At 43.8% G+C, this 72,089-nt stretch overlaps 2 protein-coding genes across 3 annotated transcripts; both read left to right on the plus strand.

Moving 5' to 3' along the window:
• The first annotated feature begins 8,924 nt into the window (after positions 1 to 8,924).
• Positions 8,925 to 41,070, plus strand: eif3c (eukaryotic translation initiation factor 3, subunit C). 2 transcript variants are annotated; one of them, XM_084141783.1, is made up of 27 exons: positions 8,925 to 9,092; positions 14,108 to 14,228; positions 14,317 to 14,382; positions 14,690 to 14,879; positions 15,453 to 15,578; positions 20,528 to 20,579; positions 21,474 to 21,592; positions 21,835 to 21,962; positions 22,389 to 22,551; positions 22,982 to 23,073; positions 23,265 to 23,406; positions 23,876 to 24,004; positions 24,361 to 24,454; positions 24,796 to 24,983; positions 25,418 to 25,642; positions 27,209 to 27,400; positions 28,052 to 28,223; positions 31,267 to 31,426; positions 31,751 to 31,816; positions 33,153 to 33,240; positions 33,442 to 33,607; positions 36,497 to 36,541; positions 38,685 to 38,729; positions 38,950 to 38,997; positions 39,684 to 39,722; positions 40,094 to 40,132; positions 40,491 to 41,070. In XM_084141783.1, the coding sequence occupies exons 2-27, from the start codon at positions 14,128 to 14,130 to the stop codon at positions 40,712 to 40,714; spliced, it is 3,099 nt and encodes a 1,032-aa protein (XP_083997909.1). In that variant the 5' UTR covers positions 8,925 to 9,092; positions 14,108 to 14,127; the 3' UTR covers positions 40,715 to 41,070. The 2 variants fall into 2 exon arrangements, with proteins under 2 accessions (XP_083997909.1, XP_083997910.1); XM_084141784.1 differs by lacking the exon at positions 38,685 to 38,729.
• Positions 41,071 to 49,815: 8,745 nt separating this feature from the next.
• prodh2 (proline dehydrogenase 2) lies at positions 49,816 to 65,497 on the plus strand. Its single transcript, XM_084141920.1, is given in 12 exon segments — positions 49,816 to 49,880; positions 53,049 to 53,515; positions 54,353 to 54,543; positions 55,519 to 55,645; positions 56,143 to 56,164; positions 56,167 to 56,207; positions 56,300 to 56,380; positions 57,396 to 57,539; positions 60,418 to 60,584; positions 64,330 to 64,440; positions 64,655 to 64,743; positions 65,156 to 65,497. Coding segments are annotated over 11 exon segments (1,416 nt in total). The 5' UTR covers positions 49,816 to 49,880; positions 53,049 to 53,254; the 3' UTR covers positions 65,338 to 65,497.
• The last annotated feature ends 6,592 nt before the right edge of the window (positions 65,498 to 72,089 follow it).

The raw sequence follows: 72,089 nt of genomic DNA on the forward strand, positions 1-72,089 counted from the left end.
CCTTCCTTCGTTCCCGTAGTCGCCCATCGATCCGAATGGTCAAGGCGATGAGTGAGTCAAGATCCATCGGTAGTTCCCAGGCAGCAAGCTCATCCTTAACTTTCTCCGATACTCTGTGCAGGAACGTGTCGAACAGCGCTTCCGGGTTCCAGGCACACTCAGCTGCTAACGTGCCGAAATCCACTGCATAGTCTTCCACACTGCGGGATTCTTGCCGAAGCTGGAGTAACTTCTGGGCAGCCTCTCTCCCGGAAAATGGAGCATCGAAAACCTTCTTTACCTCCTGCATGAACTCCTCCAGACTGAAGCATACGGCCGACTGTTGTTCCCACACTGCCGTAGTCCAGGCGAGAGCCCTCCCGGACATCAGCGTGATGAGGTACGCTCTCTTAGAGCAGTCGGAGGGGAAGGAGGAGGGCTGCAGCTCGATGATGAGCAAACACTGAGCGAGAAATGCCCGACAGGTTCCTGACTCTCCAGCGAAGCGTTCCGGGGGAGGTATGCGGGGTTCTCTGGAAACCGGGGTGGCCGGGGAGGCCGTGCTGCTAACAGCCGGGTTACTGAGGGGCTGTCCTGCAGCAAGCGTTTAATGCCATAGTGGTGGTCCGTCACATGAGGCGTCTCCAGTTGGGGACCAGTCAGGAGCCTCCCAGCCAGACCACTCTGCCCAGCCCCTGTAGAAGACACCTGCTGCTGGTCGAGGAGGAACACACAGGTCAGTGGCTCACAGCACCATCCATTAGGATGACATGTAGTAGAATAGCAAAACAAGTGTCTCACTTAGTAAAACTATGATAGTTCTCACTCACTAAAATTAGTAAAGTTTCAGTAAAGAGCTTTGATTTCCAAGATCACAATGTGTCTGCTCCTGAACTCTCCGTCTCTCTGTTTCAGTCTCCAGTTGAGGGGGGCTGCTCCCAGAGTGCGGTCCGTCGGGGCAGAACGAGACCCCTGGCCAACTGTTCCTACTGCTGCCATCCAATCAGCTGCGTTTGATCGCCCGGGCCAACTGGAGTGTGGCAACCACTGACTTTCCCACTATTTACATATAGAGTCCAGAGAAACTCCCCAGTCTGGCCCGGAACACAGAGTTGTTGTTCCAGCGTCCCGCCACCAGATGGTGCAGGCATGTTAAGAACCCAGGGTGGGGAGGAGGGAAGAGGGACTCCATGATGCCATTGCCAAAGGAGAAGGTCACTTCACCTAGATTGGGGTGAGTGGAGGATGAGCTGAGAGAGGAGAAGAGAGGAAAGGAAAGAAGGAGAGGAAAGCTTAAGGAAAGGTGTCGTACATTTTTGTTTGATTTCCTGGGTGATATTATTTTGGGAGTGAGACAGAGCTTGGACAGTGTTTTTACTCATGCTTTTAAAAATATTAAGTCTGCTTTTTTTTTATCTTTGTATTTCTTAACATGTGTTTTTTTTTATCGTCATTATCCTTCCCCCTTGACAACATATAGAGGATTTATCCACTGACATTACCTGCATGATCAGAGGACAGACAGACAGGTCCTCATGCATGTTGACTGGCAACAGGTGTTTTTATAGCATGAGAAGTCCACTGCAGAACTATGTGTATGTGGCACCACCCATTGTGGAATAGTTTCTGTACAACAGATAGTGTAGCTAATAACTCACAAGAAATGGACTTACATGCAGGGCCGTTCCTCCAAGAACTAAGAATAGGTCTCAGTTAACCCACAGAGGTCTCAGTTAGCCCACAGTTTTAGTTGCTTAATAGATGTGTGTGAATACAAAGCCAGAGGTGGATATGTTTTTCACAGTGTAGATAGAAACCAATGGACCTTTGCTTCATTTATATTGGGGTTGTTTTTTCAAGCTATTGTATGAGAACAGAGAGAACTTAAATTAAAGAATGTATCTAATAATCCAATCGTCACACTTCATCATTACATCTGTCACTCTCACTCTCACCATAAGGTCACGTTAAATTGTTGATACTTTTGGTAAGCTATTGCACACAGAAAAGTGGGATTTTATGTTATTCACTGAAGACTACACATTTTTTTACATGTTTTTGCACCACCCTATTTTTCCCATGACTGTTTAAATGTCTATTTTAATGGATGTACAAGGACCAGCTTGACCTGGCAACCTTTGGGGTCTAAGATGTTGAGAAAAGTGGCATTGAAGAGTCTGACATGGAATATCACGCCTAATCCAAACCTGTGATCTGTGTAAGAGGCGATATCTAGTGAGAAATTGTCAGTTGTAACCCATTCAGCTGAGGTTTTCAGCCCTCTATCAAAATATCACAAATCATATTAGCTTAAAAATAGCTAATTAACAACATTCTAAGATGTTGAGAAAAGTGGCATTGAAGTGTCTGACATGAAATATCACACCTAATCCTAATCTGTGTAAAATGTATGTACTACCACAATATCCTACCCCCAATTCAGTAGTGGTCTTCAGAGAGGTGTACAGCTGCATGTTTCTGTCCTCTATGACTGGGAAAGGCATATAAGATCCTACAATCATCTCATTAGATCAGAACAGGATGGATCAACAGTGATTCATATTTATGGTTTAAATCCCCAAATATATTGTGTGTTCATTGTTTTCACAGCCCTTTATGTAATGAGAATATGGACATGTGTCACATGATGGGTTAAACATGTTTGGAGAATCAAGCATAGTGGTTCCCAACTTGATTTATTTGACACATGCTAAACATCATGAGAAAAATGCAGTTTAAAACCATTCAGCTTTGGATAAAAATGTCCTATATCAGTCTACAAGGTTTTCATTGTAATCAATCAGGGAGTCACGTGATGACTGTGACCCTATGAATAAACCTGCTATTCAACATGTTTGGCTTGCGGTATGCTTGGCTTGGAGTCTTGCATCGGCAGTTATCATCTGGCTGCTGTGGTGATGGCAGTAATACTGGAGGAGGTCCTTGGTAAACCCCAGGATGTAGACCATAGGATATAGAGTTAGTATTTTGTCAGGTCTTATCTATTCATATTCGCCAATGTCCCCCTTTCTGAGAATATGGAGACACCAACAAAAGGTTGGGTGAACCTCACAAAGCAATCAGTCTATTAAGGAACAAGAATTTGTTCTCATGCTATTTTCACTATCAGGGATTCAACAGTCTTAGTCAAGGGTTTCATAAAATTGGTTTTATTTAATCTGGTACTTTTTCATATATGAACTGTTCTCACACACACCCACCCACACATACTGTAATTGTTTATATGGTTTATGAGTTCAATCAGTGTATAACATGGTTTATGGGGACCCACCTTTCCCATGGTCCTATCAATGAAATTCAATGTTTTATGTAGAAGACACATCTGACTTCAGATGTGTTCATAGGATCATATTGAAATAACATACCTGTAAATACATACACACATTTGATTTGATATCATTCTTCTTACTCCTACTATTGAGGAGGGCTGGATGGACAGCTAGCAACTTCAACCTGAAAAACAAACACATACACGCTCAGGTTGTACAACACATTGCACACAAGTTGTTTGGCACAAATATTTACACAACCATTGTGGCAAATGCTTTGTATATCAGTTGTACAATTTGAGTGCATACAGGGGCCATTAAGGGAAAAAAGACACTGAGTATTCAAGCTGTAATTTCAATAAGATTTGTAAAGTCATATAGTGGTTGGTGGTGAGTGACATACATATAACTTACTTTTCTTTTAGCTCCTAGTGGAGTAGAGGACCTCCACAGCATTTAGGGATCAGCCCACAGGGTCATGGCGACACGTGACGCAAGCAGCCCCACCACCACAGCGTACAGTAAGGTACAAAATTATTGGCATCCTTGATAAAGATGCGCTCAGCGGCATTATAAACTTTCCCAGCACCAGAACATTTTAGCCAAAAACCTGGTTGCCTCTGCCAGGAGGCTGACACTTGGCCGCAAGTGGATCTTCCAGCAAGAAAATTAACCCAAGCACATGTCAAAATCCACAAAGAAATTGGTAATTGACCACCAAATCAACATTTAGCAATGGCCATCTCATCTTCTCCGGACTAGAACCCCATTGAAAACCTGTGGTTTGAAGTGAAGAGGGCAGTCCATAAGCACAGACGAAGGTTATCAAGGATCTGGAAAGATTCTCTATGGATGAATGGTCTAAGATCCCACCCAATGTGTTCTCCAATCTCATAAAACATTTTAGGAAAAGGCTCAGTGCTGTTATCCTCGCAAGGTGAGGTATTGAAAGGTACTGAAAACGGGTGCCTTGATTAACAAAATATTTTTCTCTAAGCAATTGTATTCATCTAAAATAATATAATTTCCCCATATTTTTTAGCATACAATATAGCTCAGTATTTGTATTATACTGTCGTTTTTTTCTCATCTTTATTAAGGGTGCCAATCATTTTGGACCTGACTGTAACTCCATTAGGGTTACTTTTTTTGTGTTCCCGGGGTGTGATAAACCTTATACATTTACATTACATTTTAGTCATTTAGCAGACGCTCTTATCCAGAGCGACTTACAGTTAGTGAGTGCATACATTATTATTATTTGTAATTTTTTTCATACTGGCCCCCCGTGGGAATTGAACCCACAACCCTGGCGTTGCAAACACCATGCTCCACCAACTGAGCTACATCCCTGCCGGCCATTCCCTCCCATACCCTGGACGACGCTGGGCCAATTGTGCGCCGCCCCATGGGTCTCCCGGTCGCGGCCGGCTACGACAGAGCCTGGATTCGAACCAGGATCTCTAGTGGCACAGTGGCCGAGTGGCGCAGTGCCTTAGACCACTGCGCCACTCGGGCAGTGTTGAGCTTGGATGAGGAAATCATAGCCGATAACCACTGTATTTTCTGGTTGCGGAACATCATTATCAGTTCGCTCTTCCTCTCGCAAGTCCAGAAAGATTGCAAAATCAAAGCAAAATCATAACATTTTGCAGAACAGGTTGTGGAACGAGGATGCAGTTATCTAAGTAACATACATGACACCGCTTAGTGAACCACAAGATATCCTGTCATTTTATCGATGTGATCTAAATACACTTATAAAGTCACAAATATAGGCTATATTCTATAGGCTATATTCTATTTGAAAATGTTCTTAGTTAGATAAGGTAAAAATTATATTTTAGCCTGCATTTATAATTTTTCTTTAAAGACATATATTGTGACTATATCTGTCAAAAAAAATTTGTACTTCACAGGCTACTGTGGAATTGTATTCGTCATAATGACATTAATTTTTTTCAGTAGACTGCCAGCGTGAGTAATGGAACCTCTGCTGTTTCTGGCTTTCATTTCTCATCTGGAACTTGGGTTTCTTGGAAACAGAAGTAAATATAATTAAGAAACATAATTAAGAATCATCATGAACACAGTCTGAATGGTTCTACAGGCATTACAGCTGTAGAACTCTGAAACGATTCTGGAATACTGGAGCTAAGGTGGCTGACAGTTTTGCCACCGATTGGATGCTGCAAAACATCGGCCACAAGCTTGACCCAAGACAGCTTGGATGCAAAAAGGGCAGGTTGACGACAGATGTCTTCGTCAGCCTCCTAGACATGATGTAAAATCCACTGATGCAAGTAAGACCATTATATATGCATTATAATAACAGCAGATTTTGCTAAAGCCTTCAACAAAGTTGACCTTACAGTGGTAACAAAGGGCCTGATTCAGCTAGGAGTCAGAGAGTCCCTTATCCCCTGGGTCTGTAGCTTCATTTCCAAATGGAAGCAGAGGGCGATTTCCTATGGCACCCTTTCAACGAGGCAACATCTGACCTGTGGAGTGACTTAAGGTACACTTATTGGTCCCCTTATCTTCCTGGCCCTCATCGACAGCGCACTTCAGAAGTTTGATCACAGGTGGAAAGACATTGATGACATGAACATTGCAGAGTGCATTAGGGTGGGGCAGCTCTCCAGCCTTCAACACGGTCTAGAAAAGATGTGCTCCTAGCTGGATGAGCATTCCATGCATCTCAACCCAAACAATTGCATAGTCCTGCATGTTTGCTTTACAAACAACCCACCCCCTTTGGAACCCCTGTACCTAAATGGACACACTCTGCAAACAACATCTAATATTAAACTGCTGGGATCCCGGATGACCTGACGTGGACCAGCAGGTGGAAAAGGGTATCCAGAAACTCTTTGTGGTTCTCTGTGGCTCAGTTGGTAGAACATGCCCATGGCATTCCATTCCCAAATGGATTCCATTCCCAAACCTGGCCTCATCACCATCTACACAAGCAACTTTGGGCCTGCACTAGAATACAGCTTCCCCGAATGACACTATCCCACCTCAACCGTGACTGGACAATTGGAGTAAATACAGAAGTGAGCATGCTGGAATATCCTTGGACCATGATACAGCAGCTACACATCAGCACACTCAAACCTCAACCTCTGCCCACTGATTGAGAGAAGAACCAAACACTCTGCCTCCAGTTTGCCCATCATCTCCTCCAGTCTGACAACAGGAACTTCCTACCACCACCCATCATCACAACCTCTGGAAGAAAAACACACCACTCACAAGAACTCAGACCTGTCAGAGCAAGAACTGAACAAGCTCAAAGATCATCCATCCCCTACAACTCATAACAACATCCACAACAATAGTTCCTTAAATGTATGTTGAATGTATGTTCGTTTTGAATTATTCTTTTATTTTATCATGCAATTCAGAGTTCAATTGTATTCTGCCATGTGAATTATGTAAATTAATTTGAACTGGGGCTGGGCGTTATACCGTATTTTACGATATACCGGTATTGATGCACAGACCGGTTTGGGTTTTTACTTTACTTTCTATAACAGTATTTGAAGGTTTGGTTGGTTAAATGTGATACACCGTGTGTAACGTCAATTTTTATAGTTTACTTAACTACTTGAGTCATCTCTCTCTGCTCTCTCTCTCTCTCCCCGTGCCGCTTTCCACACATACCTAGCCCCGCCCCCTGTCACTCAAAGACCGCATTTGTTGTTCCTCTACCACGAGAAAGTTGCGTTCAGTCTCTGCATGGTTAATGCATCACATGAAAGTGACAACGATGCTGTTTTCACTTTGCTTCTTAATATAAATCCACTAGAATTCTATAATTACACTATTCGTTTGTGTTTCTTACTTCTGCAAACTGCTAGTTTGTATTTTCTTAGTAAGTTGGGCGTAAGTCTTGTTAGCCGCTAATGCTAATCGCTAGCCACCAAATAAATGTAGTCAGAGCAAACGTAATTACCTATAAAGCCTGATAATACCAGTGATGGTGTAGACCAACATCTGCATGTTTTTTGTGCAACAGTATCTTCTAAATCAAAGAGGAATAGGCGAAGCAAGAATATGTTAGCTACATTAAGTAGATGAGAGAAAACATTTAAATGTAGCCAAAAGCAAGAATATGTTAGCTACATAAAATAGCTAAGAGAAATCGTTCAATGTAGCCAAATATCATAGGGTCCCCTAGGAAACACTTGTCAACACTTTGGTTCCTATCCTGTCACAATAACCCCTCCCTGGCATCTTCATTTGTTATATCAAACACTGTATTCAAAGTGCCCACTATTATATTATAACTATAGCAGTTCACCCAAATATTTTGCTCTTAACTCACAAGTCAAATTGCAATTGCAACATTTGGTTAAAAATAAGGCCTAGATTGTTTGCCCATGTCGTGCAGCCCTACGTGGCAGTGTGAAAATGATCTCATATGAGTGCAGGAAATGCAGAAATTGATGAAAATGCTGGGAAAAAATGTTGGTTGAAGTTTCATTGAACAGTATAAAACAATCAGAATAGAGAAAGACCCATTGAAATCACTTAGAATGTATGTGTTGCCACACTAGGATCACGCACTACTCAAAGCACATTTTCAACTTGTATTATTTAAAAACATAAAATACCGTCAAATACCGTCATACCGTGTAGCTCAGTTGGTAGAGCATGGCGCTTGCAACGCCAGGGTTGTGGGTTTGATTCCCACAGGGGGCCAGTATGAAAAATTTACACAGATGGTTCAAAAGATCCAAGAACAGGACATACTGGGTCAGCATTTGTAGTGCAGGAATGTGGGGTGGCAGTCAGGAAACGTATGACAGATCTTCTGGCTGTATATACGGCTGAGCTGATGGCCATACTGTTGGCCTTGCAGTGGGAGGAGGAAGTCAAACAAGACCGAGTAGTTATTTGCTCTGATTCATGTGCAGTGTTAATGAGTCTCCAGTCCTTTAGCTCACGTAGCAGACAAGACCTGCTTTATGAGGTGCTACAAACCCATGGCAGGATTAAACAGATGGGTATTCAGATAAGATTAACTTGGGTCCCAGCCCATGTGGGGGTGGAGGGGAATGAGGCAGTTGATGAACAGGCTAAACAAGCACTTAGTAGTGGGGATGTTGAAGTTTCAATGAGGCAGAGGCAAAAAGACTGATATATACAGTGATGGTGCAGAGATGGCAGGAGCAGTGGAATAGAGATAAGGGAAGGCATTTATTTCAAGTACAGAGGAAAGTCGGGGAGGGGAGGACGGCAGGAAGGGACAGAAGAGAGGAGGCTATTTTTTACCAGATTAAGGGTGGGACACAGCCAGTTGAATAAGACCTTAAATGTGATAGGAAAGCATCCAACAGGAAAGTGTGATTATTGACAGGAAACAGAGACCGTGGAGCATGTATTGCTACAGTGTGGGCAGTATCAGAGGGAAAGAGAGAGGATGAGATCTAGTATGAGGGAGAAGGGGATACAGGAAATTAGTTTAAAGAGTATATTGAGTAGAACGTCATTAGATATAGTCTCAGATATATATATATTTTTTTAAGAGCAACGGGGCTGGCAGGTAGGATTTAGTTTCTCCCTGTCTCAGGCCCACACTCCAGTACAGTAGGTGGCGGTAATGCACCATAATGTTGGATGCCAACCGCTGATAAACCCCACTGAAGAAGAAGAAGAAGTACTGTCCCTGGAACCACGTTATACCTCTTTCCTGACGCCAATGCATGAAAGAGGCTTTGCGCTCTGTCAGTTGTACCCGTAAAATTGCAAAGGTGGATTACAATTAATTCCCAAGTGATCAGACACACCACAGAACGATTTTCCTGGACATAGGTGAGTCCCTTGTAATGATTAGTTGGAGCTGTGTTCGATTTAATTTACATTTGCTGGCATGTCTGGGCCTAGTTTTGGCTAGGCATGTCTGGGCCTAGTAGTAGTGCGTCAGCAGCACACTAGCTAGCGGGTCGTCGTTTTTGACTTGAAAAGGAAGCGTTCACTGTTTAATTGATCTTGTTCGCTATGTATACCCTTTACCAATTCACAGTGCGAGAAATATGTGAAGCAAATGGTTAGTTTACTTGCTAACTAGTTTGTGAATTAACTAATCGACAACCTTACCCCGCCAATAATGGATGGTCGTTCCCAGAGCCATATATTTATAGCCAGCTACATTTACGTCATTTAGCAGACGCTCTTATCCAGAGCGACTTACATTATTATTTTTTTCATACCCAGTGTTGGAATCGAACCCACAACCCTGGCGTTGCAAACGCCATGCTCTATCAACTGAGCTACATCCCTGCCGGCCATTCCCTCCCCTACCCTGGACGACGCTGGGCCAATTGCGCGCCGCCCCATGGGTCTCCCGGTCACGGCCGGCTACGACAGAGCCTGAATTCTTACACCAGATAATGTGATTTAACCAATGATTTTTGGTATCCATTACTGGGAGTTACAGGTTTGCCGATACAAAACTTCGCCAGAGATTTGTTCAATTAACCTGGTATTTCTCTACTATCTTAATTCTCGATTCGCCCAAAGATTTTTCTAAAATGTCCAGTTGCAGATGGTGCGTTTGAATTTATAAAATGCTCCGTTAATAAAATAAATTAATGCTCCATGAAGTAATCCAACAATGTGTAAAGCGCCATATTGTCTATTTCAAATCTTCTCCAAAGATTGTCTATTATTGACAAGATAGTCAAGTGACCGCACTAACAATGGAAATGCATATCCTCAAAGATGGAAGGCATACGGGAGGAGGAGAGTTCAGGTGGGACCATTCTAGCCAATGAGAAGGCAGATACGTGTGTGTTCAAGGCCATCTCCATTTAAAAGTATTGAATTTTCTTCATTGGCTGATTTGAGCCCCTCATAGGAATCCCCAACCAGTTGACTACTTTAAAATGGCGGAAGCCCGCAATTGAAGTGTCCATTCTAAAACGGGTTATATCCATGATGAGTCCTTGATCACGTTGAGGGAGGAGGTCAGAGACCTGGCTGTGTGGTGCCAGGATAACAACCTCTCCCACAACGTGATCAAGACAAAGGAGATGATTGTAGACTACAGGAAAAAGAGGACCGCGCATGCCCCCATTCTCATCGATGGAGGTGTAGTGGAGCAGGTTGAGAGCTTCAAGTTCCTTGGTGTCCACAGCACCAACAAACTATCATGGTCCAAACACACAAAGACAGTCGTGAAGAGGGCACAACAAAGCCTATTCCCCCTCAGGAGACTGAAAAGATTTGGCATGGGTCCTCAGATCCTCAAAGTTATACAGCTGCACCATCGAGAGCATCCTGACTGGTTGCATCACTGCCTGGTATGGCAACTGCTCGGCCTCCGACCGCAAGGCACTACAGAGGGTAGTGCGTACGGCCCAGTACATCACTGGTGCCAAGCTTCCTGCCATCCAGGACCTCTATACTAGGCGGTGTCACAGGAAGGCCCTAAAAATGGTCAAAGAATCCAGCCACCGTAGTCATAGACTGTTCTCTCTGCTACCGCACGGCAAGCGATACCGGAGCACCAAGTCTAGGTCCAAAAGGCTTCTTAACAGTTTTTACCCCTAAGCCATACCACTGCTGAACAGCTAATCAAATGGCTACCTGGACTATTTGCATTGTTTCCCCCCCACTCCCTCTTTTACGCTGCTGCTGCTACTCTCTGTTTATCTATGCATAGTCACTTTAACTCTACCTACATGTACATATGACCTCAATTACCTTGACTAACCTGTGCCCCCGCACATTGACTCTGTATACCCGTACCCCCTGTATATAGCCTCGCTGCTGTTATTTTACTGCTGCTCTTTCATTATTTGTTTTATTTTTTAGTTATCTATTTTTTACTTTAACACTTATTTTTTTAAACTGCATTGTTGCTTAAGGGCTTGTAAGTAAGCATTTCACTGTAAGGTCTACACTTGTTGTGTTCAGCGTATGTGACAAATATAATTTCATTTGATGTGTCCTCTGTCTCTGTTAGTGTTGTCACGATACCAGATTTTTGACTTCGATACCAGGTTTAGTATCATGATACTCGATACCAAAACAATACTTGATGAAAAGAGAAAAAAAAACTGTTGGGAGGTTCTCATCTGCACTGTTCAACCAATCCAGTAAATGTGGAGGAGGTGTTAATATGGAGTGTCGCCTTGTTAACGTACAAAAGCAGAAGTCGCATCACAGGCTCTCGTTCCATTTCCCCTGAAAACCGGAACATCTGGTTGTTGGGGACTCGTTAGAGGCTAGCTCCCCATTTAACATTACATGGGGAATATTAAAAAATTACTATAAAACTGAATGTATAGACTGAGCATTATGATGCATTTACATGACACTACAACATTCTGAAGGAGCGATGTAACCTCATTACATTACATGGGGAATATTTAAACAATGCTATATAACTATGTTTAGAATTATATTCTAAAAGTTGGCCTACCTCTAAATATATGGCTCTGTTCTTGCGCTATCATATGCTTTTCTGCTTACTGGTAGCTAACGTTAGTGTTAGCATGCTAGCTTGTCAGCCATTATACAACGTTTGTCATATAGCTAGCTAGCCGCTCTGACCACAATAAGATTGGTATCAGCTATTTTGCCAGGGAGGATATGCTGTCTTTTTGGTTATACGACTTGTACATCAATAAAACATCGCTTGCGAGCTAGCTTACGTTAACTAGCTGTTGTTTTTCACTGGGCAAGTGTTAGCTAAACTGCTAGCTAACTAGCTATTAGTCTTGTGCCATAAAATACTGACTTTAACATCTACTGGCCAGCAATCTAGCTTGCTAGCTGCATCATTTCAATAATGATGTGGGGTATTTCCACATATTTTTCTGGTTCAACTGGTACGTGTATTTAGCTTCTAGCTAGCTAAGCTTGCTATGTACTTTAGACAAACAACACTTTCCATCAATGTTGAGTTAGCTAATAGTATTGCATGCAGTAGACTGTCATTTAGATGTACATGCGAAAAGAGTAGTCTTTCCAGTTGCATGTTGGCCTACATCTGACACATGGAATTTGTACAGATAAATACAGTATGTGGTCAGGGAAGTGGATTGTAGAATAGTAAAAAAAAATATATACAGCTGTGGAAAAAATTAAGAGACCACTGCAAATTGTTCTTAAATCAGCATCTCTACATGTATGACAGCCATTCCATTCCAGTTTCTGATGAATTCTTACACAGGCACACCTCATTCTACTGAATGAGGTACTGATTAGGTGATCACCTGAACCAAATCCTATTTAACGAGGAAAAGTATAAAAACCAGTGCTGTGGTCATCACTATCCTCTTGCAATAGGACCAGTTTGATGGCATAAACAGTGCTAAAGGTACCTCAAAAGTAATATTAATCCAAAAATAACTATTGACCATGCCAAAAGAGTTGAAAAGGAAAGTTTTGAGTGAGGAAAATAAGGGTTCAATTCTGGCTTTACTGGCAGAGGGATACAGTGAGCGTCAGGTTGCTTCCATCCTTAAAATGTCAAAGACTGCGGTTCATAAGAACAAGGTCAAGCAGCAGACATTGGGACAACAAAGCTACAGACCGGCAGAGGACGAAAACGACTCTCTACTGACCGGGATGACCGCCAACTCATTCGAATGTCACTCAGCAACCGTAGGATGACATCAAGTGACCTACAAAAAGAATGGCAAACGGCAGCTGGGGTGAAGTGCACGGCGAGGACGGTTCGAAACAGGCTCCTAGGGGCATGGCTGAAGTTGTGCAAAGCTAGAAAAAAGCCCTTCATCAATGAGAAGCAAAGAAGAGCCAGGCTGAGGTTTGCAAAAGACCATAAGGATTGGACCGTAGAGAACTGGAGTAAATTAATCTGCTCTGATGAGTCCAATTTTCAGCTTTGCCCAACACCTGTTCGTCTAATGGTTAGACGGAGACCTGGAGAGGCCTACAAGCCACAGTGTCTCGCACCCACTGTGAAATTTGGTGGAGGAACGGTGATGATCTGGGGGTGCTTCAGCAAGGCTGGAATCGGGCTGATTTGTCTTTGTGAAGGACGCATGAATCAAGCCACGTACAAGGTTGTCCTGGAAGAAAACTTGCTTCCTTTTGCTCTGACATTGTTCCCCAACTCTGAGGATTGGTTTTTCCAGCAGGACAATGCACCATGCCACACAGCCAGGTCAATCAAGGTGTGGATGGAGGACCACCAGATCAAGACCCTGTCATGGCCAGCCCAATCTCCAGACCTGAAACCCATTGAAAACTTCTGGAATGTGATCAAGAGGAAGATGGATGGTCACAAGCCATCAAACAAAGCCGAGCTGCTTGAATTTTTGCGCCAGGAGTGGCATGAAGTCACCAAACATCAATGTGAAAGACTGGTGGAGAGCATGCCAAGACGCATGAAAGCTGTGATTGAAAATCAGGGTTATTCCACCAAATATTGATTTCTTAACTCTTCCTAAGTTAAAACATTAGTATTGTGTTGTTTAAAAATGAACATGAACTTATTTTCATTGCATTATTCGAGGTCTGACAACACTGCATATTTTTTATTTTGACCAGTTGTCATTTTCTGCAAATAAATGCTCTAAATGACTTTTTTATTTGGAATTTGGGAGAAATGTTGTCAGTAGTTTATAGAATAAAAGAAAAATGTTAATTTTACCCAAATATATATATATATATATATATATATATATATATATATATATATATATATATATATATATATATATATATATATAGTAAAACCAGAGAAACTGATAATTTTGCAGTGGTTTTCCAGAGCTGTATATATGTATGTAATTTCATGTTGCTCCTTCGCACCAGATGTTTGCGCCTCATTAAAAGATATCATGATTCCACAGTTTGACGGCGGCCTTCAGCAATGTCACGTTTCTTTGCCACCGGGTCCGACAGCGAGTCGGAGGAGTCCTCGTCAGCTGACGAGATCACCCCTAAAGCACCCGGAACTACTTTCACCAAACAGTCAGTACTACTTTCTCTCGCCGTAACCTCAGTCACACTAACTTTTGTTTCTGCAGCTCTCTCACTTTTCCACATTTGGTCCTTGTAGGTCATTGCTACTTAGTGACGATGAGGAGGACACCAAGAGAGTGGTGCGCAGTGCCAAGGACAAGAGGTAGGTCATTTACTCTACTCCATGATCCAAAGAACCATCTCCTTAGCCTTGTCCCTGATCTGGTTGGGCTGTATAGCCAACTCCTTTGGTAGTTGTCATGCCGTTTGGCTAACAACGATCATAGGAGTTGGCAATACAGCAAAGGCATAACTGATCTGGGACCAGGCTACCACCTATAGGAGTTGGCTGCACAGCGTAAACATATCTGGGACCAGACTAACATCCCCCGACTGTCTGAGGCAGTCCAGTATGTGTTGTTAGTATGCCTTCCCTGGACTATGCCATCTAACCCATTCTTATGTCCCAGGTTTGAGGAGCTGACTAACCTGATCAAGACGATCCGCAACGCAATGAAGATCCGAGACATGTCCAAGTGTCTGGAGGACTTTGAGCAGCTCTGTCGAGCGTTCCTCAAAAGCAAGACTATAGTGGACAAGGAAGGGGTGCCCCCCTTCTACATCCGTCTTCTGGCCGACCTGGAAGACTATTTGAATCAGGTAAACCTTCACAGTTCACACTGTTTCTGCATGTGAAACTGCTCGACTGTCAGCCCTGTGACATCTTGGGACTATAAGGTTCTATCTGTGCAATGCATAGTTCTGAGATGTTGAGCATCAGTTTTCACATCCCAGATCTCAGAGTTGTTTTGTAGTGGATTTTTCTTTCATAACCCATTAAGGGTCTCGCCTTAAAGGTACATAGGGCTGTGGCGGTCACGAAATTTCGTCAGCCGGTGATTGTCAAGCAAATAACTGTCAGTCTCACGGTAATTGATGTTAATTAACATGAACACATTTAGCATCTCCTGGCTTCCACACACAGCCTACAAGCCACTGATGCAGACCTTTGGAACATCTACATTTATAAAAGTATAATAAATCCATGTAACATAGCTTACACCATTTATTTAATTTAGACAGGTCTAAAAAAGCATGTAGTCTATTTCAGAAGAACAGAATAGCCTACTCTGTCCTTATGTTAGGTCCTGATCTGGCTATGCTAAATGTGATTTATGAAGACGCACTCCTACCTCTATCCTAAACACGATGATGTTTAATGTTTTCCTACAGCTTTGGGAGGACAAAGAAGGCAAGAAGAAGATGAACAAGAACAACGCCAAAGCCCTCAGCACCCTGCGGCAGAAGATCCGCAAGTACAACCGGGATTACGAGACAGAAATCACCAGCTATAAGGAGGTGAGGCTTTTCACTATGACAACAAAGGATGGTAGATTCTTAGGAATCTCTTTCAAAAACGGTGCAAATAACATTTACCAATAAGGAACGCACATATGAAACTACATTTGAAGAATCCACATATTCATTATGGCAAAAGAAATTGAACATTCAGTGCCTTCAGAAAGTATTCACACACCTTGATTTCTTCCATATCTTGTGTTACAGCCTGAATAAAAAATTGATTGCGTATGAAAATGTATGCACTCACTAACTGTAAGTCGCTCTGGATAAGAGCGTCTGCTAAATGACTCAAATGTAAATTTAAGTTACGATTTTTTTTGTTACTGGCCTACACACAATACCCCATAATGTCAAAGTGGAATTATGTTTTTCGAAAATGTTTCAAATGAATGAAAAGCTGAAATGTCTTGAGTCTAAGTATTCAACCCATTTTGTTATGGCAAGCCTACATAAGTTCCGTAGTAATAATGTGCTTAACAAGTCACAGAGTAAGTTGCATGGACTCACTGTGTGCAATAATAGTGTTTAACATGGTTTTTTGAATGACTACCTCAGCCCTGTACCCCACACATACAATTATCTGTAAGGTCCCTCAGTCGAGCAGTGAATTTCAAACACTGATTCAACCACAAATACCAGGGAGGTTTTCCAATGCCTTGCGAAGAAGGGCACCTATTGGTAGATGGGTAAAAAGAAGCAGACATTGAATATCCCTTTGAGCATGGTGAAGTTATTAATTACACTTTGGATGGTGTATCAATACACCCAGTCACTACAAAGATACAGGCGTCCTTCCTAACTCAGTTGCCAGAGAGGAAGGAAACCGCTCAGGGATTTCACAATGAGGCCAATGGTGATTTTAGTATAATGGCTGTGATAGGAGAGTACTGAGGATGGATCAACAACATTGTAGTTTTACTACACAAGACTAACCTAATGCACAGAGTGAAAAGAAGGAAGGCTGTACAGAATAAAAAATATTCCAAAACAGGAAACAAGGCACTAAAGCAATACTGGAAAAAAAGGCAAAGCAAGTAACTTTTTGTCCTGTTGTGTTTGGGGCAAATCCAATACAACACATTACTGTGTACCACTCTCCATATTTTCAAGCATAGTGGTGGCTGCATCATGTTATGGGTATGCTTGTAATCGTTAAGGACTGTGGAGTTTCAGGATAAAAATAAATAAACGGAATGGAGCTAAGCACAGGCAAAATCTGGTTGTCTGCTTTCCAGATGAATTGACCTTTCAGCAGGACAATAACCTAAAATACAAGGCCAAATCTACGCTGGAGTTGCTTACCAAAAAGACGGTGAATGTTCCTGAGTGGCCGAGTTAGATTTTCAAGCAGATTTAAGTAAAAACTATGGCAAGACCTGAAAAATGGTTGTCTAGTAATCATCAACAACCAATTTGACAGAGCTTGAAGAATTCTGAAAAAAATAATTGGCAAATGATGCATAATCCAGGTGTGGAAAGCTCTTAGAGACTTACCCAGAAAGACTCATAGCTGTGATCGCTGCCAAAGGTGATTCTAACATCTATTGACTCAAGGGGTTGAATACTTATCTGATCAAGATGTTTTTTTCTCCTCCTTTTTGTAATTGTTAGAATTTTTCTTTGTAGGTTGTTGTCCAAAAAATGACAATGAAGTCCATTTTAGGCCCTCTTTGTAACAACAAAATGGGGAAATATTCAAGGGGAGTGAACACTTTCTGAAGGCACTATTCCAAAGCCCAAATCACACAGGGAGAGTTTGAGTTTTTTTAGCGTGCTTATGCTGGAAATCGAATGCATGGGAGCGAATGAGAGAACAGATGTGCCGGGAGCGTCAACGGTGTCACAAGCATATAGAGCGTCAAGCTAGGAAGCAAGTCTATTGTTCTTGTCTACGCGGAGCAATGCGGGTCAAATTTGATTATAAATAGTCCGTACAGTTGTGGTAAAAAGTTTTGAGAATGACACAAGTATTGGTCTTCACAAAGTTCGCCGCTTCAGTGTTATGAGATTTTTGTCAGATGTTACTATGGTATACTGAAGTATAATTACAAGCATTCCATAAGTGTCAAAGGCTTTTATTGACAATTACATTAAGTTTATGCAAAGAGTCTTTTTCAAGACCTCTGCAATCCGCCCCGGCATGCTGTCAATGAACTTCTGGGCCACATCCTGACTGATGGCAGCCCATTCTTGCATAATCAATGCTTGGAGTTTGTCAGAATTTTTGGGTTTTTGTTTGTCCACCCGCCTCTTGAGGATTGACCACAAGTTCTCAATGGGATTAAGGTCTGGGGAGTTTCCTGGCCATGGACCCAAAATGTCGATGTTTTGTTCCCCGAGCCACTTAGTTATCACTTTTGCCTTATGGCAAGGTGCTCCATCATGCTGGAAAAGGCATTGGTTGTCACCAATCTGTTCTTGGATGGTTGGGAGAAGTTGCTCTCGGAGGATGTGTTGGTACCATTCTTTATTCATGGCTGTGTTCTTGGGCAAAATTGTGAGTGAGCCCACTCCCTTAGTTAAGAAGCAACCCCACACATGAATGGTCTCAGGATGCTTTACTGTTGGCATGACACAGGACTGATGGTAGCGCTCACCTTGTCTTCTCTGGACAAGGTGTTGTCCGGATGCCCCAAACAATCGGAAAGGGGATTCATCAGAGAAAATGACTTTACCCCAGTCCAATCCCTGTACCTTTTGCAGAATATCAGTCTGTCCCTGATGTTTTTCCTGGAGAGAAGTGGCATCTTTGCTGCCCTTCTTGACACCAGGCCATCCTCCAAAAGTATTCGCCTCACTGTGCGTGCAGATGCACTCACAGCTGCCTGCTGCCATTCCTGAGCAAGCTCTGCACTGGTGGTGCCCCGATCCCGCAGCTGAATCAACTTTAGGAGACGGTCCTGGCGCTTGCTGGACTTTCTTGGGCGCCCTGATGCCTTCTTCACAACAATTGAACCTCTCTCCTTGAAGTTCTTGATGATCCGATAAATGGTTGATTTAGGTGCAATCTTACTAGCAGCAATATCCTTGCCTGTGAAGCCCTTTTTATGTAAAGCAATGATGACCTTACGTGTTTCCTTGCAGGTAACCATGGTTAACAGAGGAAGAACAATGATTTCAAGCACCACCCTCCTTTTAAAGCTTCCAGTCTGTTATTCTAACTCAATCAGCATGACCGAGTGATCTCCAGCCTTGTCCTCGTCAACACTCACCTGTGTTAAGGAGAGAATCACTGACATGATGTCAGCTGGTCCTTTTGTGGCAGGGCTGAAATGCAGTGGAAATGTTTTTTGGGGATAAAGTTCATTTTCATGGCAAAGAGGGACTTTGCAATTCATCTGATCACTCTTCATGACATTCTGGAGTATATGCAAATTGCCATTATCAAAACTGAGGCAGCAGACTTTGTGAAAATTAGTATTTGTGTCATTCTCAAAACTTTTGACCACGACTGTAGTCCACCGCACACCCAAAACCGATAAGTGAAGGTGCTGGAGGCAAAACTAAAAAAACAGGAAAAACTTAGGGTGTCGATTTACTGAGTGACATGCTAATCAATTCAAATTACGAGTGGAATCTTACTCTGTGGCTATGGAAGCTAGTGGAAACCGAGAGGGAGCGAGCCTGCGACAGTGTATTAGATGGGAAAATCTCTAATCAAAGTAAATGTTCTATCACATTAGCAATATTTATTTTTGGGAAGCCGAATTGATTCTGCGTTCGGGCATATCAAGTTTTAAATGTGAAAACTGTTTATAAGATGCATGTGTACTTTCAGATTTTCCGAACTCTTTCCCTTGTTTTAATCAGTTGCGTTGCTGGCGCTTTGAAGTCCAGAATGCAGGGGGATGGTTCTAGATGGTGATTGACTGAGAGATCAGCCAAATTTAAACCGCCGGCCGTTTTCGCTGATCCTGCCATTAACCTATGCGGAGTCGGCAGAAAACACTAACATCTGTTTTTTTGGGATACAGCATTTTCAACCTAACTTCCATTTCCACTGAAAGACTGAAGTGGGAACTCCGCTCAGGTGTCTTTCTACGCCTGCTATGTTAGGTTACCTGCCATAGACTCCCATAGTTCCATTCTGAGGCGCTGTGAAACCAGACTGTTTGACAGAGACAGAAGGTGGATGAGATTAATCTCCACCTGACTGACCGAAAGCTCCGGTACTATTAAAATACATTTAGTATCTGACTGGAAGTGTGCAGAGTTTTTCCAGTTTTACCTCTGGAATTGTGAAATGTATAGTTGGTGTCTATTTAATGTTACATTTAACTGCAAGCCAACGTTTTGTATAGGCTTGTGCTTATGAAAAACGGCATGACTGCAACGACATTCTAGTACATTTATAAACTGGATTGTGTTTCAGAATTATATCAGGTTGTCAATGTAATTTCTTGACAGTATCATCGTTGTTGCTTACAACCGAATTGATTTGATACAGTTCAAACAAAGTGCATGGTTAGTGGTTCAAATGAATCAAATGTGGTTGTGGTTTAGAGATTGAGTGGATCGTTTGTAGAAAGGGAATTTGAAGAATTGCTATGATCGTCCATACTTTGCTAGGTAAAGTTGTATGGTTAAAAACATATGTTGGGCTGTAGGCTATGGTTTATCTGACAAATAGGCTACCTATTTGAAATCAATGCAGTAGCCTACCTGTGATTTCGATCATGGGCATATAGCCTAGAATACGACTGGTAAACTTGTATGAGGTTGCTCCGATTTTCAAGAGAATATAGCTGTTTTTATAATGGCTTTTCATGACAATTATGCTGGCGTACACTACGCAGTCTGGGAATTAACTCTTGCACGCATAAATTCACTCCGACGTCCCCCTTGTGATTTCGACTTAATAATGAACCTTTCCCAAGACACTCCGAGCCAGGGTGAGATGCTTGGTTCCTACTAATGGCAATCTTACTTTTCTCGCTCTCATTCAGAACCCAATGGCGTCAGCGGATGAGGAGGAGGAGAAGGATGAGGTTGAATCAGGTGAGTTTCTTACCACACCTTTTCATTACACCTCGAGCTATGCCTACAGTAAATGCCAGTAATGGAAGACTCAAGTCTGCTTTTGTCATTTGGGTGCTAGCCCATAGTAAAGTAAGTAGCCTTGTCCAAGCCAGAACCGACCATAGGGCAGGAGACTACCTCCTGTTTTGGTATAATGAGACGGCTTGATGTACTAGTACACCCCCTGGATGCTAATCTATTGCAGGGCTTCTGTTCTGCTGGAGGCTAGGCGAACTGAACGAGTGTGCTCACATACTCTCTTAAAAGACATTCTCTTGAGAAATGAGAGAAAAGCGGCCATAGTACTGTTTGCCCATTTAGAGAAGCTGTAGCCAGTATACATTTCCTCGAAATAGTCAGAATTAATTTAAGATAACTCAAGAAATCTGTCATTTAATTTTGAAGTTTTTGTCGAGGAGATATTAGTCGCGCAATTTTACATCTTAAGATGTTGTTTGCAATATTTGTCAATACATTTTTTTACATTAAAACGAGGCGTGTCTCGTTGAACGACAATACTTTACTAAAGAACCCCTACTGTTGACCAATCACCAACGAAGGGGTGTAGACTTCGGCTACTGACTTCGGCTTGCCAAAACGAACAACAATGTCACAAAATGTTGTCATAATATATTCACGACTGCTTCCGAACTGTTTCGGCTGGGAAGCATGCGGACACCTTTACCCCCAATCATCTCCTTAATGCTGAGTGCCAAGCAGAGAGGCATTGGGCCCATTTTTAGAGTGGTATGATTTGACTGGGGATCAAATCCCCAACTTTACAGTCACAGGGCGCCATTGATACATTAATTCTATGGACTATCCACTGTTTTTTAACTGCTGTTTTCTTTCTAATCACCTTGGTGTCTGTAGGGTCGTCGTCAGATAGTGACGAAGAGCCGGGAGCTGCCAAGAGCTTCCTGAAGAAGAAACCAGCTGCCGAGGCGGCAGCACCACCGCCGGACGCCAGCAAGTTCCTGAAGACAGCAGCGGTAAGATGGAGGATGCCCTCAGTGGCTCTATTGCAGTGCGCAGTTATTGGCAAGCACAATCGCTTGAAAATTAAGTAAGCCAGAAATGTGACATTTCTCTGTTTTGGCTGAGGGGGCTGCCTAATCAGAAAGCACTATCATTTCTCCCTACCAAGCCAGTCAATCTTTGTTATTGTCCACCATCACTTTAATCTAACATGTGTGTATTGTGTAATGACTGTGTACATTGTCGTCTTCTACAGGACAAGGAAGCTTCCAGCAGCAGTGATGAGGATGACGAAGACTGGGACTCGGACACTGCGGAAAGCGGCAGCGGTAGTGAAGATGAAGAGGGCAAGAATGCCTCAATGGCCCAAATCTTCCTCAAGAAGTCAGTCCCTTTCCCTGTCCTTTTTACAACATCATCCTTTTTACCTCACGCGTTAGGACAGAATGATTGTGGATTGAGTCTATCACTGCCTGTGTAGCCGAACATTGCTCTACTTCTAAACATCCTGCCTCTTACTTTAATTCAGGAGCTCTCACTCTGTATGTAAAACTATACTCTAGAGCAGGGGTCGGCAACAGATGCCCTGCGGGCCAAATTCAGGCCCATGATTTCATTTGGCCCCTCAGTTTTCTTAGTTAAGAAAAATAAATTAGGTTCTGGCCCCCCGACCTTCTGTTCCGGGAAGAAATCAGCCGACAACAGAATCTAGTTGCCTACCCCTGCTCTAGAGACGCGTGTCTCTGACCTCAGATCAGTTTTAGACACTGTCTGACAAAGTATTTACAACATCCCATTCTGTCTCGCCAGGCCCGGTAGCGAGGCCGAGCGACACACCAGCGAGAAGAAAAAGGAGGATAGGAAGAAGAGACACAAGCGGAAGGAGCGCCTGGAGGAAGAGGCAGAGGAAGAGGCCCAAGAGGAGGGTGAAGGCGAATGGGAGAAGGTGAAGGGAGGAGTGCCCCTCGTTAAGGTGGGTAATCAAGTCATGTCATGACAATACAAAGAGTATCCTCACTACACTTATCTATATATATGGTTCATGTTCATTAGGCACCAAATGTAAGAAAACTGATTGAAACGTGGAGGGACCACTTGGACTTTACCAACAAGAAACGCTAATTTTTGTTTTCCATTGCAAAACGTTTTAAAGCATTTTCTGTTGCGTGTCCAAATGAACACGACCCAATGGTCCTATAGACTTGGGCCCGGAGTCATAACGCGTCTGAGTAAAAGTGCTGCTAATTTAGGATCAGTTCTGCCTTTTCGATTGTAATGAATAGACGGGGGACCTGATCCTAGATTAGCACTCCTACTCTGAGACGCTTTGTTAATACAGACCCAAACCTGCCAGAGGATGTGTTTGGTGTGCTAATTGCTTCTCCCGACAGGAGAAGCTTCAGATGTTTGCCAAGGGAACAGAGATCAACACAACAGTTGTGGTAAAGAAACTCAATGAGATTCTGCAGGCCCGTGGAAAGAAGGGAACAGACAGGTACAACTCATTTGACCACATTTACATAAATGCTCTGTCCCCCCCCAAAAAATGGGGTTTCTTTTGCGACCAGACAAAAACTCCATTGAGTAAAAGCCCTAGCCGATATGACACCAACGCCTGAAAAGACCCAAAACTAACCTAACACTGTCCCTACACCCCTTGTTCTCTCTACCTTCTGCTCTGTTCAGAGCTGCCCAGATCGAGCTTCTCCACGCTCTGGCCAACATCTCCAACGAGAACAACCTGGGTGAGGGCATCCTGGTCAAGATCAAGTTCAACATCATCGCCTCCCTGTACGACTACAACCCCAACCTGGCTGCCTTCATGAAGGTCAGACTCACTGCTGTTAAATGATAATTTGTTAAATGCTTAATTGTTAATTTACTAATTGCCAAATGCTAAAACCTTCCTGCCTCCTCCATGGATGTGTGGCTATGCTAACCGGATAGAAAGACTTTCCGTCGTTGTCTGAAAGGGTTGAGCCTGAGCGACCTTAATTCCGCCAACTCTATGAAATGGAGAAAATCTGCAATCCTACAATAATGGCGATTCCATCCCTTTTAATAATACCCCAATAGTAGTTCAAGTTGTACTTTGTCCATTTTTTAAAATGTCTTCTCAGAATCACGTTTATTCACCAAGTACATTTACAAGTAATTTGTCCTGGCGTAATGGTGCTGACAACCATAAACTCCCGTGTCCAGCCCAGATTCTCCTGTATCCGTCCCTGAGCGTGGCCCCAATTCCCACTAATATTCTCCACATCCCCTTTACATGTTCCGCACCACCCCTCTCCCAGGCTGACATGTGGAAGACCTGTCTGGACTGCATTGACGAGCTGCTGGACATCCTCTTTAACAACAACAACATATTTATCGGCGAGAACATCGCCGAGGACAGTGAGAACCTGGCCATCGCCGACTCTCAGGTAATTCTCTCACAGAAAACTCTTAAAGTGAATGTTTGGTTGATTGAATTTCTTACAGTGAATTATTGATTGGTTGGTTGAATTTATTTGAACTACTCCAAACAAGAAGTTCCCTCACAGGAAAATAAAGCTCTAATATAATTTTAAAATGAATAAATACGTATACAATCAAGAACAAGCATTATGTACGTTAGAAAAACCTATCAAATATAACAATCTTTTACTTATTTCCATATTGGTCCTTTTGGCAAGAATAGGCAGGCTTGGCAAGAATGACAATACACTTCATGTGATAGGTTACAGTTTACAGTAGAAGTAGATTGTCCAGCTAAAGTCAGTTTCTCCATTTTCCTCAGCCATTCAGGGTGCGCGGCTGCATTCTGACCTTGGTGGAGAGGATGGACGAGGAATTCACCAAGATCATGCAGAACACTGACCCCCACTCTCAAGGTGAGGCCCTCCCATAGTGTATGTGCCATTTTGGATCCACATCCCCATTTTCACATTATAGAGGTCACTTGTGCGTTTGCCAAGGACAAAACTAAATTGATACTCAATCACTATAGACACATATGAAGTAAAATGATTTATAGAGTAGACAGCAATAGAATTCCTATGAAAACCTGTACCATGTACCCTTAACACATTGGGATCACTTTTTCAGCTACGAAAACCCATACCCATAATTAGTGTGTTTCCTTACCACTGCGTTTTGATCTGATATCTCTTTCACACTCACTTTCAATCTTACATGATCATATTCAATCACTCACTCTCCATATCTCCCCCAGAGTACGTGGACAACCTGAAGGACGAGGGGCGTGTGTGCGGCATCATCGACCGCCTGCTGGGCTACCTGGAGACCAAGGGCAGCACGGAGGAGGTGTGCCGCGTCTACCTACGCCGCATCATGCACACCTACTACAAGTTTGACTACAAGGCTCACCGACGCGCCCTGGGCCTCCAGGGAGAGACCAAGGTAAGAAAACTGACAGAGACCCCAACATAGACATAAAATGACTTCCTTGTTATGGGTACACTAAATATGGCAGCCGGTCCACACATAGAACTTGAATGGGAATGTCTGTTTTGGTAATTCTATTTCAATGGACCCCAAGGCTGCATCTCAATTGTAAAAAATGACTTCCTCGTCTCCTCTTTCTCGTTTGAAATTGCAGGATAGGAGAGGTGTAAGCAATATGGCGGATACTCACTAGGAATTTGTGTAGAACTTATCAGACTATTGAGGGCCCCCTAAATAGTCAATTGAATGCTTTTCCCGACTATGAATACTTTCCCAAGTGTTAATTGGATACAAAATAATTATTATCCATGAGCTAATGTCATAACCCAACCTTGTACTCAGCTCACATTGAGTTCCTCTCCACCTTTGTCTCTCTACCTCCTTCCTAGTCTGAGCAGGATGCGGAGGAGAGCGAGGGTGAGGACAGTGCTTTCATCATGGACCGCCTGTGCAAGTTCATCTACGCCAAGGACCGCACGGACCGCATCCGCACGTGCGCCATCCTGTGCCACATTTACCACCACGCGCTGCACTCGCGTTGGTACCAAGCCCGTGACCTGATGCTCATGAGCCACCTGCAGGATAATATTCAGCACGCCGACCCACCTGTACAGGTATGAACACGTGAGTGTAGGGGCACACACACACACACACACAACACAGGGCAGCAGCCAAGATGTTCATACAAGCCTGCTGGGCAACATCTGCAGTGGTGTAAAATACTCAGGTAAAAATACTTGAAAGTACTACTTCAGTAGGTTTTTTGGGGGGTATCTGTACTTTACTTTACAATTTTATAATTTTGCCAACTTTTATTTTTACTTCACTACATTCCTTGCTCCCAAGGATAAACCAGACTTGTGGAGGTCTACAATTTTTTTCTGAGGTCTTGGCTGATTTCTTTTGATTTTCCCATGATGTCAAGCAAAGAGGCACTGAGTTTGAAGTTAGGCCTTGAAATACATCCACAGGTACACCTCCAATTGACTCAAATGATGTCAATTAGTGTATCAGAAGCTTCTAAAGCCATGACATCATTTTCTGGAATTTTCCAAGCTGTTTAAAGGCACAGTCAACTTAGTGTATGTAAACTTCTGACCCACTGGAATTGTGATACAGTGAATTATAAGTGAAATAATCTGACTGTGAACAATTGTTGGAAAAATTACTTGTCATGCACAAAGTAGATGTCCTAACCGACTTGCCAAAACTATAGTTTGTTAACAAGAAATTTGTGGAGAGGTTGAAAAACGAGTTTTAATGACTCCAACCTAAGTGTATGTAAACTTCCGACTTCAACTGTGTGAAGTGTGTGTATGTGTAGATATATATATATATATATATATATATATATATATATATATATATATATATATAGATATATAGATATATAGATATCTCCCCACTTCTAAAACTAAAGTTGCGCCCCTGCTAATATCACATAGGCTTTACTTTATTCGGGGCTTATTCACCATCTAAGAAGGTGGAAACTCAACTTACTAAATATAATAAGCTGCTAGTTAGATGAATTACAACTAACAATACATTTAATGTCCTAAAAACTTTGCCACATACTACCCAATGATATCTATATAGGCCTATGCAATGGCCAATAAGCGCTTTGCTCGCGCCGAATCTCAAAGTTAATTTGTTGTAAAAGCGTTGCTAAAACACTCAATATTTAGAGTTCAGAAAATAAACAAATGCATGTAATACCTACATAAAGCTGAGACTCTCCTCAACTGTCTCAACAGTAGTTGCTTTCAAAACCGTTTTTTTCCGCGATTTGCATTTTGAAATGTTGCGCAATCAGAACACATTTTCTCTTTCTGTCTACTCAAAGTGCCCAGGGGGGAGGGAGTGAGTCGCTCCCGCCAGCGAAACGGGCACAGGAGCAGGGCAGACACTTTGATTGCAGGGATCAGGATAAGCCTGCTTGACCAAATCAAGCTTTTAACCACCCCAAAAACAGAAAGCTTTGAGTAAAGTGATCAACTACAATTTGAAGCTCGCACCGATGTGACCAAGAAAACATTGAACTTGCACAACCACGTCAAACAGACTCAAAATCCGACTAAATTATTGCACTCCGAAGCCCTACGCTAAAAAAATTGTGCGTGTGTACACCTACACAGACTGATAGAACTGTGTGTGTGTGACCATGTCTTCCCCCCCTCCAGATCCTGTACAACAGGACCATGGTGCAGCTGGGGATCTGTGCCTTCCGCCAGGGCATGATCAAGGATGCCCACAATGCCCTGCTGGACATCCAGTCGAGTGGCCGCGCCAAGGAGCTGCTGGGCCAGGGCCTGCTCATGAGGAACATGCAGGAGAGGAATGCAGAACAGGAGAAGATCGAGAAGAGGCGACAGGTAAGCTGCGGCTTGGCTAAGCTAAACTCAGCGGTAGAAACCACTGGTAGGCTACAGCTAGGCTAGGCTAAACCCAGCAGAAAATACCACAGATAAGCTAAGGCTGGGATAGGTTGAAGCCAGCAGAACAGTAGTGGATCGAATACACTACAGGTAGGGTTTGGCTAGGCTAGGCTAGGCTAAACCCAGCCGAGCAGGAAACGATTGAAAAGAGACGACTGGTAGACCAATCTCGGCTACACAGGTAGGCTAAACATGTGGGCTAGGCAAAACCTGACCACGTCGGAGTCACAGACCTCTTCTGCGTAGCTTCCGAGCTGTAAAGCCTTTGTCTGGAAAGATGAAATACAGATTTTCACGTTATTAGGCCTAAAGATCTTTTTATTAATAATGATAATATAATATGCCATTTAGCAGCTGCTTTTATCCAAAGCGACTTACAGTCATGTGTGCATACATTTTTCCGTATGGGTGGTCCCGGGGATCGAACCCACTACCCTGGCGTTACAAGCGCCGTGCTCTACCAATTGAGCTACCGAGGACCAGAGTCTGTTATACTAGTCTGTTTTGACTATTGTACAGTTTTACACTGATACACTACACTGACTGGGTTTGGTTTACGACGTGACAATGTTGTCCATCTTGTTCCAGGTGCCCTTCCACATGCACATCAACCTGGAGCTGCTGGAGTGCGTGTACCTGGTGTCTGCCATGCTGCTGGAGATCCCCTACATGGCGGCCCACGAGTTTGACGCCCGCCGCAGGATGATCAGCAAGCAGTTTCACCACCAGCTGAGGGTGGGCGAGAGACAGCCCCTTCTTGGTACGTGCAGTAGACAGTGGTGACAAGGCAGGGTTGTGTTCAATAGGCACCAAATGGAAGAAAACATACTGAAATGGAGAGGGACTATTCTGGAACTGTCCAAAAAGAAACTCTCATTTCGGTTTTAGAAAATTGCGTGCCCTAATGAACACTAGTTTAGGACCAAAAGGTGGGTGGGCACAAGTAACTCATACCTAGAAAAGAGACTGACAGACAGGACTTAAGTAAGACATAGGGGTGAAAACTGTCGTTTTATTCTGATTGGCCTTCAAAATATCCAGTAATCCTGAGATGTCAACACACAATGTACATTTAGGGATGTTGCGGTGACCGTAATACCGCCACACCGGCAGTCATGACCGCAGTCAAATTTCACATGACCGTTGAGTCACGGTAATCTCCTCTTATGCACTTGACATGCGTTGGCAGTACTCAACTCGCTAACGACCATCAGGTCCTAATGGCCTGGTACTCAGGGCTCTATTGTCCCTCTAACCATCAGGTCCTAATGGCCTGGTACTCAGGGCTCTATTGTCCCTCTAACCATCAGGTCCTAATGGCCTGGTACTCAGGGCTCTATTGTCCCTCTAACCACTGTGACATCAATGCAAATGCAATCGAAAATCTCATCAAACACTTTAAAACTGTATCTTGCTTTTAAAACTCACCGTTAGGCTACATTTTTGGACCTCGCTGTGATGGTCATACTGCAAACACTGTAATCTGGTAGGCCTATAGTGCACTTGATTTGCTCTCCGGGTCCGCCGGTAAGGCAGAGTTTGTACCTTCAGACGCATGAAATGGTTCAAAATCAGAACACTTTGCCTACCTGGCGCACAGGGCAGTTGAATCTGGTGCACCTACCGCGCGATCGACCGGTTGGTGACCACTAGTTGGTACATTGATTGTGCAAGGCGGCTTACAGAGGTGTCTTACAATTATAGTGTATTTGATTTAGACTAGCCTAGTAATGGGGCTTTTTTTTTTGTGTATATATAATTTAATAGGCTGGCTCACCACCGTGCGTTTCCATCTCCTCCTCCTCTCTCTCCTTCATTCCTTTCTTGTGTGTGCAGAGATGGGGGCTGTCAACAGTTTTATCAAATATGTTTTGTTGTGAAACGTTCCCAAACAGATTTCACTTGGTTTACCAAATTAAGCACTGGGTAGCTGCAGGAACATGATTGGAGAGCCCATGGCCTAAAGAGTTTGGGCAGAATATCACCTGTCGTGCAGCGAGTGGCTGCATGCTCCTCAAACAGGGTTGATGCGTGAAGTGAAATAAGTGTTCTTATAAGCCCAGATATTTCTAAATACAATCCCGTGTGAAAGTATAATTTTTTATTTTATTTTTTAATGATTGCCACTAAAAAGAGGAGGATCCCACCTGCTACTAAGCTATATTTATTTCTCAGTTGCTCTACTATAAAATCGGAGTTACTCCGGCTTAAAATGAACTGCGGGAAAGCGGCCTCCATTCGCTATTCGAGTGCATACGGATGACATGTATTTTTTCCCCTGCCCATTTGATAATGGGCTATTCCAACTCAAATACATTTGACATATTAGTAAAGACAAGATTTCATTGAGAATAGTCTTAATGGGTGAAAATATGATCACTTGATGAGAGAACACCGTGTGCAGCCTGAGGCAAGGAACAGAGCACAATCTTTTTTTGCAGCTTTTTAAAATAGTCAATAGCCTATAGTCTCATCATGCAGCCCATATGTTTTGATTTCTAAGACATTCTAAGGTTTGCATAATTCACAACTAAATTTGCCAAATAACTCAATCTAGCGTATAGGACCTGTTTCAAATGATCACTTTTACGCTCAACATGAGCACTTCATATGCACACTCGCTCCGGAATGGGAAAAGGGTATGTTGTATTTTATACTGCTAAGTTCAGTTATATTCTTACTATAAAAGCATGTAGAATAAAATAATGGCACTGGACTTATAAGCATATCTTGTTTGCTAAATAAACTAGCCTACAGCCTATGGCATGGCACATAGCCAGATAACATACAGTAAGCAGACTCCTGTTCGGTTCTTCTGAAATACATTTTCTTCATATCATAATGTTTATTTAGACCTGCCTAAAATAAATAATGGATGTATTGTTATGGTGTACAGTAGCAGTCAAAAGTTTGGACACAACTACTCATTCAAGGGTTTTTCTTAATTTTTACTATTTTTTTTTACATTGTAGAATAATAGTGAAGACATAAACTATGAAATAATACATATGGAATCATGTAGTGACCAAAAAAGTGTTAAACAAATCAAAATATTCTTCAAATAGCCACCCTTTGCCTTGATGACATCTTTGCACACTCTTGGCATTCTCTCAACCAGCTAATGAGGTAGTCACCTGGAATGCATTTCAATTAACAGGTGTGCCATCTTAAAAGTTAATTTGTGGAATTTATTTCCTCTTAATGCGTTTGAGCCAATCAGTTGTGTTGTGACAAGGTAGGGGGGCTATACAGAAGATGGTAAAATACCAATTCCATATTATGGCAAGAACAGCTCAAATAAGCAAATAAAATTGTACAAATAAAGTAAAACCCTTGAATGAGACGCACATCAGCAGCTTGTATGTGTAATATTGTGAAAGTTATGATGATGCCCTCTTAGTGTAAGAGCTGTTTGAAAAGGCCCCCAGAAATTTCAGTCTGTTTTGGTGGGATGGAGTTTTGGCCTGCCTGTTGACATCCCCAGGCAGAAAGAGTTCTAAACCTCTCTGCCAATAACGACTCGTTTTCAGTTTTCCCCTCCCTACTCAGACCACTCCCAGACAATCCTAGCAAAATTCTTGATTGAGAAATTGCTCTTTTCTAAGAAGCTATTTAAAAAGTATATTTTTGACCATTTTAATAGACAAGGGTGCTTAATGGTTACTCAGAAATGATTGGATATTGAGATAAAAATGGCTGCATTTGACCTTTTTTGTACAGCTAATACAGACAAGTACCAATACAGACACTACAATGGACATACAAACACTAAACAAATCCATCCTTCTTCGTGCCCCCTCCAGGTCCCCCAGAGAGCATGCGCGAGCACGTGGTGGCGGCCAGCAAGTCCATGAAGATGGGCGACTGGCGCACCTGCCACTCATTCATCATCAACGAGAAGATGAACAGCAAGGTGTGGGATCTGTTCCCTGAGACACAGTGTGTACGAGAGATGCTCGTCAGGTGAGTGTTTCGAGAATTGACGATGAATAAGGTCTGCATCAACCCCCTCTTGTGCAACTGTCCCTAGTTTTATCAGTAGTCGTATTTCAGTAGGCAGTATCAACCAATCGCAGCCTGGAATGGTTAAATAAAATGAATTCAATCAAGATTGTCAAATGAAAATAAAACACTACCTTTTTAGAAGCTTTCTTTTGAAAAATTAAGTTTCACACTCTATTACTCACAGTAATTGGTTATTTCATGACTGAACTAACGTTTCGGCATCACAGTGCCTCCTTCAGAGGTAGCGTTCCTGTAACGTTTCCTGATTGTTTGTGGTTGCAGGAAGATCCAGGAGGAGTCTCTGAGGACGTACCTGTTCACCTACAGCAGCGTTTATGACTCCATCAGGTAATAACTTTTACAACTATTAGAGGTGGTTTCTCAGTTACAGAATACGCCTAGTCTTGGACTAAAAAGCACATTCAGTGGATATTCTTAACTGCTGTATCCTGGTCCCCATGCTAGTTTGTTGCAAGTCAGATTTTTAAACATGTCTTTTTGGAACTCCACTGCGAAATACTTCACTAGTTTCCATCTAGACCAGGGTTGGGCGACATTACGAAAGCATTGTCTATCAACGATGATTGACAGCAATCGTCAATGGTGACGACATTGTGATATGACAACGATGTTTTAGCCCAGTGGTATTCAAAGTCGGGGTCGCGAACCCAGGGAATTGCAGAAATTAAGATGACATATTATTGTATGGGATAATATACAAACGTTTTTGAGAAGGGTAACAAAAATACAATTTGAGTAAATGTATTCATTGGACTCTTCATTTTGATAAGAGATTAACATTTAATGAATTGAAGGATATTTGTTGTTGTGAAAATGAAAAATCTAAACTATTAAAGGTTGCGTCATTAGATTTGGGGTTCGGTCCCCAGAAATTCTGGCGAATAAATTGGGTCCCTGCTGAAAAAGGTTAAATACCACTGGTTTAGCCGATTTGAACTTGACTGGCGCAGAGCAGTAAAAAACGGAATGCAGGCCAAAAGGAGCATGACTTTCTCCCGATCAAACAAATGTAACTGAGTTCCATCTGTTATTTGAATAACCTAAAAACTTAAGGTAACCAGAGCGCTAATAATGAGAGAGAACAAACAATATCAATAGACTATAGAAAAATGGAATTACAAGTTTAATCAAGTTAAAGCTTTTTAAGAAATAAATGATTTATGCTGCTGGGAAAATCCCTCCATGCAAGGTTGAAAACCAAATGGCCAATAGCCTATCCTCTTACTAGGCCTATCATAAAAGGTTTAAGACAACTTTATGAACAGTAGCTTATTTCCCAAATATTCTAGCCTACACAGGTGTTGTGGCTTTCAAAAAGAACAAGAATGAAAGTCTATATCCTAGGCATAGGCTATTCTCAATCACCGCTTTATGGGAGAGAGAACAACAGGGTCGATTAGCATTGTATATCACAATGTTTTATGGGTACATAATCACAATAGGACAAAGGTTTACATCACCCTCTAACAAACCCAAGCAAGACTACTTTGCTGTCAAACTAATGTGAGAAGACTGGGTTTCTGAGGCTACCATTTGGTTATACAGCACAAAATGATCTGGGACCAGCCTACATCTACTGTGCCTCATCATATAATTGGCTTGCCTGGTTAAAGAATGGAAAAATAACATGAATACATTTCTCCTTCCCCTCTCTTTGACTCAGTATGGAGACGCTGAATGAAATGTTTGAGCTGGAGCTGCCCACGGTGCACAGCATCATCAGCAAGATGATCATCAATGAGGAGCTCATGGTAACACTCACGGCATCAATGATCTCACAGGGATGTGTGGTGTCATGTGTAGACCGCCACAGCCCCATTTGACTTAATTAAGCTAGATATGATTGTATGAATATGAAGGTGTAATATGTTAATGTCTGTGTTTGTCTGAATGGCTTTCTCCTGTGCGTATCTCTGTCTGTCCATGTGTCATCTGTGTCTCCCCTCCCCCAGGCATCTCTGGACCAGCCCACCCAGACTGTGGTGATGCACCGCACAGAGCCCACCTCCCTGCAGAACATGGCCCTGCAGCTGGCCGAGAAGCTGGGCGGCCTGGTGGAGAACAATGAGCGTATCTTTGACCTCAAGCAGGGCGTCTACGGCGGCTACTTCAACAGAGGTTAGTGGGGCAGCCCCATAGAATACATGCCAACCTGCACGCATTTTGTGTATCATGCACACAATTTGAGGTCAAAGTACGCTGGTACGAAAAACAACCCAGAAATATGCCAAAATAGGCTTCTAGTTATCACGTTGTTTTTGACTCAAATGTTTGAAGTTGGAGCCAATCAGAGGACTTGGGCATGGTGAAAAAATCTCTAGCTCTCCAACCCGCCCCCGTAGTCATAGTAGTTTCCTCTCTCAAGCTGGATGGCAGCACCCCACTTTGTCTGATACCACTGATGTGTGAGGAAAAAGGGTAGGGAAAATGGAGAACGAACTGTTTGCCAAATACATGTTCCAAAATTGTATGCGTTAGTCAAGCACATATCCACTATTATTTCGTAGTTGGGTCCTTAGCTAAGGCGTCATTATGACAAAGGTAGATAGCTACAGCGTTTAGTCAACTAAGCCAGAACACGTTCTTGCCCACACATTCTTTGATCTCCGCAACGGTAATGGGCGCGAGCACATTGACTAGCAAGGAAACGTGCAGTGTTGCGATTAGTTCAGTGTGCGTCGCTGCGCGGATGGAAACAGACATGGCAGACAGGGCTGTTCCGCAAAGGTACGTTAGGCCTAATAATCTTTAGTCTGTTAATTCATCAGTTTTGATCTGTCCTCTTGATATAGCTGTATGTCAACAGTAGGCTGCTAATAATGGGATAATAGCCTAGTCAGTTCACCAATAACAACAAGGCATGTTGAATGAATGGTAGCCTAGTAGTCAGATCTAACTTGATGGATTAGGTCAGGGATAGAGATCTGAAACAAGCTCAGATAGGTCTAGTTCAGTTCTTTCATATTCCAAATAGCCTACAGTAAGCTAGACTACTACATTGCATCCAGTAATTGAATTTTTCAGAATTTTCTTCCCAAACAAAATTAAGAAGCCCGTTTACATTTTCATTAGACTATCCACATAAAGACAAATATTAATAAGAATAATCATTACCCCTAAATTGTACCTAAAATAGAGACCAGCTCAATTTCATTGAGGATCAAGCACAAGACTTCTGTGTTGGCTACATTTTTAAATATAATTTAAGACTGTTTCAGGAAATGGCAGTTACAGGTTTAAAAAAAAAAAAAAAAAAAAAGCTAAATGCTCAGTCTTCGGACCTCCCCCCTACCCAAGCATAGGTCTACATCAGCACAACCTTGTCAGAAAATCCTAGGGAGAGACTTGATTTGTACATTTAAATGTATTTCTAGTTGGCTACTGAAGAGCAGCCAATTACCAAGTACATTTACATTTACATTTTAGTCATTTAGCAGACGCTCTTATCCAGAGCGACTTACAGGAGCAATTAGGGTTAAGTGCCTTGCTCAAGGGCACATCGACAGATTTTTCACCTAGTCGATTCGGGGATTAGAACCAGCGACCTTTCGGTTACTGGCAATACGCTCTTAGGCAATACGCTCTTAACCACTAAGCTAAGTACCCATACGTCTATAGACTACCATTCCTACTGAGGCAGTCTTCTGCCAACATCATTATTAGGCTAAAAAAGTGCATTTGCCTATGATTTAAGCAGTGTGGGGTGTCGCATGCGCGCCATTGTGGTGTCCGGAGCCAGGGGTGCCGCTGCGCGGAAGTGGTACTCATAAAAATTATTCTAGGTTGGCAGCTCTGCATGTGCAGAGCCTTTGGTCTAGTGTATTCGGTCTTCTCCAAGGTCCGGAGGGCCACACTTAAATGTTTTTGTAATTCCCCGCTGTCAAAAATTTGCTAAAAATAGTCCCATATCCATCGCTTTTGGAATTTAATGCTCCCTGACTGTCTAGCATTCGTTTTAGAAGACTATTAGCAAGCTATAAAATATATTTAGGTTTAACACTTTTTTGTTTACTACATGATTCCATGTGTTATTTCATAGTTTTGATGTCTTCACTATTATTCTACAATTTAAAAATTTAAGAAAAACCCTTGAATGAGTAGGTGTGTACAAACTTTTGACTGGTAGTTTATATCTGTTTACGAAGCATGAGACGGTCCCGTGTCCACCTTTTCATACGGTCTACCCTTCATGTATCTCACCCTCTACTTCTTAATATGTGCAAATAAAACATAAAATTACTCAACACTACAGAGACATAGAGGAGAGGCTGTTTATCGTTAGCCATGTAGGAGTCAATTTAAACCAAAATGAAGTGAGTACGCGTCAGGGATGGCAGGTAGCTTAGTGGGTAAGAGCGTTGTGCCAGTAACCGAAAGGTCGCTGGTTCTAATCCCCGAGCCGACTAGGTGAAATATCTGTCTGTGCCCTTGAGCAAGGCACCTAATTGCTCCTGTAAGTCGCTCTGGATAAGAGCGTCTGCTAAATGACTAAAATGTAAATGTAAAATGTTATCACCCACCATTACTAGAGACACGGTTTAGTTCACCCAGGATCTTAATCAGATCAGTCTTTTATCAAATCAGTCATATAGAGTAGTCCCATCTATCGCACTATCAAATTAACTGAAATGTGCTTAAAATGTGGCAGCTTTCGGGGTAGACTGAAATGCCTTACTCATTTACATTTGTCATTTAGCAGACGCTCTTATCCAGAGTGACTTAGAAATTGGTGCATTCACCTCATAGCCAGTGGGATAACCACTTTACAATGTTTTTATTTTTTATGTACTCCTACATAGTCCAACAAGAGCACAAATACTAGCATACTGATTATATATCAGTATTTTGTTGAAATATGCCCCGCTACATGAGATGATGAAAGTTGCCACAAATACCACTTACTGAATCCTCTTGGTGCTTAGGGACATGACACATAGGCACCACATACAACAAGTAACACTGACTGTAAGTGATTTGTTGGGTCCTGTGTGCGTGTGTCTATTACAGATCAGAAAGGAGGCTACCAGCAGAAGCAGGGTGGTTACAACAGAGGTAAGTGCCAATCTTGTACAAACAGGGCATCTGCCGTTGACCCTTAGAGTGTGTTTCCATACCACTGACCACAATATTATCCTTAGCCAACCTGGACATTTCTTACAGTAGATGCATCGCAGGAAGTCGCTGTCCTGTATTTTGTGAATGTTTTAAATGACCCCCCCCCCCCCCCACCATGTATTGAAATTTAATTATGATGCATGATTCATTGAATATGTTAAGATGTTTGAGTGTATTGCCTATTTCACAGTACTGGGTCGGGCCAAGGTGTATTGCGATGGCCTGGTTACACATCCACTATAAATGCTGGAACTGTGCCGGAGAGAGGACAATGTGAAAATAAAATATTAAGCTAGCACAGTACGATACTGGCTGGCACGATAGTATGAAAAAGACATGTGTCCGCCTGTAGGCAATCAACATGTATTGTGTGAAAAAGAAAATGTATATACAGTGTATTCGGAAAGTATTCAGACCCCTTCCCTTTTTCCAAATTTTGTTACGTTACAGCCTTATTCTAAAATTGATTGATTAAATGTTTTCCTCATCAATCTACACACAATACCCCATAATGACAAGGCGAAAAACAGGTTTTTAGAAATGTTTGCAAATGTATTAAGAATAAAAAACATACCTTATTTACATAAGTATTCCTACCCTTTGCTATGAGACTCGAAATTGAGCTCAGGTGCATCCTGTTTCCATTGATCATCCTTGAGATGTTTCTACAACTTGATTGCAGTCCACCTGTGGTAAATTCAATTGATTGGACATGATTTGGAAAGGCACACACCTGTCTATATAAGTGCCGACAGTTGATAGTGCATGTCAGAGCAAAAACCAAGCCATGAGGTCGAAGGAATTGTCCGTAGAGCTCCGAGACAGGATTGTGTCAAGGCACAGATCTGGGGAAGGGTACCAAAAAAATTCTGCAGCATTGAAGGTCCCCCAGAATGCAGAGGCCTCCATTTTTAAATGAAATAAGTTTGGAACCACCAAGACTCTTCCTAGAGCTGGCCACCCGGCCAAACTGAGCAATCGGGGGTGAAGGGCATTGGTCAGGGAGCTGACCAAGAACCTGATGGTCACTCTGACAGCTCTAGAGTTCCTCTGTGGAGATTGGAGAACCTTCCAGAAGGACAAGCATCTCTGCAGCACTCCACCAATCGGGCCTTTTATGGTAGAGTGGCCAGACGGAAGCCACTCCTCAGGAAAATACACATGTCAGCCCGCTTGGAGTTTGCCAAAAGGCACCTAAAGGACTCTGACCATGAGAAACAAGATTCTCTGGTCTGATGAAACCAAGATTGAACTCATTGGCCTGAATGCCAAGCATCACGTCTGGAGGAAAACTGGCACCATCCCTACGGTGAAGCATGGTGGTGGCAGCATCATGCTGTGGGATGTTTTTTAGCGGCAGGGACTGGGAGACTAGTCTGGATCGAGGGAAAGATCTTTGAGATCCTTCATGAAAACCTGCTCCAGAGCGATCAGGGCCTCAGACTGGGGTGAAGGTTCACCTTCCAACAGGACAACGACCCTAAGCACACAGCCAAGACAACGCAGGACAAGTTTCTGAATGTCCTTGAGTGGCCCAGCCAGAGCCCGGACTTGAACCCAATCGAACATCTCAGGAGAGACCTGAAAATAGCTGTGCAGCAACGCTCCCCCAGCCAACCAGCTTGAGAGGATCTGCAGAGAAGAATGGGAGAAACTCCCCAAATACAGGTGTGCCAAGCTTGTAGCTTCATACCCAAGAAGACTCAAGGCTGTAATCGCTGACAAAGGTGCTTCAACAAAGTACTGAGTAAATGGTCTGAAATACTTATGTAAATGTGATATTTCCATTTATTTATTTTAGATTGGCAAAAATGTCTAAACCAGTTTTTGCTGTGTCATTATGGGGTATTGTGTGTAGATAACAAAAAGAAGAGAAATAATTTTAATCATTTTTAGAATAAGGCTGTAACCTTACAAAATGTGGGAAACATTCAAGAGGTCTGAATACTTTCCGAAAGCACTGTATATTTGAGTTTGTGATTTTCTTTTTTGTTATCCTTGTGTTTGTGTGTGTGTGCGCCAACGCTCATTGCATGCCACAGCTGTGTGTTTCTAAACTGTTTTCACTGTACGGTTTCAGACCAGAGAGGCAGTTACCAACAGAAGCAAGGCGGTTACAACCGAGGTGTTTGAAATAACTGATTGAAATGCATGATTGTCTGAATATTATGAGAGTGACTGTGTATGTCTTATTTCAGTGTGTATGTGATAGTGAGAGACATAGTATACGTATGTAGTAAAAAATGCTGTTTTTTGTTATCCCCTTTGTGTGTGTGTGTGTGTGTGTACGCTCACACACGACGTTTCACAGCTGTGTCTAAACTGTTTTCATTGTGCGTTTTCAGATGGTCAAAGAGGCAGCTACCAACCGAAGCAAGGCGGTTACAACAGAGGTGCTTATGAACCATTTTATTCCTCCTTTATTTTCTAATGGAAGTGTTTATTTTGAAAAAAATATCAATTCTGATATTTTTTTAATCACTATTCGTGAGCTGCAGTCCCCTCTGTCTATGAATGATAAGACATCAGGATTTGACACCTACCGAGTTGCGGCAACAACTCTTTTTAACGTCTTCATTTTAAAGAGTGTAATAATTCCATGTAATGTATTCTATCACTAATAATATGCATTGGTTGTGTTTAGGCAGTTCTTCAGAAACATTGCAATACCATAAATTAGAATTTCTAAGAACACAATGTATTCATGAGTGTACTGTACATACTGTGTAATTGTTTTTCATGTTTGGTACATTTTAATCTATGGCTTGCTCAAAATTGATTGGTTGCTAAAACTATGAAACCAAAAGAACATATAATTGAACCAAGTAACGGCTTCTTGCTATGATGAGATGATTATATATATTTTTTACCTAAACCTGCATGCAAGATGCAAGCTCAAGTGATGAAAACAGCTAAACGACTAGCTTGATAAAGTGTGAATATGCGCATGTATAGACATTATAAAGGAAAATAACTGTAGTTATAAAAGTGCACAAGTAAATAAAAGTCATTTGTAAATTATATTGGACACGTTAGTTGTGGCCTCGCACATGCTTACCTTTTTTATGGTTGGTTTCAGACGGAGGTGGTTACCAACAGAGGGGTGGTTACAACCGAGGTGCTTATGAACCATTTTTATACCACCTTTATTTTCTTATGAATATCTGAATTGTTCTGCTGTTTCTTCTAAAATCGACCGTCTGTGAGCTGCACGCCCCTTTTTCTCCCATTCCGCTATGCCGAGCCTTGGGCACTATTATCAGTAGTCTAGAACAATGGGATTTGACGCCTATAGTATTTGAATAATAGTAAATAATAATTCTACATTTTTTAAGTGTACAAATTCCGTGTTATATATATATATATATAAAACATAACTAACCACTGCATAAGCACCAATGCAAACAAACCAAAAAGTAATTTGTAAATTATATTGGACACGTTAGTTGTGGCCTCACACATGCTTACCTTTTTTATGGTTGGTTTCAGATGGAGGCAGTTACCAACAGAGGGGTGGTTACAACCGAGGTGCGTATGAATTTATGCCACCTTTATCCTATAGATGTCTGAATTTTACTTAAATTTTTTCTTAAAGCCACGGTCTGTGACCTGCAGTCCCCCCCCCATCCTCCCTCCATGCCTGAGCCTTTTGGCCACTCTAAAAACATCCCACCCCACATTTCATTTTCTCTTCATTCTCTCTTGCAGTCTTTCACTTCCATTCTTCGCACAACTTGTTAGTATTAGCCCACACGTATTGTGATAGATATGGCTTGTCAGCTCATTTTGTCTGGACATTTTAGTGTCACTGTTCTGTTCACATTTTCCTAATTTAATCTCTGAATCGTTATTTTCTTTCTCTCTCCATCTCTTGTCCTCTCCACAGATGGAAACAGAGGTGGCGGTGGTGGCTACCAGGGCCAGAACAGGGGGGGCTACCAGGGAGGCGGGGGCTACCAGGGAGGCGGGGGCTACCAGGGAGGCGGGGGTTACCAGGGAGGCGGGGGTTACCAGGGAGGCGGGGGCTACCAGGGAGGCGGGGGCTACCAGGGAGGCTACAGGGGGGGCTACAAGGGGGGCTACCAGAACCAGGACAGGAGAGACTACTGAGCCAGAGGAGGAGCCAGAGGAACCTGGTGTAACAGAGCCAGCCAATCTTCATTCCAAAACAACAACATTTTGGGTTACATCACTTGACATTGCACCTACTACACTATTCTCTCTTTGTACAACATTAATCAGCCCTATAGCATGCTTGAAAACTGTCAGCTTCCCTATCTATGAAAAGTTTGTAGTGTAATATCAGTATTGCCTACACTTTTTGTCGAGCGTGAATGGGTTTTTGGGCTAATTGTGTATTCACAAGATAAATGCATTTGCAGTGTGACAGATTTTCTTTTGGCAGGGTCAGACGTGTCAAGTGAAGTTTTCAGTTGTAACCTGCGAAATAAATATTATTGAATGAATACATGCTTTGCCTGATTCTTTATGACCATTGTAACATCAAAAACATTGTCTAATAATGATGACTACAGCATCTAGTATATACACAAATTGTCAGTGATTGCTGCTTGAACAACTGCTTTAATCTTTTCTGCACACATTAATTTCCCTATTCTATTTGTCTGCTCAGTTGGTTTTCAACATGTTAACACATTTTCTGAAGTTTGGCTTGTATAATTTTTTTTTTTTTTTTTATCCTCTGAATAACATATGCAATGACTAGACAAGGCAAGGTTTGCCCCAACGTCCTCTGCCACAGAACAGAACGTTCTACCTCTGGAACTCGAGGGCATGCTGAGGGTGGGTTACTTCCGCATTTGTGACAACACTTCCTCTATTTATTAACCTCTAAAAGTCTAATGCCTTGATCACACTGATGGCGTCATTGCGCAAAATGGTACGCAACATCATCTGGAAATGTGCGCAACAAATGTTCAACATTCACCTTCTGCTACCATTTCTGTCAAGCCGTCTGCATACAGTTTGATGCATACGTTCGATAAATCCAATGTATGCACCACACAGAACGCACTGCAACTGCCTCTGCAATGCTGCAAGGCAAATCCAATGTTCAATTGGAAATGAATGTACTTCTGGTGTACCAAAACGCAATGATGCTGTCGGTGTGATTGAGGCGTAAGCCTTTGGTGGTGTGGGCGTTCTACTAAGCTAACATATTGAATAGTTTTAAGATGGTCATACCATGGATAATTTAGCTATTTGATTTGGAATTTTAGGACCCATGTGTGTGTATGTGTGTGTGTATATACAGTGGGGGAAAATTTTTTTAGTCAGCCACCAATTGTGCAAGTTCTCCCACTTAAAAAGATGAGAGAGGCCTGTACATTTCATCATAGGTACACGTCAACTATGACAGACAAATTGAGAAAAAATAATCCAGAAAGTCACATTGTAGGATTTTTAATGAATTTATTTGCAAATTATGGTGGAAAATAAGTATTTGGTCACCTACAAACAAGCAAGATTTCTGGCTCTCACAGACCTGTAACTTCTTCTTTAAGAGGCTCCTCTGTCCTCCACTCGTTACCTGTATTAATGGCACCTGTTTGAACTTGTTATCAGTATAAAAGACACCTGTCCACAACCTCAAACAGTCACACTCCAAACTCCACTATGGCCAAGACCAAAGAGCTGTCAAAGGACACCAGAAACAAAATTGTAGACCTGCACCAGGCTGGGAAGACTGAATCTGCAATAGGTAAGCAGCTTGGTTTGAAGAAATCAACTGTGGGAGCAATTATTAGGAAATGGAAGACATACAAGACCACTGATAATCTCCCTCGATCTGGGGCTCCACGCAAGATCTCACCCCGTGGGGTCAAAATGATCACATGAACGGTGAGCAAAAATCCCAGAACCACACGGGGGGACCTAGTGAATGACCTGCAGAGAGCTGGGACCAAAGTAACAAAGCCTACCATCAGTAACACACTACGCCGCCAGGGACTCAAATCCTGCAGTGCCAGACGTGTCCCCCTGCTTAAGCCAGTACATGTCCAGGCCCGTCTGAAGTTTGCTAGAGTGCATTTGGATGATCCAGAAGAGGATTGGGAGAATGTCATATGGTCAGATGAAACCAAAATAGAACTTTTTGGTAAAAACTCAACTCGTCGTGTTTGGAGGACAAAGAATGCTGAGTTGCATCCAAAGAACACCATACCTACTGTGAAGCATGGGGGTGGAAACATCATGCTTTGGGGCTGTTTTTCTGCAAAGGGACCAGGACGACTGATCCGTGTAAAGGAAAGAATAAATGGGGCCATGTATCGTGAGATTTTGAGTGAAAACCTCCTTCCATCAGCAAGGGCATTGAAGATGAAACGTGGCTGGGTCTTTCAGCATGACAATGATCCCAAACACACCGCCCGGGCAACGAAGGAGTGGCTTCGTAAGAAGCATTTCAAGGTCCTGGAGTGGCCTAGCCAGTCTCCAGATCTCAACCCCATAGAAAATCTTTGGAGGGAGTTGAAAGTCTGTGTTGCCCAGCGACAGCCCCAAAACATCACTGCTCTAGAGGAGATCTGCATGGAGGAATGGGCCAAAATACCAGCAACAGTGTGTGAAAACCTTGTGAAGACATACAGAAAACATTTGACCAGTGTCATTGCCAACAAAGGGTATATAACAAAGTATTGAGAAACTTTTGTTATTGACCAAATACTTATTTTCCACCATAATTTGCAAATAAATTCATTAAAAATCCTACAATGTGATTTTCTGGATTTTTTTTTCTCATTTTGTCTGTCATAGTTGACGTGTACCTATGACGAAAATTACAGGACTCTCTTATCTTTTTAAGTGGGAGAACTTGCACAATTGGTGGCTGACTAAATACTTTTTTCCCCACTGTATATATATATATATATATATATATATATATATATACTGCTCAAAAAAATAAAGGGAACACTTAAACAACACAATGTAACTCCAAGTCAATCACACTTCTGTGAAATCAAACTGTCCACTTAGGAAGCAACACTGATTGACAATAAATGTCACATGCTGTTGTGCAAATGGAATAGACAACAGGTGGAAATTATAGGCAATTAGCAAGACACCCCCAATAAAGGAGTGGTTCTGCAGGTGGTGACCACAGATCACTTCTGTTCCTATGCTTCCTGGCTGATGTTTTGGTCACTTTTGAATGCTGGCGGTGCTTTCACTCTAGTGGTAGCATGAGACGGAGTCTACAACCCACACAAGTGGCTCAGGTAGTGCAGCTCATCCAGGATGGCACATCAATGCGAGCTGTGGCAAGAAGGTTTGCTGTGTCTGTCATCGTAGTGTCCAGAGCATGGAGGCGCTACCAGGAGAAAGGCCAGTACATCAGGAGACATAGAAGAGGCCGTAGGAGGGCAACTACCCAGCAGCAGGACTGCTACCTCCGCCTTTGTGCAAGGAGGAGCAGGAGGAGCACTGCCAGAGCCCTGCAAAATGACCTCCAGCAGGCCACAAATGTGCAAGTGTCTGCTCAAACGGTCAGAAACAGACTCCATGAGGGTGGTATGAGGGCCCAACGTCCACAGGTGGGGGTTGTGCTTACAGCCCAACACCGTGCAGGACGTTTGGCATTTGCCAGAGAACACCAAGATTGGCAAATTCGCCACTGGCGCCCTATGCTCTTCACAGATGAAAGCAGGTTCACACTGAGCACGTGACAGACGTGACAGAGTCTGGAGACGCCGTGGAGAACGTTCTGCTGCCTGCAACATCCTCCAGCATGACCGGTTTGGCGGTGGGTCAGTCATGGTGTGAGGTGGCATTTCTTTGGGGGGCCGCACAGCCCTCCATGTGCTCGCCAGAGGTAGCCTGACTGCCATTAGGTACCGAGATGAGCCCTGTGTTCCTCTTAATGCAAGACAATGCTAGACCTCATGTGGCTGGAGTGTGTCAGCAGTTCCTGCAAGAGGAAGGCATTGATGCTATGGACCGCCCATTCCCCAGACCTGAATCCAATTGAGCACATCTGGGACATCATGTCTCGCTCCATCCACCAACGCCACGTTGCACCACAGACTGTCCAGGAGTTGGCGGATGCTTTAGTCCAGGTCTGGGAGGAGATCCCTCAGGAGACCATCCGCCACCTCATCAGGAGCATGCCCAGGCGTTGTAGGGAGGTCATACAGGCACGTGGAGGCCACACACACTACTGAGCCTCATTTTGACTTGTTTTAAGGACATTACATCAAAGTTGGATCAGCCTGTAGTGTGGTTTTCCACTTTAATTTTGAGTGTGACTCCAAATCCAGACCTCCATGGGTTGATAAATTTGATTTCCATTGATCATTTTTGTGTGATTTTGTTGTCAGCACATTCAACTATGTAAAGAAAAAAGTATTTAATAAGATTATTTCATTCATTCAGATCTAGGATGTGTTATTTTAGTGTTCAGTTTATTTTTTTGAGCAGTGTATATAAATATATACATATATATATATATATATATATATATATATATATATATATATATATATATATATATATATATATACATACAGTTGAAGTCGGAAGTTTACATACACCTTAGCCAAATACATTTAAACTGTTTTTTACAATTCCTGACATTTAATCCTAGTAAAAATTCTCTGTCTTATGTCAGTTAGGATCACCATTTTATTTTAAGAATGTGAAATGTCAGAATAATAGTAGAGAGTATTTGGTAGCATTGCCTTTAAATTGTTTAACTTGGGTCAAATGTTTCGGGTAGCCACAAGCTCCCCACAATAAGTTGGGTGAATTTTGGCCCATTCCTCCTGACAGAGCTGGTGTAACTGAGTCAGGTTTGTAGGCCTCCTTGCTCGCACACGCTTTTTCAGTTCTGCCCACACATTTTCTATAGGATTGAGGTCAGGGCTTTGTGATGGCCACTCCAATACCTTGACTTTGTTGTCCTTAAGTCATTTTGCCACAACTTTGGAAGTATGCTTGGGCTCATTGTCCATTTGGAAGACCCATTTGTGGCCAAGCTTTAACTTCCTGACTGATGTCTTGAGATGTTGCTTCAATATATCCACATAATTTTCCTTCCTCATGATACACAATCTATTTTGTGAAGTGCACCAGTCCCTCCTGCAGCAAAGCACCCCCATAGCATGATGCTGCCACCCCCGTGCTTCACGGTTGGGATGGTGTTCTTCGGCTTGCAAGCTTTCCCCTTTTTCCTCCAAACATAACGATGGTCATTATTTGGTTTACTTATATTATATTGTTATATTTTTGTTATAGTTGTTAAATACGCCTGTACGTAATGATGTATACCTAACTGCACAAATGGTTTGTGATCAGACTGAAAATCTGACTGATTTCTGTTCATCCAGGTCAGCGATTGTCAGTGATGCCTGGGATGCGTTCAATGATAGAACGGTGTGCAACATTGAGTTCAAACGGAAACAGTACTGTACTGACCGACCAGTTGAAAAAATGGATTATGGTGGCCCAGAGGGTGATTCCAGTATGATGTGCTGCACGAGTTTTGCGATTTCAAATGGTCACACCCATATTGATCAGGCCCCACACCCACCAAATGGGAGCAAGGGTGAAAGTAAGCCCACTATGCCGGACCGGTTGAACATGAGCCTATCATAATAATGAAAACAAAGATGCCAAGAGAACAGTATGCTATTACACTATTATTACCACATGTCACCCGCTTGCAAAATTTGCGAATGGACTTGAAAACTTGTGGAATAAGCTCCAAGCTGAAAATGCGGTGTGGTTTGACCATAAGTGACATTTTCCGATGAGTGACCGACACGTGCCGACAGTGGACGCATCAAGTCAGGTTACAAGTGTAGGCCTAATGAATGACAATCATTACACTTTTGGTGTTTTGTTACTGATGTCTCTTTCTATTCCTAAAATGGTGGGTGCACAATATGGATGCAGGAATTATTTTAGAGTGGACGAATGTGCGCAGGTAGCCAAGCTTACAGGAGCCTTTTGAAGTGATTGTTTGTCAATCAGATGAAAACATCATGAGTGGTTATGTTAATGCCAGTCCATTTTAAAAGTGAAACAACACATTTTTACTATTAGGCCCAGATATCCTATTCAATTAATAGAGTTTCTACATATAATTCTATGTTTAGGCCCCCCAAAAACATTGGTGCATGCGCAAAATAAAACAATTCTGTACCGGGAAATGAAATCTACTTTCACCGCTGAACAGGAGCAAACATACCTCAAAGGCTGTTGAAGAACGGTGCGCACCGTTATGGGGAAACATGTCGTTCAGTACAAACCGTCACGGAAAGTAGCAAACGTTGAGGTGAACTGAATGCACCACTGTTCAAGGCAGTTTGGAGTTAATATTTTCCTCTGGGCCAGTTAGCTTGGTCTACTTTGGGGCAAAGTCTTTTACCTCCAACTCCTCTAAACTACTATCTCTGTTTAACACCTGTCACTTTCTCTCTGACATTTCTGGGTCATTCTAACATCTGTGGTTTTCCCAGCATCCTCTATGATCTATTGGTCGAGTCAAGTTCCTTCCCGACTACATTAACTGTAGTCGGGCATCAAATTGCTATGTCATATGAAGTGGTAGCTGATATGTTAAACACCTACCCAAGCATTGTGAGATCTGGCAGGCGTCTGCAATGTAGACAGACAGGAACGCCACCTTTACTTTATTTTGGGTGGTTGCCATTCTCTTGGTCTGGGAAAAGGGGGGAACAGAGGAGAAGTTGGGGTTTGGCAAAAGGTTGAAAAGGGGGAGGAGTTGGGGTCTGGGAAAAGGAAGAGTTGAGGTTCAGGAAAAATTTGAAATAGTTGGCCCAAAATGCGCAGAGAGGAGAAAATACCTGGCTTATACACCAATAAAATCTTGCCACAAATGGTCTATGATTTCACTGATTTATGAAGAAAAACAATTAAGTTCATCCAGGTCAATTATTTTTATATTGGTTGTTGTTGAGTCAATTATACCATGTCAATTTTTATGTAGTATTTCAAGCAATTCATAGACATGCAGTTGAAGTCGGAAGTTTACATACACCTTAGCCAAATACATTTAAACTCAGTTTTCCACAATTCCTGACATTTAATCCTAGTAAAAATTCCCTGTTTTAGGTCAGTTAGGATCACCACTTTATTTTAAGAATGTGAAATGTCAGAATAATAGTAGAGAGAATGATTTATTTCAGCTTTTATTTCTTTCATCACGTTCCCAGTGGGTCAGAAGTTTACATAGACTCAATTAGTATTTGGTAGCATTGCCTTTAAATTGTTTAACTTGGGTCAAATGTTTCGGGTAGCCTTCCACAAGGTTCCCACAATAAGTTGGGTGAATTTTGGCCCATTCCTCCTGACAGAGCTGGTGTAACTGAGTCAGGTTTGTAGGCCTCCTTGCTCGTACATGCTTTTTCAATTCTGCCCACAAATCTTCTATAGGTTTGAGGTCAGGGCTTTGTGATGGCCACTCCAATACCTTGACTTTGTTGTCCTTAAGCCATTTTGCCACAACTTTGGAAGTATACTTGGGGTCATTGTCCTTTTGGAAGACCCATTTGCGACCAAGCTTTAACTTCCTGACTGATGTCTTGAGATGTTGCTTCAATATATCCACATAATTTTCCTTCCTCATGATGCCATCTATTTTGTGAAGTGCACAAGTCACTCCTGCAGCAAAGCACCCCCACAGCATGATGCTGCCACCCCTGTGCTTCGCGGTTGGGATGGTGTTCTTCGGCTTGCAAGCCTTCCCTTTTTTCCACCAAACATAACGATGGTCAATATGACCAAACAGTTCTATTTTTGTTTCATCAGACCAGAGGACATTTCTCCAAAAAGTACGATCTTTGTCCCCATGTGCAGTTGCAAACCATAGTCTGGCTTTTTTATGGCGGTTTTGGAGCAGTGGCTTCTTCCTTGCTGAGCGGCCTTTCAGGTTATGTCGATATAAGACTCGTTTTACTGTGGATATAGATACTTTTGTACCTGTTTCCTCCAGCATCTTCACAAAGTCCTTTGCTGTTGTTCTGGGATTGATTTGCACTTTTCACACCAAAGTACGTTCATCTCTAGGAGACAGAACACGCCTCCTTCGCGTATGACGGTTGCGTGGTCCCATGGTGTTTATACTTGGGTACTATTGTTTGTACAGATGAACGTGGTACCTTCAGGCGTTTGGAAATTGCTCCCAAGGATGAACCAGACTTGTAGAGGTCCAAAACAAAATGTCTGAGGTCTTGGCTGATTTCTTTTGATTTTCCCATGATGTCAAGCAAAGAGGCACTGAGTTTGAAGGTAGGCCTTGAAATACATCCACAGGTACACCTCCAATTGACTCAAATGATGTCAATTAGCCTTTCAGAAGCTTCTAAAGCCATGACATCATTTTGTGGAATTTTCCAAGCTGTTTAAAGGCACAGTCAACTTAGTGTATGTAAACTTCTGACCCACTGGAATTGTGATACAGTGAATTATAAGTGAAATAATCTGTCTGTAAACAATTGTTGGAAAAATGACTTGTGTCATGCACAAAGTAGATGTCCTAACCAACTTGCCAAAACTATAGTTTGTTAACAAGAAATTTGTGGAGTGGTTGAAAAAACGAGTTTTAATGACTCCAACCTAAGTGTATGTAAACCTCCGACTTCAACTGTAGCTATGGATGCAAGGACTGACCATCCACGGGATCAAAATGACAGTTTTAACCATGTTAAGAGTTTTTATTTTATTTTTACAATTACATTATTTACGAACAAAAAAATGTATGTAGTAATCGCAGATTGCCTCTAAGCTACATTTCTGGTTAATAACTGGAGTAACAATGCACTTTGCGAAAAGCATTTATCTTTGTAGAAAACTAGTTAGTAGAAAAAAATGTGGGTTGATTTTGGAAGTCAATTTCATTGGGGTTACTCATCAGCAGAGAGACTAGTGCAGTTTTGTTTTAATGAATTAAAAGCTCTGTGAAATGTTTCACCTGTCTGTCTGAGATGGAACTACTACTACCATTGATTTGTAAGGTTTTGCCAATTACATTTTGGATCAAACGTGAGCTTGAGACTACTATTGCCATTGATTTGTAAGAGCTTGACAATTACATTTTGGATCCAACGTGGACTTGACACCAATTATTTCTGCTCTCCGAGGTGAACCTGATGTTTACTCAAGTTAGTCACTCAAGTTAGCCACTCATTAACTATCTAGTTACCCAATAAATGGTACAACACATCTGTGTCCACCCCCATATAACCTCCCTCTAGATGAAATTTCTCAATGGACTGGTGGCAGACCGTGTACTCTGGTAAGGTTTCCTTTGCTTTTTCTGCTTGGTCTTTATTAGTGATGGGCACCTATAACAAAAATCTATATATCGATTTGCATTTCATGGTATATGGACACATTCACATAATATCAAATGTCCCTTCTTTACATCAACTGTGGCAGTGCAACTAAGAAAATTCGTGCATTTTTTTTTAATACTACTGTTATACAAAACATGCATTTTTCTACTGAGTATCTGGGCAATATGACATGCCTAAAAGATTAAATGTTTTAATCTGTCCCATATACCATTACAATTAACCCTGCAATTGGGGTTAATTGTAACATCAGGAGTTTTTCGGATTAAGACAGAATTGTAAAAATTCCACATTTAGCACAGGTCTCTAAACTATATTAATAGTTAGCAGGCACATGTAAGTTGTCTTTGTGAAATGTAGAACTCTCTACATCAAACAGTGTAAGAATAAATAAAATTTTAATAAACAACTCCAAAATGCGTTACAACTGTCCCCGGTCTTCCCTACAGAAACAGTGCAGGAATGTAGGTTACACTGTTAACAATTACACCAACAGTTTCTCCTTCATCTGGAGTGGACATGGTGTCATGTGGGTTATGTCCACAAAGACAAAACAGTCTTCTTGCAGCTCAATACTCACAACAAAGTACAATATATGGACATCAGGTTTTATCTTAGCTAGACATTGCACTTGAACATCAGGCGAGCAATCTTACTGCTCTGAATCAGCAAAATAATGCAACAAAAAACACAAATGTGTCATACATTGAGTAATAGTTCTTAGTAAATCAGCATCACTTAAATAGAGTTAATGGGAATTTACAGTGGAGGGCTGGAGGGGAGGACGGTATAAGGAGGGAGAGAATGGAGGGACACAGCGTAGAGGAAAGTGGGGTAAGTTGAGCCAAAGGGTTAGTTGAGCTACCCCTTGTTTCTAGGAAACCATACACAAAATTCATAATGTGACCAAATATTTAGGAAGAGGTCATCATTTCATGGAGTCTGTGAAGGAAGAAATCACATGGAAAAAGTGGTAAGCAAGCTAGGCCCAAAAAACTTTAATTTATTGTGTTACAGGTTTCATGATGCTTGTATCTAAACCAAAGTAGATCGTTTTAAGATTGTTTTATACATCAGTTGGGGTCTCTATAAGCTACAATATGACACCCTAAACCAGGGGGGTCAAACTCATTCCATGGAGGGCCTAGTGTCTGAGGGGAGTTCCAACCAGGTGAGGGGAGTTCCTTACTGACCAGTGACCTTAATTCATCAATCAAGTACAAGGGAGGAGCAAAAACCACCAGACACTCCGTGGAATGAGTTTGACACGTGTGCCCTAAACCTAGCATGAAAGTGCATCTTTGTAGCTATGTGGGATAATATTGTGAAAATATTTGCTTTGGGGTATGTTTGCTTTGATTACATTGTGTCAGTTTTATGCATAATATACAGAGTATTTTTGCAATGTGTCGTGCATATGAATTCAAGACTGCATTTTTATTGTTACAGAGCAGACATCATCATGCCCCGTGTACACAAACATAAAACAAGCAGGGGTCTAGCCCCCCTTGAGGTTCTTGACAGAGCAGCCAAGGAAGTGAGAGAAGGGAAGAAGTCCATTTGAACAGCAGCAAGGGATGAAAAAATTGACTGAATTACACTGAAGAGGTACATTGACAAAAAATAAAAAGAACATGTACCTGTGTGAAAGAGAGGCTATGATAGAATAGCAGAGGCATACAAGGTCTTATCTGATGACATGGAGTCTGAGCTTGCTAAATATATCACGAATGGTCACTGAATGGTTTGATGAGCATGAAAACGATGTAAACCATATGTCATGGCCATCTCAGTCTCCAGATCTCAACCCAATTGAACAATTATGGGAGATTCTGGAGCGGCGCCTGAGACAGCATTTTCCACCACCATCAACAAAACACCAAATTATGGAATTTCTCTTGGAAGAATGGTGCCGCATCCCTCCAATAGAGTTCCAGACACTTGTAGAATCTATGCCAAGGCGCATTGAAGCTGTTGTCACGTTCGTTGAGTACAGGATTGGACCAAGGTGCAGCGTGGAATGCATACATGTTTATTCACTAAGTTAACACACAACAAACGCACCGTAACGTGACTCTCACAATGGCTACACACAAACAAGAGTCAAGATCCCACAACATAGGTAGGCAAAATGGCTACCTAAGTATGATTCCCAATCAGACTCAGAGACAACGATCGACAGCTGCCTCTGATTGGGAACCACACCCGGCCAACATAGAAATATATAATCTAGATCTACACATAGATACCTAGATATTCACATAATAACCTCTAGCATTCACACCCTGACCAACCTAACTAAAGAATAACAGCTGTTCTGGTGGCTTGTGGTGGTCCAAAGCCCTAGTAAGACACTTTATGTTGGTGCTTCCATTATTTTGGCAGTTACCTGTATATCTGAATGTAGGCATACATTTAAGATATACAATAAACTTAAAGAAGTGTATACTGGCTACGGTGTCTCAAAATGGAAAAACAGTACTATTGCCGCTTTTTTCTCGTTTCTCAAGCAAAGGTCTTTTAAGGGAGTATGAGGGCACACTCGTTCGGTTCGGCTAGCCGAGTTTGGCTAGGCACCAGCCGAACTGAAGCATGCTGACGCCTTAACCCTAACCCTTTTCCTCACCTTTACCTCATTCTCCTAACCTGCCACGTTAATTCACCTAACCTGCCATGTTAATTATCGTAACCTGCTATGTAAACAAACCATGTGTGGCGACATATATTTTCAGTATCACCAGACTGGACTTCATTTACGTTTTTTACATAAAACCATTTGTTATGCCTTGCTCATATCGATATCAAACATTATCGATATTGGTGCCCACCACTAGTCTTTATCAGAGCAATTGATATTTGTGGCTTAGTTTACTCGCATTTGGAAAATTACCAGCTAATTTAACAGGCATGGATTTGTAATAATTTATAATTGTCAAAGTTTTAATTTAAGTGGAAAGTAAATTTCATGCATGCATGGAGGGACACTTTATCGGCCTCTATTGGATTAAAATGGTGAATTGCTGTACTGTATTGATGGTCAATGTTTACTTGTACTGTATTTCTCTTTGTATGTGTTTACATGTTCTCTACCCCTCATCCCTCTCTTTCAGCAGGTTCTCAGCTGAGTGTATCATCACTTGTTTTTGTATGTGTGACCCTGTCAGACTGCTGAGCAAGAGTCCACACAACTACGCAAGCAAGGAAAGTAAACACACCAAAGACACACACACACGCACACATATTAACAGGCATATTGTTCACATACACACACACTCCTACACAGACGTCGGGTCAATCCAGACGCCCTCCATCAGCGATGATGACGTCTCCACTGCTTCGCCCGTCATTGCATCCCTTCCTATCGCTGAGGCTGCTGGGTACTGTGACCCCAAGGACGCTGGCGGCAGAACGGTTGGCAGTGGCGCCGTCACAGGGGTTCGCAGCGGACGCCCTCCCAGTGGCGTTGACCTTTGAGGACCCCAGCGCCTTCAGGGTAAAGAGCTTTGGGGAGCTGCTCCGAGCATTAGGGGTGTTCCGACTCTGCTCTGTCCCATTGCTGGTCAACAACTGTGGGAAGGTGAGAAACTGGGAGGGAGGGATAGGAGGAGAAGGGAAGAGATATACAGTACATGAGCAGCATGAACCAGATAAGGGATGAGAGAGAGAGGAATTGAGGGGAATGAGTGAGTGGTGAAGTGAGTGAGTGAATGAGTGAGTGTCACTACTTTGGACATTGGCTCACAGGGCTGTCACTACTTTTGACACCGGCCCATAGGGCTCTGGTCAAAAGTAGTGCATTATGTAGGAAATAGGGTGCCATTTGGGACTCAATCAGTAAGTGAGTGAGTGCATACAGGCAAATGCCTACACTGTTGCACTCGATGTGTCTGACAATGTATAAAGGTCAAGTATGTTTGTCCGTCTCGGTTTCCACTCTTTCTCTGCCTCTCATACTCCTTATGCGTATTTATCTCCCCCTCTCTTTACCTCTAGCCCAAATTAGCTCTTTATTTGTATCTGACTCACTCACCGGCTCTCCCCTTTCCTATAGTTTTGACTCACTCATCCTCCCCTTTCTTTCTTTCTTTCTTTCTTTCTTTCTTTCTTTCTTTCTTTCTTTCTTTCTTTCTTTCTTTCTTTCTTTCTTTCTTTCTTTCTTTCTTTCTTTCTTTCTTTCTTTCTTTCTTTCTTTCTTTCTTTCTTTCTTTCTTTCTTTCCTCTCTCTCTCTCTCTCTCTCTCTCTCTCTCTCTCTCTCTCTCTCTCTCTCTCTCTCTCTCTCTCTCTCTCTCTCTCTCTCTCTCTCTCTCTCTCTCTCTCTCTCTCTCTCTCTCTCTCTCTCTCTCTCTCTCTCTCTCTCTCTCTCTCTCTCTCTCTCTCTCTCTCTCTCTCTCTCTCTCTTCCTCCCACTCTCAGCTCATGTCTGTAGCGCGGACTCTGCTCGGGAAAAGGGGGTTTGCCCTGTTCCTGCGGCCGTCTGTGTATGCTCAGTTTGTGGCCGGGGAGAGCGAGGGCGAGATCACCCATTCCATGGAGAAGATGAGCTCCCTTGGACTCCGCCCCATGCTGGCTGTGCCCATTGAAGAGGACCTGGGAGAGAGCACTGGGTTAGACAACATCTTTCTATGTTAAACCCCTTTCCACACTAGCTTGCTGAACTGTACTGCGCTGCTGGGCTTGGATAGTTTAACTATGGTGGATATGTAACCAGGCTTGGTTCAGTTTGGCTCAGTAGTGTGAAAAGGGTATTACGCTGGCAATGCTCGGCTACCATACTCAAAGCAATTACATGGGTTTCATGCAGCATTGTACATAAATTGATGATAAAGATCCAACTTTTGTCAATGTTTGTTTTCGTTCAGAAATATTGAAGGGCCTCCCGAGTGGCGCAGTGGTCTAAGGCACTGCATCGCAGTGCTTGAGGCGTCACTACAGACCCGGGTTCGATCCCGGGCTGTGTCACAGCCGGCCGCTACCGGGAGACCCATGAGGCGGTGCACAATTGGCCCAGCATCATCCGGGTTAGGGGAGGGTTTGTCTGGCTGGGATGTCCTTGTCAAATCGCGCTCTAGCGATTTGTGGCGACTCCTTGTGGCGGGCCGGGCACTTGCACGCTGACATGGTCACCAGTTGTATGGCGTTTCCTCCGACACATTGGTGCGGCTGGCTTCCGGGTTAAGCGAGCAGTGTGTCAAGAAGCAGTGCAGCTTGGCAGGGTTGTGTTTCAGAGGACGCATGGCTCTCGACCTTCGCCTCTCCCGAGTCCATATGGGAGTTGCAGCGATGGGACAAGACTGTAACTACCAATTGGATATCATGAAAAACATTTTTTTAACAAAAATGTATATTTACATTTTTGTCATTTAGCAGACGCTCTTATCCAGAGCGACTTACAGGAGCAATTAGGGTTAAGTGCCTTGCTTAAGGGCACATCGACAGATTTTGCACCTAGTCGGCTCGGGGATTAGAACCAGCGACCTTTCGGTTACTGGCACAACGCTCTTACCCACTAAGCTACCTGCCGCCCCATATTGAATAACTTTCATTCTGAACGCATGTGGTCAAATATCAATTGTCAACAGGGAGCGACGGTACGACGACAACCTGGCGTCCATGTTGGAATGTGTCAGCATGTCCCATAGAAATGCCTGGAGCAAAGATCCCATGATGCAGCTGAAGATCACTGCCTTGCTCAGTCCAGAGCTGTGTGTAAGTGTATGACTTACTTGACTAAAACCCTTTTACTCTGCGAGGAGCATAGTTCATGCTTTTTTGTTTTTTTGGAATATACCCCAACCCTTCTGTCCTGTCCTTATGAAATATATTATATAAGCAATAAACACTACATTCCTGTGTAGCCTGAGTGCCGGTCTGTTTGTGCTATCATGCCAACTTCTTGTCACTCATTGTCATGCCGAACAATGTTTGCCTTGACAAGGACCACAATTGAGTTGGTAAGAGCACAAACAGGTCTGGGACCAGTCTAGCTCTTGTGTATAACTAGCACTCTATTATTTATTAACAATATCTTACAATAAAGGGCCGGTTACGTGGACACTCATCTAGGATCAGGTCCTCCCTGTCCATAATAATATAATTCAATATGATCTAAGAGGCAAAACTGATCCTGAATCAGCAATCCGACTCTGAGGCACTTGATAAATGCTGGCCCAGATCTCTGTTGACACATTTCCCTTTGTACTTAGGTGAAGCTAACCACTCAGAACAACAGTATGACCTAGACCTCCTAGTCAGAGCCATGGACGGAGAGGTGGGTGAGCCATTTTGTGAGATGTTCAGATGCCTCTCTATTTATAAGTCTAGAGTGATGACTGATCCACTGTCTGGTCCCGTCTCTCACAGCCAATCAGCTTCCCCGGTTTACAGGAGAGCGAGAACACACATTTCCTGTGCGGCCTACAGAGGCTCAACAAAGTGGGAGAGGTATGGAGAGAAAAACATCTGTATTTTCATCAATTCTGAAATATTGGCACCTGTTATTTGCTTATGCAAATATAGTAGCCTACACTGGTATTGTCCTATGATTATCACATATGTTTATTTATACTTTTATACTTTCTTACTTCAATGCCCCATGTGTCCTGTAATACATATTGTTTTCCACATGCAATGATATTCCTGTCATGAAGTTAGATGTAAAAGAGTCAGTAAAACGTTACCTTAAATAGCCCTTGTACCTACAGGTAACTGCCAAAATAATGGAAACACTTGAGTAGATGAGGGATACAAAGTATATTGAAAGCAGGTGCTTCTCCCATCCACAGGGCACCAGAGGTCACTGAATGGTTTGATGAGCATGAAAATGACGTAAACCATATGCCTTGGCCGTCTCAGTTATCAGATCTCAACCCAATTGAACACTTATTCTGAAGCGAAGCCTGAGACAGCGTTTTCCACCACCATCAACAAAACACCAAATGATAGAATTTCTCATGGAAGTATGGTGTCGCATCCCTCCAATAGAGTTTCAGACACTTGTATAATCTATGACAAGGTGCATTGAAGCTGTTCTGGCTCGTGGTGGCCCAACACCCTATTAAGACACTTTATGTTGGTGTTTCCTTTATTTTGGCAGTTACCTGTATGTAACTACTCATTAATAGCTGTAGTTACAACGTAATATTCACATGTACTAACATACTAACTGCTTTGTAATTACATGGTCATAGCCTACAGCAGGGCTCTCCAACCCTGTTCCTGGAGAGCTACTGTCCTGTAGGTTTTCGCTCCAACCCTAATCTAGCACACCTGATTCTAATAATTAGCTGGTTGATAAACTGAATCAGGTTAGTTACAACTTGGGTTGGATTGAAAACCTACAGGATGGTACCTCTCCAGAAACAGGGTTAGAAAGCCCTGGCCTACACATTATAGACATAAGAATCACTTTAGGTAAAGTGTTATCAAAGAGCCATTACTGCATGTGTTTCATTCTCAGGCCAGTGCCAACAAAGTGCGAGTTCTGGTCGACGCAGAGTACACATACATGAACCCCGCCCTCTCGCTCGTCACCATGGCCATGATGAAGAAGTTCAACCAAGATGGCGTCTGGATCTGGAACACCTACCAGTGTTACCTTAAGGTAGATCAGTGAGTCTAGTTTTCAGCTCCTTTTTGATTCATGTTCTTCCCTCTCTCGCTGTCTCTCTGTCTCTCTGTCTGTTTCTCTCTCTACTCTCTCTCTATCTTTCTCTCTCTCTCTCTCTCTCTCTCTCTCTCTCTCTCTCTCTCTCTCTCTCTCTCTCTCTCTCTCTCTCTCTCTCTCTCTCTCTCTCTCTCTCTCTCTCTCTCTCTCTCTCTCTCTCTCTCTCTCTCTCTCTCTCGCTCTCCCTCCCACTCTATTTGTTTCTCCACAATGAATGGTTGTGTAAACATTTGTGTGCAGACAAACTCATCAGAAATATCTATTCATTGTCTCAACCGTTGTCAAATGTGTTGTACATCAGTTGTAGAACTTACAGTGCATTCGTAAAGTATTCAGACCCCTTCCCTTTTTCCACATTTTGTTACATTACAGCGTTATTCTAAAATGGATTAAATAAGATTTGAATCTACGCAAAATACCCCATAATGACAAAGTGAAAAAAATTTTTGGGGAAAAAACTAAACGGATACCTTATTTACATAAGTGTTCAGACCCTTTGCTATGAGACTCAAAATTGAGCTCAACTGCATCCTGTTTCCATTGATCATCCTTGAAATGTTTCTACAACTTAATTGGAGTCCACCTGTGGTAATTTCAATTGATTGGACGTGATTTGGAAAGGCACAAACCTGTCTATGTAATGTCCCACAGTTGACAGTGCACGTCAGAACAAAAACCAAGCCATGAGGTTGAAGGAATTGTCCGTAGAGCTCCAAGACAGGATTGTGTCACGGCACCGGTCTGGGGAAGGGTACCAATGTATTTCTGCAGCATTGAAGGTCCCCAAGAACACAGTGGCCTCCATCATTCTTAAATGGAAGAAGTTTGGAACCACCAAGACTCTTCCTAGTGCTGGACGCCCGACCAAACTGAGCAATCGGGGGATAAAGCCCTTGGTCAGGGAGGTGACCAAGGACCGGATGGTCACTCTGACAGAGCTCCAGAGTACCTCTTTGGAGATTGGAGAACCTTCCAGAAGGACAACCATCTCTGCAGCACTCCAGCAATCAGGCCTTTATGGTAGTGGCCAGACAGAAGCCACTCCTCAGTAAAAGGCACATGACAGCCCGCTCGGAGTTTGCCAAAAGGCACCTAAAGGACTCTCAGACCATGAGAAACAAGATTCTCTGGTCTGATGAAACCAAGATTGAACTCTTTGGCCTGAATGCCAAGCGCCACGTCTGGAGGAAACCAGGCACCACTCATCACCTGGCCAATACCATCCCTACGGTGAAGCATGGTGGTGGCAGCATCATGCTGTGGGGATTTTTTCTGCGAAAGGGACTGGGAGACGAGTCAGGATCGAGGGAAAGATGAACGGAGCAAAGTACGGCGAGATCCTTGATGAAAACCTACTCCAGAGTGCTCAGGAGGTCAGACTGGGGCGAAGGTTCACCTTCCAACAGGACAGCAACCCTAAGCACACAGCCATGACAATGCAGGAGTGGCTTGGGGACAAATCTCTGAATGTCCTTGAGTGGCCCAGCCAGAGAGACCTGAAAATAGCTGTGCAGTGACGCTCCCCATCCAACCTGACAGAGCTTGAGAGGATCTGCAGAGAAGAAATGGAGAAACTCCCCAAATACAGGTGTGCCAAGTTTGTAGTGTCATACCCAAGAAGACTTGAGGCTGTAATCGCTGCCAAAGGTGCTTCAAGAAAGTACTGAGTAAAGGGTCTGAATACATAGGGTGGCAGGTAGCTTAGTGGGTAAGAGCGTTGTGCCAGTAACCGAAAGGTCGCTGGTTCTAATCCCCGAGCTGACTAGGTGAAAAATCTGTCGATGTGCCCTTAAGCAAGGCACTTAACCCTAATTGCTCATGTAAGTCGCTCTGGATAAGAGCGTCTGCTAAATGACTAAAATGTAAATGTAAAATGATATCCAAATGTGATATTTCAGGGTTGAAAAATAATAATAATCTTGGGCCTCCTGAGTGGCGCAGTGGTCTAAGGCAGTGCTAGCTGTGCCACTAGAGATCCTAGTTCGAGTCCAGGCTCTCTCGCTGCCGGCCGCGACCAGGAGACCCATGGGTTGGCGCACAATTGGCCCAGCGCCGTCCAGGGTAGGGTTTGGCCGGCAGGGTTGTTCTTATCCCATGGCGCACTAGCGACTCCTGTGGCAGGCCGGGCACTTGCACGCTGACTCAGTCGCCAGCTGTACGGTGTTTCCTCCGGCACATTGGTGCGGCTGGCTTCCGGGCACTCGGCTGGGTTGTGTTTCGGAGGACGCACGACTCTCGACCTTCGCCTCTCCAGTGTCCGTATGGGAGTTGCAGCGATGGGACAAGACTGTAACTACCAATTGGATACAAAAAATTCAACAACCCAAAAAGATTATAATAGTAATCTTAAAACCTGTTTTTGCTTTGTCATTATGGGGTATTGTTTGTAGATCAATCTTAGAATAAGGCTGTAACGTAACAAAATGTGGAAAGAGTCAAGGTGTCTGAATACTTTCTAAATGCTCTGTATATGTACAGGGCCTTGTTTTCTGGTGACTCCCATGTGTTAAATGTAGTTGTTATGACCCTTGATGAGGACAAGTGTCCTTAAATTACTATAGATTACTATAGATTGTAAATGATTGAAGCAGCAAATTAATTGAATTATCAGGAGTAACGTAGGAGCTTAATGACGAACCAAGTCATAGCCCACTATTCAGCAATTTCAGAACAGTTTCACCCCCCCCCCCCCCACACGCTCTCCCTCTCTCTCTCTCTCTCTCTCTCTCTCTCTTTCTCTCTCTCTCTTTCGCTCTGTTTTGCCCTTTCTCACTCTCTCTCTGCTTCTCCCCCCTCTGTCTCCCTCTCCCTTCAGGAATCGCGGTCCCTCCTGCTCGAGGATGTCCGCCTGTCCATCAGCGAGTCCTTCTGTCTGGGTGTGAAGCTTGTGAGAGGGGCATACATGGACAAAGAAAGGAAACTGGCCAATAATGAGGGGTGGTCAGAACCTGTTCATGAATCCTGGGAGCACACCAATGACAGGTAACTCTTTTGTGCATGTCGGCTTTTTGGGTGATGGAAAATGTTATATTATAGAGTGGTACAAGCAATCCCGACGTTCAAATAACCAATGTCCAAATAATCAGTTCTCTCTCCTCAAGTGTGCAACTGTGTACACTCCTCCCCATGCATTAAAACATTGGATTGGTGCAGTGCCTTTTTTTGTAAATCGGGAGGTCCTGGAACATATAGTGAATTCGAGGGGGAGGGGGGGGGGGGGGGGCTATGAGGTACCAGAACACATTGAGAGAAAAAAGTGTCAAACACAATGTGGCAGCGCAGCAGACAGAGTAAACAGCCAAGTAGCCTACTGTCTATGGTGGTGAAACGGACAGCACTCTCCAAGGTGCTGATGAATTCAAAGTATTTTAGATGTCACTGCAGTATGCCCACATACTTGAGTATAGCTTACACAAGTCCACATTTCTTATAGCCTAATTTTCTAGACATCAATGTACAGCAATATTTTTAGACGACACTGCAGAACACCTGCCATATGCATATGCGCACATACTCAGCTGTGGGGCTTACAAGACCCGAATGTCATATAATTTTCAAGACATCAATGTAGCAGTAGAACAAATATCACAATATTGGAATATAACTTCAAATAAAATAAATAAATGTAGGCTACAGCAGAACACACATATGAGAATATATAGGCCTCCTGCCTATGTGATAATATGAAGCACATATTCAGATTACCTTCACAGTACCGAACAAGTTTTTAAAGGAAAATAAAATGTCCTACCTTAGTTTTCAAAACCTCCCACAATGACTCTCCCCATGTCAAGTCTGTTTAACTCCTGAGAGTCAATTTCTTGCTCAAAGCCATGAGCGGGCCTGTGGCTGTGATGTTTAGCCTCATTCTAAGGCTGTTCTGAAGACACTGGCTGTAGTGTCTATTTTTTTCATTTTGAGTTTTAACTATATCCTGGGTGTCCTCTTTAGCCTTGTCTACAAGGCTTGCTGCCACCAAATGTGCCTTGCTTCGGGCATGTTCAAAAACCTTTTTTCTGAGGGCTCTTTGTTGTTGTTTTTTTATGTCTGAGGCAGAGGATGTTAATTTACTGCACATTCCACCCACTCTTTTGCTAGTTTAATCACTCCAGTCGTTTCTAGACCCAAGCTCCCTACCTTTTTGCATGTTGTACAGCCCAACTATTAATTCTGCATGACAAGCCAGGGGTTATACGTTTGCTTGTTCTTGAACTGCAAATTGCACCTGCTCCGAGCACTTCGTCGGTGGATGCACTGCCCCCCACCCCCCCAACTCCATGTCTCCCTCTCCCGCTGAGTCTGACTCACTAGTAGGCCTATTAGCTAGTGGAGGTGCCGGTGGTGATGCTGAATTAAGGCATCGCCATCAGGAACAGTTTGCCCCTCTGTCACGCCCTGGCTCTGGGGACTCTTATATGTTGAGCCAGGGTGTGGATTTTCTATGTGTTATTTTCTATGTTTTGTTTTAGTTCGTGTATTTCTATGTTGGCCAGGGTGGTTCCCAATCAGAGGCAGCTGTAGCTTGTTGTCTCTGATTGGGGACCATACTTAGGCAGCCTGTTTGGCACTGTTTATTGTGGGATCTTGTTCCGTAAGGTTTGTTTTGGTGTTAACCTAGGACTTCACGTATCGTTTGGTTTGTTGTTTTGTTCGTGTGTGTACTTCAATAAAAGATTGACTATCACGGCTATCACGCTGCGCCTTGGTCCGCTTCATCTAACGACGATCGTGACAGAAGATCCCACCATAAAAGGACCAAGCAGCGTGCCCAGGAGGAGAAGCTGGCGATGGCTCAGGTGGGCGAATGGTGGTCATGGGAGGACATATTCGCGGGCAGAGGGCCCTGGGCTAAGGTACAGGCCCTGGCAAGAGAGGAGAAACGGCACCAACCGTGCCGACGACGGACACGCGAGAGGCAACCCCAATAAAACATTTGGGGGGGGCACACGGCATGGACGACGGGGCTGCTGGAGGCAGCTACAGGGCGCATCAGCGATTTAGGAGAGGAGGCTACCAGGTTTGGGGGGCTGGAAGGGTGGTTGGCGGAGCCTAGAGGTAGAGCAGAGCCAACTCCCCGTACTCAGGCTAGGCAGCATGAGACTGGGCAGGTTCCGAGTTATGCAGAGCTACGTACTGTGCCGCGAGTGTTCCGGCACAGTCCTGTACGTCCTGTGCTAGCACCACGCACGTGTCGTGCTAAGGTGGGCATGCAGCCAGTACCCCTCCTCGGTCCCGGATATCCTGCGCCAGTGCCACGTGCTGTAGTGTCAGTACGAGTGCACAGCCCTGTACGTCCTGTGCTGATGCCTCACACAGAGTGTGTGGAAATAGGCATTCAGCCAGGACGGGTTGTGTCAGCTCTCCGTTCCAGACCTCCAGTCCGTCTCCACAGTCCAGCCCGGCCTGTTCCTGTCCCTCGCACCAAGCCTGTGGTGCGCGTCGCCAGCCCGGTCCGGCCCGTTCCAGCTCCCCGCACCAAGCCAGTGGTGCGCGTCGTCAGCCCGGTCCGGCCTGTTCCTGTCCGTCGCACCAAGCCTGTGGTGCGCGTCGCTAGCCCGGTCCGACCTGTTCCCGGCCCCTACCCTCTTGTGTTTGGCTGGCGCGGTCGCAGTCCGCGCCTTTGGGGGGGGGGGTACTGTCACGCCCTGGCTCTGGGGACTCATATGTTGAGCCAGGGTGTGGATTTTCTATGTGTTATTTTCTATGTTTTGTTTTAGTTCGTGTATTTCTATGTTGGCCAGGGTGGTTCCCAATCAGAGGCAGCTGTAGCTTGTTGTCTCTGATTGGGGACCATACTTAGGCAGCCTGTTTGGCACTGTTTATTGTGGGATCTTGTTCCGTAAGGTTTGTTTTGGTGTTAACCTAGGACTTCACGTATCGTTTGGTTTGTTGTTTTGTTCGTGTGTTTACTTCAATAAAAAATGTACGGCTATTACGCTGCGCCTTGGTCCGCTTCATCTAACGACGATCGTGACACCCTCACTCCTGTCCTCCGGCACTGACAGTTCTCTGGCTCGTTCTGGGTTCGATTCACCATCTTTCTTTGGATTTTTGGACTTGAAAAATGTAATCAAACTCGATTGCCTTTTCTTATCCATTTTTTAATAGGCTTTCCCATGATTCAAATTCAGTAGGGAGACGACTAGCTGACCACCACTGCCAAGATAAGTGTCAAGATCAGTTACTTACCCCACCGGCCCTCCCCATAACCTCTATGTACAAATAAGAGAGCAGGTCTGGAATCAGTGTAGCAGGAAAGGATGATTACACAGACTGGTCATGTGCTTTTGCATGATGGTCTTTCTGGGGGGTGGGAGAAATAACGAGGAGGCAACTTGATTTAACACTGATCGCTTTTATTAGAATGTCTACAGTGCGAATAGTGAAACAATGAATCATGCCTCGAGAGGTGCTGGAACAAACAAAGTAAAATCTGAGAGGTGCCGGATCCTGTTCCGGCAGGATCCGTCTCAAATTAAGCACTGGATTGGTGTTAGCCTGGATTAGAGGGAGTTTCCACCATATCTCTTATACCAGTCCTTTCATTTGAAATCCATGAACGGAAGTGAACAAGTGCACATTTCGCGAGAAAGGATAGATTATTGGGAATATTTTTAACCATTAAAGGTCTTGTTATGATATGTTCATTTAGAACTATCATTGATATGATAATGCTATGTCACAACATGCCACTGTGTATCTCCATAATGTTGTTGTGCTCCTGTAGTTATAACGGCTCGTTGGACATCCTGCTGGAACTCATCTCCCAGGACCCTGAGCGCTATCGGATCATAGTTGCCACGCACAACGAGGAGTCCGTAAGGCGTGCAGTTCAACGGTAAGATTATTTATATCATTCACTTAATTTTTTTTAAGAGGCTGTGCGGAAGTTTATTTATTCATTTCTTACCTCAAATTTAGAAATATTCCTGTCCATTTAGGGGACCCTCTTTTGGCTCAAGAGCACCCCGTGAGGCAAAAGTTCTGTAAAGCCACTAATGCAGCACATGCATTACATGACATTGAATTGGTATTGTGACATCTGTCCTAAGGATGGGAGAGCTGGGAATAGACAAAGATGGTGGATCTGTGTGTTTTGGTCAGCTGTTGGGGATGTGTGACCATGTGTCTCTCACTCTCGGTAAGCATCCTTTCTCCCTTCAAATTCAACTTATATTCAAGTGTATCGTCAAAGAAACTCAAGTCCCTATTCTGCCTTACCTTGCTTAGCTACACACATTAAGATAGTTTTGTGAATATTATTCACTTTTTTTCTTCCCCTATCCATCTTTCCTTGTTTCTCTGCCTCTCTCTATCCTTTCCTCTTCCTCTCCTCTCTCCCACCCATCCTCTCTAACCCCTCCCTCTTTACTTATTTGTCCTTTCTCTGTTCCTCTCTCCTGCCTCTCTCTCTCTTTCTCCTGTCCCCTCTCTATCCCTTCAACCACCTCTCTTTATCTCCTTGTCCTTTCCCTCTGTCTCTCTCTGTCCTTTGTGTCTGTGTCTCTTTTTCTCCACCTTTCCCCCTTTTCCACCCTATCTCCTCCCCCTAGCCCAGCAGGGTTACTCGGTGTACAAGTCGGTGCCGTATGGCTCGGTGGACGACACCCTGCCCTACCTGGTGCGCCGTGCCCAGGAGAACCGGACCGTGCTGCAGGGCATCCGCAAGGAGCGAGACCTCCTGAGACAGGAGCTCCACAGGAGGCTGTGGCAGGGGCTCAGACAGGGAAGATAGGGGTAGGGAGGACAGGGAAGCGGGGATGGTGTGGAGGGCGGGTTTGGGCTAAATTTGCATTAAAGACAGTCAATTCAGGAAGTAAACTGAAACTCCTATTCAATAATTGAAAAAAGACCATCTACTCTCAATAAAGGATAAGCAAATAATGTCAAATGTTTTTCAATTGTTTGAATTTTAAATTTAAAACACTGAATTGACTTTACCTCATTCCTCAAGATTTCTCGTGGACAGACGTATGTAACATTAATGGTACCATAGCGTCTGACGACTAACGAGGAACTTGTGGAACAGTATCCGGTGTGGTGATACTGATGGTTTGTTTACATAGCAGGTTAGGAGAACTAACGCAGCAGGTTAGGAGAACAAACGTAGCAGGTTAGGAAAAGTGTTTTTTGTTATTATTATTTTTAGTCATTTAGCAGACGCTCTTATCCAGAGCGACTTACAGGAGCAATTAGGGTTAAGTGCCTTGCTCAAGGGCACATCGACAGATTTTTCACCTAGTCGGCTCGGGGATTAGAACCAGCGACCTTTCGGTTACTGGCACAACGCTCTGAACCACTAAGCTACCTGGGGTTACGCTTAGCTAAAATGGTACAGTTCTCAACAACTGTAGTCCCTGACACGACAACCAGATAGAGCTGTAGACCTAAGCTATCGAGCCACAAGTCCAGACAAACCATAAGTGTCGACAAACTATCATTATAATAACACCTGTGCGCAGATTTACCATTACTGATCATTTTGACAAATCCCGGTTTTGCAGGTGCTCGCATCTTTGAAATATCTGAAGGGGAGAGGGAAATTTGGCCCATAGATTTGCCTGAAACTTGCAGAGAGATGGGGGTGGAGCTACCACGCTGCTTCCACTCCTCGTTCTAGTATATTTTCTAACACATCTCCCCCCAGAACTTAATCAAGCATCTGAGTCAGTTATGCAAGATTTTAGTTCTGGGTTTCCGAGATTAGCCTATACATCATGTAGGCTTGCAGTTAAACTTTTTAACTATACATTTTACAATTCCAGAGGTATCAATGCACAAACAGTCAATTTCTGACAGCTCATTTTACCAGCATTGCTCCACATAGATGCAAGAAAAATTGACTTGCTGCCTGTAACACCATTGATGCTCGCGACTCGTCTGTTTTCTCTCATTGACTTCCATGCGTTCTATTTCCAGCGTAAGCATGCTTGTTCACGCGTGTATAAAAATAACTGAATGGCTGTGTGGCTGGATTCTTCATGCTCCCAGGTAATTTTATTGTTATGATGGTTCGACCTTTAGGTCTTCATCAGGCATCCAGATCCCAGGTGGGGGTGGAAGGTCCTATACAGTGCATTCGTAAAGTACAGCCTTATTCTAAAATGGATACAATACATTTTGTCCCTCATCAATCTACACATAATGCCCCATAATATCAAAGCAAAAACAGGTTTTTAGAAATTTTTGCAAATTTATAACAAATAAAAAACGGAAATATCAGATTTGCATAAGTATTCAGACACTTTACTCAGTACTTTGTTGAAGTACCTTTGGTAGCGATTACAGCCTCGAGTCTTCTTGGGTATGACGCTACAAGCTTGGCACACCTGTATTTGTGGAGATTCTCCCATTCTTCTCTGCAGATCCTCTCAAGCTCTGTCAAGTTGGATGGGGAACGTCGCTGCACAGCTATTTTCGGGTCTCTCCAGATATGTTAGATCGGGTTCAAGTCCGGGCTCTGGCTGGGCCACTCAAGGACATTCAGAAACTTGTCCCGAAGCCACTCCTGCATTGTCTTGGCTGTGAGCTTAGGGTTGTTGTCCTGTTGGAAGGTGAACCTTCGCCCCAATCTGAGCTCTCTGGAGCAGGTTTTCATCAATGATCTCTCTGTACTTTGCTCTGTTAATCTTTCCCTCGATCTTGACTAGTCTCCCAGTCCCTGCTGCTGAAAAACATCCCCACAGCATGATGATGCCACCACCATGCTTCACCGTAGGGATGGTGCAAGGTTTCCTCCAGATATGACGCTTGGCATTCAGGCCAAAGAGTTCAATCTTGGTTTCATCAGACCAGAGAATCTTGTTTCTCATGGGCTGAGAGTCCTTTAGGTGCCTTTTGGCAAACTCCAAGTGGGCTGTCATGTGCCTTTTACTGAGGAGTGGCTTCCGTCTGGCCAATCTACCATAAAGGCCTGATTGGTGGAGTGCTGCAGAGATGGTTGTCCTTCTGGAAGGTTCTCCCATGTCCACAGAGGAACTCTGGAGCTCTGTCAGTGACCATCGGGTTCTTGGTAACCTCCCTGACCAAGGCCCTTCTCTCCTGATAGATCAGTTTGGCCGGGCGGCCAGCTCTAGGAAGAGTCTTGGTGGTTCCAAACTTATTCCATTTAAGAATGATGGAGGCCACTGTGTTCTTGGGGACCTTCAATGCTGCAGAAATGTTTCTGTCTCGGAGCTCTACGGACAATTCCTTCGACCTCATGGCTTGGTTTTTGCTCTAACATGCACTGTCAACTGTGGGACCTTGTATAGACAGGTGTGTGCCTTTCCAATTCATGTCCAATCAATTGACCACAGGTGGACATCAGTCAAGTTGTAGAAACATCTCAAGGATGATCAATGGAAACAGGATGCACCTGAGCTCAACTTCGAGTCTCATAGCAAAGGGTCTGAATACTTATGTAAATAAGGTTTTTATGTTTTTTATTTTTAATACATTTGTAAACATTTTTAAAAACCTGTTTTTGCTTTGTCATTATGGGGTATTGTATGTAGATTGATGAGGGGAAAATGGAGTGTAACGTATACGCAGGGAGTCAGGAAGCAGGTGCAGATGGTGAGTTTAATAATAAGAAACATTAAGATAATCAAAACAGGACTAGTGTACTGAATGTAAACAAAACCAATACTGCTTGAAGACTGAGGCTACTGAGGGCTAAATAAAGGCAGAGTAATCAGGGTGATGATGAAGTCCAGGTGTGCGTAACGATGGAGAGCAGGTGTGCGCAATGATGGTTGCCAGTTGTGCGTAATGTGGGTTGCTAGGACCGGAGGTTAGTAGACCGGCGACGTTGAGTGCCGGAGCGGGAGAGTAGGAGTAGGAGTGACAGTACCCCCCTCCTGACGCGCGGCTCCAGCCGCAGGACGACGCCGGCCAGGGGGACGGCCCCGAGGGCGAGGTGCGGGCCGGTCCGGGTAGCGGAGGTGGAAATCCCGGACGATGTTGGGATCCAGGATGTCGTCCCCCGGGACCCTAAAGCGCTCCTCTTGACCATACCCCTCCCAGTCAACCAGGTACTGGAGCCAGCCCCCAAGACGTCGGAAGTTCAGGAGGGACCTGACGGCATAGGCGGGGCTCCCATCGATGTCAAGGTGAGGTGGAGGGGTGTCGTGGGAGACGGCACCATCCAGGGGACAAGGAACCAACTGCCTGAGGGGGGAAACATGAAAAAGGGTGCGATTCCGTAGTTAGTGTGTTGTTGTAATCTATAGGTTACCTTGTTGACCCTCCGGAGGACCTTGAAGGGCCCCACAAACTGGGGGCTCAGCTTCCTACAGGGCAGGTGGAGCGGGAGGTTCCTGGTGGAGAGCCAGACGCGATCACCAGGATGGAACACAGGAGCCTCACTGCGGTGGCAGTGAACCACTCGTCCACCTGAACCAATCGTCCACCTCAGGAGCTTTGGTTTGGCTCAGGGTTCACAGAGACAGGGCTGGCTGATACCCCAGGTAAAACTGTTGCCAGTTCATCTTGTTTTGTGAGGTCTTACCAGCGTGTTTCCCGTTTCTCCTTTTCTCCAGTTTTGTTTTCTAGTCTTCCCGGTTCTGACCTTTTTGCCTCTCCTGACCCTGAGCCTGCCTGCCGTCTTGTACCTGCCTGACTCTGACCTTGTTTACGAACCTCTGCCTGCCCTCAACCTGCCTTTTGCCTGCCCCTTTGTTATATTAAATATTCAGATAATCGAACTATCCGCCTCCTGTGTCTGCATCTGGGTCATGTCTTGAGTCGTGATAGTACGAGCTGGCCATGACTGACCCAGCAGACTCGGACCCGCTTCGCAATGCTGTCTCCTCCCAAGGAGCTACCATCGGAAGGCACGAGGAGCTACTTCAAAACCTTATGAAAGGACTTGGTGGAACGCCAGGATCACAGTTTCAATGCATTGCTGGAGCAATTCCGTGGATTATCTACTAGGCAGCAAGCCACTACGGTAACCCCCCAGACTCTCAGTAACCCTGCTACAAGCGGCTCTTCTCCACAGCCTATCCTGGCTTCCTGAGAACCCTTCTTACCTCCTCTGCAGCAGGAGTTTCCCAGTGCCTCAACCAGCACCAGCAGCAGCTTGCCCAGTTGAACGCCTCCATGTAGGTAGTGCTCCAAACTCTGCATAATCTGCCCAGCGCTACGGTTCCACCTCAGGGAGCGGCGAGTGCATCCAATCCACCTGTTCCCGTGCTATCACCCACTTCTGAGGGAACCCTCGCCCTACCGGAGCGCTATGACGGTAAAACTACTAAATGTAGCGGCTTCCTGCTACAGGTTTCACTTTATCTGGCGCGTCAGCCTGGGGCATATCCATCTGACCAAGCCAGGATAGCACTGGTGATTTCGCTACTTAAAGGATAGGCGCCTGATTGGGCCACGGCAGTCTGGGAAAGAGAGGAGAAAGTGGCGCTTCCTTACTCCACCTTCCTCGCTCGGTTCAGGGCGGTGTTTGATCATCCCACGGAGGGAAGGACGGGGGTGAGCGTCTCCTCCATCTACAACAGAGAGAGGGGCCTGCGTCTTAGTACGCTCTGAGCTTTCGCACAGTGGCTGTGTCTTTCGGCTGGAATGAGCATGCTTTGTTCACGGCCTTCAGGAGAGTCTTACAGGAGGACATTAAGATGGAACTCGCATGTCAGGACGACGAGATGGACCTTGATACCCTCATCATCACGTCCATCCGTCTTGACGACATGTTGAGAGAGAGACGGCGTTCCCAACACCTCCCGGAGCCACGACTCTCACCCCATCTGAGCTATGGAAGCCGCCCTGCTTCCGAGTCCTCACCCATGGAGGTGGGCAGCACTCCCTAAAACACCACGGACCACAGATCTCCTGGTGGCTCCCTATCTAGGCGGGATGACTCCCGTCGCCACTCCGTGATTGTTACGTCATCTCCTATCACAAAACCATTGTTTTCAGTTGCCATAACGGTGACTGGTTATTCCTTCTCGTCCATTTCTACTGCAATGATAGATTCCAGATCAGCGGGGAACCTTATAGATAGGGAGCTGGTCTCTGAATGGGGGTTGCCCACCGTGCCACTGCCATCTCCGCTACACATCACCTCACTGCACAATAAACCCCTTGGATGAGTATGACAAATGTATTCACTCACTCTGGATAAGAGCGTCTGCTAAATGACTAAAATGTAAAATGTAAATGTAAATAAGGCATCATTACGCACATCACTCTCCCCATGACCATCACTATTTCAACACTACCGGAGCACCACGAGGAGCTGTCCTTCCACATCGTCACATCACCCCTTCACCGGATCGTCTTGGGATTGCCCTGGCTCAGACTACACGGAGCGAACCAATCATGACCTGGAGACGGCCCTTCGTTGCCTTGTCTCCGCCAACCCCACAACCAGGAGCCAGCAACTCATGTGGGTGGAATACGCCCACAAACACCCTTCCCTGCTCGGCCACTCGTCTCTCGCCCTTCGAGTGTTCCTTGGGATATCAACCCCAGCTCTTCCCCGAGCAAGAGGAAAAAGTCAGCATACTCTCTGCCCAGATGTTCATCCGCCGCTGTCGCCATACCTGGAAGACAGCCCAGTCCGCTCTTCTCAAAACCACCTCCAGGTATCGGCAACAGGCGGACTGCCACCGGACCCCTGCTACCCGCTATCGTCTCGGGCAGAGGGTATGGCTTTCCACTCGGGATCTGCCTCTCCGGGTGGACCCCGCAAATATTCCCCCCAATTTATCGGCCCTTTCCCCATCTCTAAAATCCTTAGCCCACTGCTGTTTGTCTTCTGTTTCCAGGCCCACCCCTCGCCCCGGTCTCATCGACGGCCATCCGGCGTACACGGTGAGAGGAGAGTTCTGCCGCCAGCACCCCGGTCAACCAAGTACAGTGAGGGAAAAAAGTATTTGATCCCCTGCTGATTTTGTACGTTTGCCCACTGACAAAGAAATGATCAGTCTATAATTTTAATGGTAGGTTTATTTGAACAGTGAGAGACAGAATAACAACAAAAAAATGCCCTGGCTGAGGGAAGGAGGTTCTCACCCAAGATTTGACGGTACATGGCCCCGTCCATCGTCCCTTTGATGCGGTGAAGTTGTCCTGTCCCCTTAGCAGAAAAACACCCCCAAAGCATAATGTTTCCACCTCCATGTTTGACGGTGGGGATGGTGTTCTTGGGGTCATAGGCAGCATTCCTCCTCCTCCAAACACGGCGAGTTGAGTTGATGCCAAAGAGCTCGATTTTGGTCTCATCTGACCACAACACTTTCACCCAGTTCTCCTCTGAATCATTCAGATGTTCATTGGCAAACTTCAGACGGGCCTGTATATGTGCTTTCTTGAGCAGGGAGACCTTGCGGGCGCTGCAGGATTTCAGTCCTTCACGGCGTAGTGTGTTACCAATTGTTTTCTTGGGGACTATGATCCCAGCTGCCTTGAGATCATTGACAAGATCCTCCCGTGTAGTTCTGGGCTGATTCCTCACCGTTCTCATGATCATTGCAACTCCACGAGGTGAAATCT

The sequence above is a fragment of the Coregonus lavaretus genome (genome assembly GCF_964263955.1).
Source record: "Coregonus lavaretus genome assembly, chromosome: 25".
In the NCBI taxonomy this organism is placed as follows: Eukaryota; Metazoa; Chordata; class Actinopteri; order Salmoniformes; family Salmonidae; genus Coregonus; species Coregonus lavaretus.

Coding starts and splice junctions, on each gene's coding strand:
- eif3c (XM_084141783.1), top strand. CDS start 14,128: ATGTCACGTTTCTTTGCCACCGGGTCCGACAGCGAGTCGGAGGAGTCC. Junction 28,224..31,266: donor CGAGAGACAGCCCCTTCTTG/GTACGTGCAGTA, acceptor TGCCCCCTCCAG/GTCCCCCAGAGAGCATGCGC. Junction 33,608..36,496: donor CGGCGGCTACTTCAACAGAG/GTTAGTGGGGCA, acceptor TGTCTATTACAG/ATCAGAAAGGAGGCTACCAG.